Source organism: Marmota flaviventris, chromosome 13, assembly GCF_047511675.1.
Source record: "Marmota flaviventris isolate mMarFla1 chromosome 13, mMarFla1.hap1, whole genome shotgun sequence".
In the NCBI taxonomy this organism is placed as follows: Eukaryota; Metazoa; Chordata; class Mammalia; order Rodentia; family Sciuridae; genus Marmota; species Marmota flaviventris.
Window position 1 is genome coordinate 38,441,768 of NC_092510.1, and position 72,089 is coordinate 38,513,856.

General features: G+C 39.2%; 1 protein-coding gene and 1 long non-coding RNA gene across 5 annotated transcripts; one reads left to right on the top strand and one right to left on the bottom strand.

Moving 5' to 3' along the window:
* Positions 1–1,452: 1,452 nt before the first annotated feature.
* LOC139701561 (uncharacterized) lies at positions 1,453–20,770 on the bottom strand. 2 transcript variants are annotated; one of them, XR_011704092.1, is made up of 4 exons: positions 20,703–20,770; positions 14,047–14,243; positions 2,366–2,440; positions 1,453–1,868 (listed from the first exon to the last, which is right to left on the bottom strand). It is a non-coding gene; the product is annotated as an uncharacterized lncRNA (long non-coding RNA). The 2 variants fall into 2 exon arrangements; XR_011704093.1 differs by lacking the exon at positions 20,703–20,770 and adding an exon at positions 20,152–20,226.
* Positions 20,529–58,049, top strand: Vldlr (very low density lipoprotein receptor). 3 transcript variants are annotated; one of them, XM_071600602.1, is made up of 20 exons: positions 20,529–20,907; positions 21,067–21,209; positions 33,964–34,083; positions 38,573–38,695; positions 40,026–40,148; positions 41,843–42,214; positions 42,317–42,439; positions 42,524–42,646; positions 43,325–43,444; positions 43,548–43,673; positions 44,167–44,338; positions 44,963–45,181; positions 46,064–46,182; positions 47,677–47,816; positions 48,141–48,282; positions 49,515–49,661; positions 50,512–50,595; positions 50,974–51,054; positions 51,886–52,055; positions 53,259–58,049. In XM_071600602.1, exons 2-20 carry the CDS (start codon positions 21,128–21,130, stop codon positions 53,292–53,294), a joined length of 2,622 nt encoding a protein of 873 aa, XP_071456703.1. In that variant the 5' UTR covers positions 20,529–20,907; positions 21,067–21,127; the 3' UTR covers positions 53,295–58,049. The 3 variants fall into 3 exon arrangements, with proteins under 3 accessions (XP_071456703.1, XP_071456704.1, XP_027810571.2); XM_071600603.1 differs by lacking the exon at positions 50,512–50,595 and having other exon boundaries at positions 20,530–20,907; XM_027954770.2 differs by lacking the exon at positions 20,529–20,907 and having other exon boundaries at positions 20,967–21,209.
* Positions 58,050–72,089: the final 14,040 nt, after the last annotated feature.

Here is a 72,089-nt window from a genome sequence, read left to right on the forward strand (position 1 = left end):
TGGGGCACACAATCTTTATTTTTCCTATACAATTTAGATACAAAGTTTGTATTAAATTTGCTTTGGGACTGTGCACAATCCCATCTAGCATACATCCCCTTCAACACAACTTGAGCATCCCTTATCCAAAATGCTTGGCAGCAGAAATGTTGCAGATTTCAGAACAATTTGGATATTGAGTTCTTGGATTAGGGATGCTCAACCTGTGTAATGAAGTACTGATCCAAAGCAAGAGGACTGCCCTGTTAGAGTCCTGTTAGAATAGCTGTGGTAATATAGAAGGACCTTCAGATGAATCATTTGGACTTGTGAGATATTCAAAAGAGGTCAACTTTAGGAAGAGCAAGAGGAAGAGAATGGGACTCAAGCATCTAAAGACTTTATCTATATTTTATGAAAAAAATGAGGGGTTTAAAATATTAATTATAAATTTTGTATGCTTTTGCTATATATATATTTTAATGTATCAAAATGTAAAGATTAAACAAAACAAATTATTACAGGGATAAAGAGCAAGGGAAGGTGGAAAAGGTGAGGTGGGGGTAGATAGGAGAATGTGAGGGAGGAGTAGACCAATGAGGGAGAAGTGGAGAAAACTTCTTGGTTGAAAGGCTCTGGGAGATTATTAGTAACCACCATTAGTAAACCCCAGCTCTGGTCAGGTTGTAAGTAAACAAATGAAAGGAAGAATAAAGATAAAGTTCTAGAAGCCAGGAATAGAGCACCAGACATTCTTAGGATCCAGGAAAAGACCCAAATAAGTCTTCCTAGGAGTTATGCTATCAAAGCTCCAAAGGAAAGAAAAAGATTATAGTCAACAGGCAAATTCTGATTTTTTTCCAGAATTCCAGGGACCTGGCCGCCATCTGAACATCTCACCAGACACTTTAAATTGATTCATATAGTTCAGTATGGAAGTGTTTCTCTAGCCTTAAAACAAAAGCCATTGAGAAAACCTGGCGAGGTGGTGCATGCCTATAATCCCAGCATCTCTGGAGGCTAAGACAGGAGGATTGCAAGTTCAAAGCCAGTCTCAGCCACAGCAAGGTACTAGGCAACTTAGTGAGACCCTGTCTCTAAATAAATACAAAATAGGGCTGGGAATGTGGCTCAGTGGTTGAGTGCCCCTGAGTTCAATCCCTGGTACCTCCTCCTCACCCCCACCCCACCCCAAAAACCATTGAGAATAGAGAATTCACTTTTCAGTTAAATTCTGAATAATTGTGTCAGAAAATTGACCTTCTGTACAATGGGGAGCAGCTACAGTATATTTACTTTTCTGAAATAGGAGCATGGGCTGGAAATAAGCAGACCACCTGGCAATCACCTACCTGTTACTCTAGACACACACACAAAAAAACTCCATTCCCATTTCAATAGAAGAAAGGTTTTTATTTATTTATAAGACTTGAATATTTAGTAGTAAGACTAAGTAACTTATAAAATCTGCAGTGTCAGAAGAAAAAATTCCAAACACGTATTCTTTCCTTTCATTAAATGAATACTAGGTAATGGAAGCAGCTTCTCAACTGCAGGCAGAATCCATCCTCTCGTTAATCCCAGCTGCTTCATTACATCAATTCAAAGTTTCTAATTTCATTGTGTCTTTTCAGATACTTCCACCATTTATAGGGAAGAAGGGATTTTAGGTGGTTAAAGACACATATGGCTGAATTTCTTCAGAAGAAATAGTTCATTAGCAGTTTCTCTCCCCCTATTTTTTAAAGGTGTCAGAGAACAAAGCAAAAGCAATCATATATAGTGGCACTGATTTCTGCAGGTCATATGTGATAAGAAGAAGAAAGTTTATCCGTTTTCCTTGTAGCCCCATTGCAGTCCTTGGAGAAGGTGGAATTTGATGGCAGCATCTGGTGAATAGAAAACTTAGAATAGAATTTAGGAAAATGCATTTACCCATCCCTTCCTGGAACAGATGGTAATACAAAAGTGCAAAGAAAAAAGTAAAACATTTCAGGTTGGGGATGTAGCTCAGTAGAAGGGCTCTTGCCTCATGATGCCCTGGGTTCAATCCTCAGAAACAAAATCAGAGGTGGGGTGGGGTGGGTGTGGAGAAGGGAGACATTTAAAATAATAAGGGAGCTCGAGGTGGCACAAGCCTGTAATCTCATTGACTCAAGAGGCTGAGGCAGGAGGATTTCGAGTTCAAAGTCAGCCTCAGCAAAAGCAAGGCACTAAGCAACTCAGTGAGACCCTATCTATAAGTAAAATACAAAATAGGGCTGAGGATATGGCTTAATAACCCAGTGCTCCAGAGTTCAATCCCTGGTATCCTCCCCCCCAAAAAAAAAAAAAAATTTAATAATAAGGGAACAAAGAAACCTGTACAAGGTCACAAAAGGAGTACCTTAATCTAGAGGTCACTTAAGACATGCCTTCAGTGAATATCTGGTTGTATTTAAGCACCTGAAACACAAAATTTCTGGGAGGGAGAAACATAAAATGTTACAAAGTGAACAGATTATTAAAAAGTATTTGTATTGGGGGAGGCTAGTGTAAATGTAAATACCAGTGTTTCCCTCTTTAATAATGGATTACATTTGTCCCCTCCTTAGTAAAGAAAAAGAAAAAAGAAGTTCTTAACCTTGGAAAAAGGTGACTTCTGGAAAAGATGCTTTTAAAAGAGAAAAAAAAAACTTGATCAAATAGCATCAAAACCTATTATTATAACCCATCAAACATCCTATTTTTACTTCTTTTTATGAAGGGCAAGTCTTATACATGCTGATGGTTTTAAAAGGATCTCAGGAGGTACACTTGTTCCATCTTGTGATAACATAAAATTGAGTCCCCAATCTTGCATTCAGTGGAGAGACAAAAGTTTCCCAAACTCTCTAGGGGCTTACATAACACAGTTATTTCTCCTTCTGTTTCTGTTTCAGCTGGATCCTCCCCACACTGGGGTCTCACCTCCCAAGATCCCTCTCCTCCCTTTACTGATCCCCAATCTGTTTAAACAGCCTCTTTTCTTAAAGCCTCACTTCCTTGTGGCATGTCGTGTATAATACACTTTATGGAAGGTCTGAAACCATGGTGATAATGTATCACAGCACCCTGTACATTCCAGGAATATAAAGTGTAATAACTTATTTTATGCTGCTTAGTTAAGTGAAAAATGATATGAATTTGTATGCACATCTTGATTGTGTTAACATTGCCCATGAGGAGATTTAAAAAAAAAAAGAAGGAAATATGCAAAAGTGTGAATAGCAATGAAGGTAATAAAATTATCATTCATTTTTTCTTCCCCTCCCTCAAATGCTCTGCAACTTCTTTGATGTACTCATCCTACATGCAGAGGTGGGTGGCCTTCTCTTCCAGTTTCCAAACCTCTGGGTTCCCTTTTTGCATTGATAAGGGAATGTCACCTCCACCAATGAACTCTTTCAAGTCTGTGGTTTCACACTCTCTCTTCTGCTTTGAAGAGCTGTGTTCTAGGTGCTCATGAGAGATGACCTCTAACTCTGTACTGACAAATATTTCACAAAAGTTCCGTTGAAAATGAAAAGCATAAATAGCATAAAAGACCTAGATGCCCTTCAATAGACGAATGGATAAAAAAAATGTGGCATTTATACACAATGGAGTATTACTCTGCATTAAAAAATGACAAAATCATAGAATTTGCAGGGAAATGGATGGCATTAGAGCAGATTATGCTAAGTGAAGCTAGCCAATCCCTAAAAAACAAATGTCAAATGTCTTCTTTGATATAAGGAGAGTAACTAAGAACAGAATTGGGACGAAGAGCATGAGAAGAAGATTAACATTAAACAGGGATGAGAGGTGGGAGGGAAAGGGAGAGAGAAGGGAAATTGCATGGAAATGGAAGGATGACCCTCAGGGTTATACAAAATTACATACAAGAGGAAGTGAGGGGAAAGGGAAAAATAATACAAGGGGGAGAAATGAATGACAGTAGAGGGGGTAGAGAGAGAAGAGGGGAGGGGAGGGGAGGGGAGGGGGGATAGTAGAGGATAGGAAAAGCAGCAGAATACAACAGACACTAGTATGGCAACATGTAAATCAATGGATGTGTAACTGATATGATTCTGCAACCTGTATACGGGGTAAAAATGGGAGTTCATAACCCACTTGAATCAAAGTGTGAAATATGATATATCAAGAACTATGTAATGTTTTGAACAACCAACAATAAAAAATTTAAAAAAAAAGAAAACAAAAATAAATAGCATAAAAGGACCTGGGGGTTTTCTTATTTTGCTTTACGGAATCAGACTTGGAAAATGCCAACAATGAGGGATGTCATAGAAAGCAACCCTCTACAATCCAGGGCCAGGCACTGTGGGGTAACTGAAGAAATTGATTAACAGATCTCCAAACATTGTTTTCATGAGTAATTGAGAAAAATTACTTCTGTTTTCAGTGCCAAGGACAATTGAGCTCCTCCTAAGAAATTTCATCTTTTTAAATCACGTAATCAAATAAAGTTCCCTCTTTGTTAGAGTTACTAGGAAGCCCATAGCCCAATTATTATTCTGCAGGCACACATTTTCTATAACTGCCTTCCTTTCTGTATTTTTCCCTTTAGTCCTCATTTATTTTATATGCTTTAAAAAATTTGCCCCAAAGTCTTTATGAAACAAGACACTTATAAGAAAAGTACTAGCCCTACTGTTACAAAGGGGGGGAAAATATGAAAAACTGCCCACAGAATAATGGAGGCATATAACTAGAATTTCCCTTCATTCTTCATGAAAATGACAGCCAGTGAGATTCTCCTATGGCAAAACAACATTGATAAAGGAAAGGAAGAATGCTGCTCCAACCTTCAATATTTTCTCTAAAAATCCTGGGCTGTTTTCCATAAGAAAGCTGGATCTCTTTAAGAAGCAAAATGTTTTCATTGAATACTTTCAAAGAGTTTTTCTCTGTGGTTTGTCCCAGGAAATTCTGTATGTAGGAGAGTGCCTGGTTGGTTATTTTGCACCAGCATAAGCACACACTAATATTTATTTTTTAGGAAAAGAATATAGATAAGGATCAATCAGGTCAATTACTCTTCCAGGGACTGTCTATGAAGTATAGGTCCTATTTCTGCTTAGCTGAGAGTACAGCAATAGGAGATGGTCAATTGCAATTCCATGGCAGACCTTATGGACACTTCCTATTGTATCAAGGTCACTGTATAGTGTCATACTTCCTAAATTACTCAGAGGTCCCTGTGGGACTTTGGGATGAAGTATTAAGAGTGAATGCTCTTATATTAAGGGCCAGAGAAGATCCGCTTCTGTGTTTGTAACATTGCATGTAATGCTATCCAGAGGTGACTTGTTTCCGTCTAAATTATTTTCTAGACATATTCCCTTCCCTTTTTGCTGAAATGAAGTTGTACCTTGTGACAGGGTTGTTCTATGTAGCCTGTTTTAACTATTGTTCTTCCCCTAAAATATATGGCCCCCAAAAGATGACTGCATTACTCATAAGCAATAATGTTTAAATGGAATAAGTCCTTACCACGCGCCAGGAACTATGAAAAGCCTTTTATTAAAATATTTTTTATTACCACCCTGTGAGGTCAGTGTTGTGGACTGAACGTCTGTGTCCCTCCAAAATTCATACATTGACATTTAATCATCAAGGAGACAGTATTATTAGTTGGGTATCTTGGAGGATCTGCCCTCATAAATAGTATTAGACCCTTAAACCTGAGGGAGCTTGTTGGCCCCTTCTACCATTTAAGGACACACAGAAGTCACCATCTAAGAGGAATGAGCCCTGACCAAACAGCAAATCTACCCAGCACCTTGACCTTGGACTTCTCAACCTCCAGAACTATAATACATTTCTGTGTTTACAAATGACTTCATCTAAGGTGTTTTATTCCAGCAGAAGGAATGGACTAATATAATAGGTCTATCCCCATTTTAGTATTCGGGCTCAGACTGCTAATTAACTTGTCCAAGGTTACACAGCTACTAGACAGAAACAGGAATTAAACCCAGCTCTATCCAACTCCCCAATAAACACTCTTAAACATGACATGATTGAGACTCTGTTTTTCCAGAAGAGCAGAAAGTCTAAACTCTCTTTCCATGGTCGGCTCACATGCAATGGATCTAAGAAGCCTCAAGTAATTCCACAGGGCTGGGAAAATTAATCCTTGTTTCTCCCACTTTTCCCCTAGAACTAGAACTCAGACAGGCTCTTTTGATCCCAGAAGACCTTAATAGTTTCCTACAGAAGATGGGTACTTTGCAAAACAAAATTAGGCCAGAAATCTGGGTCTCATGAAGCTCAAAATGGTCTTTCATTGCTTATCCCTGAGTTTACTGCAGGGCATGGACACCCCCAGCTATATCCAGAGCGGTGTAAGGCTGGAACCTTACCCTAGCACCTCTCAGTGACAATTCGGCACCCCCAGAGCATGCCTTGGGAACATGAGAACACATTTTGATTGTCACAATGCCTGGAGTTGTGTTGAGGCTGTGATTGTGCAGACCTTAGGAGTCCAAACAGTCTGCCAAACAGATGACATGGCCTACTCATCAAGGAAAATGGCCTTTGGGACCTGAATATACAAGAAGGCTAGGCATCAAGAGTTTTCCCCTGTTTATAGCCATCTGAGAAAAAGTCCTAGTTTTATTTTATGTATAAGCATAAACTATTTTTTCCTAGGTCTAATATAACTGAATTTTCTAGGAATACAGCCACTATGTCTAGTAAAGGGAAGATTGGTGTGCATTTTGTTTGGAACATCACCAATTTTAGTTCACTATTTCAGAAAATCTTATTACTAACAGCTATAGCACTTAGGATATGACAGTCTCCAGTCTAGTATACATGCATCAGTCAGCACAGGGGCTTCCACATTTACAGAGATGCTACATAAGCAGTGTCTGGCCACGGCACTTCATCTTCTGACCTGGTTGGGCCATGTTGCTTTATATCAAACTCTTTCCATTCATTCTCCCTTTATATTATACAAAGCACATTATTTTCATAGAACATTTGTGTGGGTGTTGGCTATGATTTCCATTTGGGGACAGAGAAGGAACATTTACTTCTCATAGGTAGGAGTAACTGATAGTATTGAGAGCTGCTCTGTTTCTCCAACTAGATGCAAAACCCTGTCTAGGAAGCATGGGTCTTCAGGTAAAATGAAGTATGTCTCCCTATCCCATGCTATTTCATCTGAAGGTGCCCATGCCAAAAGTGACTCGGGCTCCCAACTGCCAGTTCTTTAGGTTTTACACACCAAAGCCATGTGCTCAAGTCAGAATTCTTTGCATGTTGGAATAAGGCAACATCCAGTTCCATTGCTCACACCCAGCATGACTCTTTTTATCCTCACTATGCTTTAATACAAAGATCTTTATATATTCCAATAGTACTGGATCACGTAGCCCACCCTAAAGGTCTATGTAACCTGAAATTATAATGAAAAAGGCCTAGATTTCAATCCCTTCCTTCCCAGGAAGGCCACTACAGTCCTTATGCACATTCACTTACTCCTATCCCCCAATCTCCCTACTATTTTGAATTCTGAATAGCCATGCACTGTCACAATGAAAACTTCACTGGACATGCTTCCAGAACCATCAATGATCACTTCCATGTATGTTCCCACAATGGGAAGAAAGAAGGGCATAAATTATTTCCTTTCATCAGTTGAAAAAAAAGTGAAACTCAGCAGTTATGGGGCTTTTTCAAGGACATATAGTGTGTGAGTTGCAGAGCCTGAATGAAAACCCCAGCTTCTGAGTCCAAATGCCACCCCAGAGCAGAAAGTCTAAACTCTCTTTCCATGGCCAGTCCACATGCAATGGATCTAAGAAGCCTCAAGTAATTCCTCAGGGCTGGGAAAATTAATCCTTCTTTCTCCCACTTATCCCCTATAGCCAGAACTCAGACAGGCTCTTTGGATCCCAGAAGACCATAATGGTTTCTTATAGAAGATGGGTACTTTGGAAAACAACATTAGGCCAGAAATCTGGGTCTCACGAAGCTCAAAATGGTCTTTATTGGTTATCCCTGAGTTTACTGGAGGGCAGTAAGGTGATGAAAATGGAAAATTTTGCAGTTATCTCAGATTCAAATGAGTCCCTCAATAATATAGCATTTTAAAATGGCTTCTTTCTTTCTTAAGCAAGGCAACTAGAGTCAGCCTCTGGAGAAACAGGGAGACTATTACTTAAAATTTAGACAGTATTTTATAACCAATATATATGTCAGAATTCTTTTCACATACAACTTACAAAGTCCCACCTGTTACTTTTACATTTGGTTACTAATGGGACGTGCCTAGGCAATTTAAAATTTTTATCAAGGATCTGAAAACTTCATTTTGGAATTACTAAACACCACTGGCTTATTAGCCTCATTCACTCCTGAACTCAAAGGTCCTACCAAATCTGAGGAAGAGCTAGAAGCTTTAATGGCACCATTTCTAGGATGCTTTCTTCACCAGAGGAGGAACACTAAGGTCTCTGTCAGTTTTGAAATGCAATGCTGCTCTGACAAGGGCCACTTCCTTTCCCTTAGCAAACTGAGTGCTTCACTCTGAGGGTCTCTGAACCTTGGGAGAACATGCCAGGCTCTGCGGGACAGCTCTCCCAGTTACCCCTAAGAGCTCATCTAGAAAGAGATAATCTGAGGGCCACACACAGAACTACCAGGGAGAGTAGTTGTGGGTTTCTGGAACCTGGAAAACCACTAATGGGAATAACTCTAGGCACAACCCACAGGGCCCACCATCAGAGTTTATATGTATAGACTCATGTCTGTTCTACATTACCTACAGCAATGTACACATACCACAGAATCATGCTGGGTTGTCAAAACTACACACAGTGGAACCTTGCTGTTAACTTCTTTCCCAGAAACAACTTCAGTACAAGGTAGGTGTCTCTTGTACCTAGTCCAAAACTGTGCTGCCACATTATGCAAGGATTCCAGTACAACATATGGCACCTACAAAAGGCCCATGCCACATGCTCCAAAGGACAGAACTTCACCAATGCTTTAAACATTTCAGGTTGAAGTCCAGGTTCCAGTAGGAATTTCAGTAGGTTATAGAAGGCATCGTCCATATAAACTAAGTATAGATTAGTCACTTTAAGGACTCTTAAGTGAGCACTGGGAGCCTTCCAGGGTAGGCTCCCTGGATGTGGCCCCAATATCATAGAAATGTCAATGCCCAGGAAAAAATATTTAAAATAATCAAAGGAAGACAAAGTTACATGGCAAATTAATAGTAATGCTTTTGTGATCTCCAACCCTACTGAACAAGACACATATATTATAACAAATTTCACAGCTCCTCTCCCACATGATACTAGAGGTCAAGGTCAAAGTTTAGGTAAATGAGGAAAAAAAATGACTGTATTAGGGAGTTCTGTGTGGAGATAGGAGACAAGGAGCTCATAGAGACAGATAAAGGCAGGAGGTTCTAAGAGCTTAGGAAGGGGAAATACTGAAACTTTCTCAGCAAGAATACAAGAAAAGGAGATAAGATGAATCTGGCAGTGCAATTATAAATACATACCACCAAACACCACAGTCTCGTATCCAATCCTAATAAATCAGAGATTCCCACCACCCTCCCAAGAAGATTTTTCAAAATTACCAAGGAAGTATTTGGGGAGAAAATAGGAAGAGCCCTTCCAAACTCAGTTAGCTACTTGAAAGGAACTGTCAACTCTCTGCTTTGGTTGTAAACTCAACATGTACACTGCCAAGTCTAAATACAGGACAAGTATTTATAGCTGAGCAAGATTTACATGGCCAGTAACATTCCTACCATAGATACTTTGGTGATTAAGAAAATAAAACACTCCGAGGGTCAACAGGAGACTGGGGGAGTTAGAGAAGGAGGAAATGGACAGTGGTTGATCAAAGGGTACAAAGTTTCAGATAGACAGGAGGAATAGGTTTTAAGAGCTATTACACAGGAAGGCAATTATAACCAATAATAATATATTTTGTAACTCAGAGTAAATTTCCAATGTCTCACCATAAAAAAAAAACAATAGATAAGTGAGGCAATGAATATGTCAATTAGCTTGATTTAATCATGCCTCATTATTAAGATATCACAATGTACTCCATAAATGTATACAATTCTGATTTTTCAATTGAAAATAATATTAACAATAAATTTAAAAGTAAAATTTAAAAATGTGAAGATGAAAATGAAGGAGGAGGAGAAAAGAAAGATTCTAGATTAGTTACCCTTTCTGACAAGATATCAGACCGGCTTGCAGAAATAAACAATCCAAAGGCAGCTTATATCAGAGGCAAAGGAAATTGAAAAAGAATTTGACCTGATAAATAGTTCCTGTTTCACCTTTGATTTCCAAACAATCTTTGGGGCAATATTTCCAATAATTTCTTCATTGAATCGTCTCCTGAAATGAACTTGGTTTGAGGAAATGATATTAGATCCACAAGGCCCAGCTCCACTTCTCTTCATGAGCAGAGCCTCCTGAGATTTCTCAAGACAGCCAAATGGCAGGCAGAGCAGGGTTTGATGGGGGTGGGGAATAAAAAAGGAGAACATAAGCAACTTTATTAGATGTGATTAAAATTTCCTTACAAAGACAGAAAAAGAAGTTATAACTACTGCAAATTATAACCACTGCTTTTATTTTCCCTTCAATTTACTAACAGAATTTTGAACTACTGCACTTTACTACAAGGTTAAAATAAGAAGAGCAGAGGGAAGATGTCTTTAGTCCCCTTCTGAAGAGTCCTGCAAGACCCTAGGTATGACCTGAAGTGCTAAATCAGGTTAACACAAATACTACTTGGTAACTCCTGTTTTTCTTTCTTTCTTTTTTTTGTTTTGTTTTGCTTTTTTTTTTTTTTTTTTTCCTGTGCTGGGGATGGAATCCAGGGCTTTGTGAATGCTAGGCAGGTGTTCTACCACTAAGCTATCCTCCACCCCTTTTTATTTTGAGACAGGGTCTTGGAAGTTGCTGATGTTGGCTTAGAATTTACCACCCTCCTGCCTCAGTCTCTGCATTGGCCACCATGTTGAGCTCATTTTATTTTTGCCTTGCTTCAAGGGAAGATGCCAGATAAACATCAGTTCTAAGAATGACCATTTGGAAGAAACAATGGAGTTCATCACTTAGATGTTCTAGCCATGATAAGTATTAATGTTCATTCTCCTGTGAGGGTTAGGATTCAAGGACACTTTGCATGAACTCAGTGAGGATACTTATTTGTGTTTGAGCTCTTCCAAACTTCTGAAAAGAGATTATTCTTCTTAGATCAGCCCAGGGTCTCTTCCCAGGGAGTAATGATGTAATGTTTGCATAGTACTTTGAACCTACTCAGAATAAAGGCAATGTGCAAATTCAAGACATTCTTCTCACACTATGTAAGACATAGCTGTCATTTTTTTTTTTCACATGGAGAAAACTACTCCTCTAGTCAGGAGAATTTTATGAAACCATTGTACAAGGAGGAAGAGATCTTCCATGACCTTCTTAGATTGGGCCTATATTTCCGAGCAATTTTACTGACATGATAGGCAGGTTCTGCATGTATTTAACCATTATTTCTGCCTTCAAGGTATTTACTTCTTATTATAGGACAGGAATATGTTTTAATTAAAAAGATATTGATGATATTGTGGTTAAGAAAGTGAAAGGTACTACCATTAAAAGCAGCAGAAGTCTCAGGTATGTCTTATTTCTAAGCTGTCCCATCCCAATCCAAATGTTCCCCTCTCTCTCCACAATGTACCTCTGATCTGTCCTTCCAAGTACCCTTTCGTTATTTTCATCCCAAAGCAAATCCAAGTCAATTTAGGAACAAGGTCTGATTTGGGACATTAAGCATCAATTGTCCTGCAACTTGGGTCAATAACCATGAACTCTTCGACTGTACAGAGAAGTCTCCCAAAGATTGAAGCTTCTTTATTTCCCTCATTTGCATGGATCAACTATTGAGAAAAACAATGAAACTTGGAAAACTTCTGTTTCCAGGTTCTAAGAATGTTCAATTTCTCCTAGGGTAAAGGGAAATAATTCTCAAGATCCTCAAAAAGAAATCCAATTTCTATCAAGTTCTGTTCTCACCGTGATTTAGCAAAATAACAACCTTGTTATCCTATCAGCTAAAATCACTATTCCTTTATGTTAAAAAATATACTTGCTTTCCCACACAACTCATTCAAGAACTCCTTTAAGAGTTCAGTGGAAGACCCAGCTTCTGCTAAAAGGCTTCTCCAATTACAATGAAATCCCCTTAACTCTTTGATCTGTCTATCTATTTATTCCAGACTTCTGACTCTAGGAATCATTAAGTGGTCTTTCCTTTCTTAGATGGCAAACTCTGTCATGCCTCATAATTGAGTGGGCACTCGATAAATGAATGCTATAGTACTCTGAGAAATAATACACTTCCTATTGGCAGCAAATCCAAGAGAAACTTCCTTAGAAGAGAGGACTGTCAATTACCACTTAACAAGCCTGAGCTGGCTCCCGTAGAAAAAGCAAACAAAACAATAACAACTTCCTCTCCAACAGCAGTCACATCACTATCTAGCTGCTGCCCTCCAGTCACCTGGCATGCTGCTGGTCCCACGGAAGGCACACAACAAGTCCTTGTTGGAAGATTGATTCATAAAGGCATGAGACTTGTGATATGTAACCCATGACCTGACAGGTAGATGCCAGCTGGGTTCCTCACAGTCTGGCTGTGCCCAACTTCTGACCTCCCATGGTCCTTGGCTCTTGTACAGCTGACAAATCTAGTAGGCTGTAAGATGCTAGGCCAAGAGCAGGATTCACAGAGCAAGGCCTGGGAGGCTATTCTGGAACACTAGCAAGGGCCTGCAGCAATTGCCACAAGATCCCTCTTCTCCATGCAGGTGAAGTCTTGTTCAAATTTTCCTGTACTGGTTTCCTTCTATATTACCCCCACCCTGCAGGCCAGAGCTTTGGGCCCCACACCAAGTGATTCATAATTAGAATGTACATTAGACTCACCTGGGAAACCTCAAGCTATTTGTGCCCAGGCCCTACTTCCAAACATCCAAATATCCTTACTAGATTAGAGCTCCAGTGCTCCTATTTATATAAGCTCCCCAGGGGATTTTAATGTGCAGTCAAGATAGAAAACCACTGCCTTACATTGTTCAAGTCCAAAGTCCATACCTCTAATCCCTTTGCCTCTCTTTCACATTGCAACTATTCTTCTTTATCATCATCATCTTCTTCACAGCAACAAATGTTGTTATTAACAATAGTAGCTACAATTATTGAGCGTTTATTATATGGCAGGCACTATTCTAAGTGTTTTAATTGTATGAATGCATTTAATCCTTAGAAGAAGTGAGTGTACTTGCTAACCCCATTTTTCAGATGAAAAAACTGATACATACGGGTAGGTTAAATAATTAGACTAAATCTTATAGCTAGGAAGTTCCAGAGCCAGCCTTTGAGCGTAGAAAACCTAGTTTCATCACCTACTTACCCACACTGCCCCTCTGCATTCATTTAATTAGCAAAAGTTTTCAGCAAACTACTGGGTGTCCCCTGGATCTTATTCAGAGAAAATAATTTTCTCAGTCATATTTCTAAATATGCATGACCAATTTCTTAATCAAAAACCTTCAAATGTTTAGTAACTGCTTTGGGATAAAAATCCAAACAATATACCATTACATTCTTCAACTGTACTCACCTACCTCTCTGATACTTCCTCCACCTTAAGTCATGCTACCCTCCAACAATTCTGAATTACCGGTTGTTCCTAGAGCCACCATATAACACTAAAAGCAGGCTCAAAAACTGGGACTCCCCTTCACTCTCCAGATATGCTCATTATCATCATTAGAACTCATCATAAATATATTTCTAAAGCAATTTAGGGATGCTAGGATAAGAACCTTCCTTTGGGAACCTTCCTTTGGCTCCCATTTGGAGCCTTGAATAGTACTTTAAGAAGCAGTACACTATGAATTTAAATCACACATATAATTAAATAAAAACAGTAGATACTTTAATTATGCACTTCTACAAAACTCCTAAAAGTTTTAAAATAGAATTATGCCTGGTGTGGGGGTGTGTGCCCGTCATTCCAGTTACTTGGGAGGCTATGACAGGAGGATTTCAAGTGTAAGGTCATCCTGGGCAACACAGTAAGAACTTGTATCAAAATTTAAAAAAAAAACAAAAACATTTTTAAAGGGCTGATGATGTAGCTCAAAGTTAGACTGTTTGCCTAATCCTGGGTTCAATCTTCAAAACCTAAAAAAAAATTAAAGAAAGGAATTACATGGTAAAATTGTACATATTTAAAGAACTTTCTACGTTATTATAACTTGCAGATTAAAATTCTTATGTCCTAACAAGCAATTTATGCTTAACTAGCTTATGAGGGGCCAGAAATTTGCCATTTGAGTAGGAACCTGTTTTAAGAATGCTTTCTTTCAATGCTCTGGTACTACATTTCAAAATCTCCTGCAAATTGCATTATGACAAATGAGAGCAATCATATTTAGGGTCAGAATTATAGGAATTAATTATGAGAGTGGTACAGCACCTCATTCCTGCATTGAAAAAAAAAAAAAAACACCAACATTTGCAAAATAAAGGACACTGCTGAGTTCTCAATGCAGCCCAGAATCTGTCCAATATTGATCTACTTCAATTTAAAAGGTAAACTACTTGTGATTTGCTTTATATCTCCCAGGCCTGTAAATCTGTCCCTTGCCTCATCTGACATCCCATTCTCATCTGTCATTGACTAGACAATGACAGTTCATCCTTTCTTTGACCAGTTGGGACATCATTCTATTAGGTCACCCAACTCTTAAATAATGTCCCCCTATTCTGCCCCAAATAAAAAGTTCACACATTACAGAGTCATCTGATTTGTCATAAATCTAACCCATGATGTCTCGACTGTGGCTCTGTTGACATTGAATTGGCTAACTCTTTGTTGTAAAGAGCCGTCTTGTGTATTGTAGGACACGCAGCAGTATCTGTGACTTCTAGTCACTAAAATGCCAGTTGTACTTCTTGCCCAGGAATGATAAACATCTGAAGACCTTGAACAATGTCAAATGAAAATGACAAATTTTTTTTGCGGGGGCAAGCGGCGATGGTATAATAGCTTCCAATTGAGAACCACTGCTTTAACCTCACACTCAATACATTCTGGAGTTTCTCTTCACCTACAAATAATTTGTGCCACATCTGGCCACATTCTACTTTCTGAAATTACTCAAAAGCAGTCTACAGCCATACCACCCTGAATGCACCTGATCTTATCCGAAATTATTAAAAAACAGTATGCAAATTGCCTTTGGCTTTGAGACTTTAAAAAAATCATTCTTAATAGATTATAAATTTGACTCAGGTTTAATTTTTATAATAAGTCTACATTAAGCATTTTATTTGGGGTTGAGGCAGGGATAGGAACTTGATTTGGCCAGAATATAAAAGAAACAAGTTGTTCAAGACATCCTTACAAATCCTAAATTCCTCTTCTGAATGCCCTCCAGAGGGCATTGGGCACATCAATTCTTTTTTTTTTTTTCTTTTTTTTTTAATCTTTTATTGATTTTATTTTTTTAAATACACAACAGCAGTGGAATGCATTATAATTCTTATTATACATATAGAGCACAATTTTTCATCTCTTATATAAAGTACATTCACGCCAATTTATTCTTTTATACATGTATTTTGTTTTTTTGCATTACAATTCTTAATACACATAATACCACAATTTTTCATATCTCTGTTTGTATATAAAGTACGTTGCACATCAATACCATTGGGTGGCCACATGTGGAGTTTTGCCCATTGCTTTATGGTAGCACCACAAGTCACCCTTGAGAGGGCATCTTCATCAGTTTAGTGCAAGTAAGAGCTTAATCTAAATTGACTAAACAACAAAGGTAATCTATTGGCTCAGGTGAGAAGTCCATAGAACATCAGCTTTCAAAACAAGCTGACCTGGGCCCAGGATTACAGTTTGGATGCTGTTTCTGATTCTCTCATATTCCTCTTCTCCAAAAGTCAGTTTCATCTTCAAATTGACTTCCTTCCTGGGGGTACAATGGTAAAATGGCCAGCAGATCTGGCCTTATGCCCACATAATCACATTACTTAGTAAATACCTTTCTAACCAATTAAAAGTCCCTAGAAAAAGTCCTAAGCTTCACCACAAATGAAGCAAATTGGGTGATGTATTTAGAGCTTAAGTATCCAATCATTGTGGACAGAGAAAGCCACAGGTTGACTGGTTGAGGCCCTGACCAATCACAGTGGTGAGGAAGGAAGTTATACATACAGATTTAGAATAGTGGTTCTCAAAGGGTCTTCCCTGGCACCAGCATTCCATGGGAATTTGTTAGAAAAAAATCTATTCTTGGCCCCCTCTCCAGACCTATTCAATCCTAAACTCTGGGAGTGGAATTCAGCAATCCATGTTTAAATAAACCTTGGCCATCAGATCATCCACCTGCGGAGCCCAGAGAGAAGAATGAATTGTATGCATTTCACTGGGCTGTCACACAATTAGAAAATGCTGAAATGGAGACTTGGGAAGTCACTATCAAAATACTTCCCAAGAAATATTAGAGACTGAATTGGAGCAAATTATATTCCACATTCATATAATTATATCAAAATGAACCCCAATATTCTACAATGGACTAATAAAAAAGAGGTTTATTTTGAAAAAAAAAAAAAACCAACAACAACAACACAAAACTTCCCAAGGGGATAGCTCTTTTTCACTTCTGACTTCCAATGCTGGGGTTGCAGAAATCAGTGCTATAAATTAGCAAATTGGCTTGAAGATGACTTCTGAGACCTGTATTTATGAGGCTAAGGGCTTTGAAGAAAAGGAAATGACAAGCATCAATCTTAGCATTTTTCTGTGGGCCCTAACCTACTCCTTTCAGAGAATTTGGAGAAATAATGTTTCAAGTATTTGAAAGAAGTAAAGCTATATAGGATTTAAAACTGAAGAAATTATTCTCTAAAATAGTTTCTTAATCATGACTAATCCTAAGAATCAACTATAATAAAGTTACATATACAGATCCCGTGGCCCCACCTTGGACCTACTGATTCAGGGTCAAGGAAGGGCCTGGGAATCTGTACCAAGAACAGTAATTTCTTTTTCTCCTTTCTTTAACCTACTCTCTCACTACTGATGCCTCTAACTAATTTCTCTTCCTCTAGTCTTAGTCTACTCTACCCCACAAAGAAGCCACCCCTCATATCACTGACAAAGTAATCTTTCTTAAAAAACTAACAAAACTGGATGTGAGACCTATGATCAAAATCTGTAACAAGGCCTTGCCATGCTTCATAAGATAAAATCTAAAGTCTCTGTGTATCATACTAGGCTCAACCAAATCCTGTCCTTCCTTTTCTTCTGCCTTACTTCCCATCATTAGTCCAATTGAGTCTACCCATCCTGAGTCTCTTACACTGCCTAGAATACATGCTGCTCTTGTGCTTTAATTCCCTCTGCTCATCAGGTCTCTCCTTCCTTCTTTCCAAGTGTTCAGTGAGGTAAATGCTAGGTTATGCTGATGTAACAAAATATCAGGAGATGAAGAAGCCAGAATTTATCTCTTATTCACTCTATGTGAAGGTTGACAAGTTTTTTTTCTATAAAGACAAGTGATAAATAGTTTAGGCTTGATAAGCAATATATAGTTTCTGTTGCTGCTGCTTTTTCTTTTATTTCTTCCATATTTTTTGTAAACCTTTAAAAATATTTTTAAAAATCATTCTTATTCATAGATCATATAAAAATCAATCACTTGCTAGACTTAGTCCATGAGTTCTAGTTTGCTGACCCCTAATGTATGTAGCCATTTCCAGAGACATATAGGCAGCCGGGAGCTACTTAGATGAGTAGTTCTGAGTCACTCAGAGACCTGGGCTAATGAAACAGCACCTTTGGAATGTTTTTTTGTCACCGTACAGACAAAAAGAGTCTCACACAAGGAATAAATGCCTGTCTGGAAGAGGCATCTATAACTTTTGCTCACAAATTAGCCGAAGTTAGTCTTTAAAACAACCCAACCATCAGGGGGCTAGGTATTGCAATCCAATCATGTGTCCAGAAGGAGGAGAATTTAAATTACTTGGTAAAAATCATGAGTATGCTCAGCTCTGCAACAGATCTCTGTAAAGCCTTTTCTGGTACCCTCATACTGAAGCCAGATTAGCTGCTCTTTCTTTGTAATCAATTTTATAGCCCCTTGAGCATCTCTGCCTTATCGTTCAGTAATGGAGCACTGCAGTTGCCTACTTGTTTGTCTCTCCCACCAGATTCTCAGGCCGCTCAGATAACCGCCTCCATATGCCCAAGACCTTGCAAATAACCTACCTTCCTGGGATGTTCAGTGTGTGTTACTTAAACAAACCAATGAATGTGGTGAATTGTGGGAGAGAATGGGATTACCTATGCATTTACCGGAACACTTCTAGAAGCCAGCAGTATCAACTTCTTTAAGCTTAGTTAGTTCATCCACATCAATCTCCACTCATGATTGACTTATTATTTTACTACTGGTTACTTTCTATACCAATTAAATACATTCTTTCTCTTGTCTCATCTACTCTTTGCAAAGAGCTGGTTTTTGAAACCACAGAACACTCTGATATTATGTGGGTTGATTTTTTTTTTCCAGTTTATAGGTCAGAGGCAGGCACAGAGAAACCCAGTGATTTTTTCCAAGATACACATCCAATCAGAGAGTTTATACTTCCCTTTGATTCAACAAAAAGGTAAAGGATTGAACACAGAGCTGTAGCTAAGTTTGCCAACAGTTTATTTATGCTAGAAAGCATAATACATGTTTGTCAAAGATAAGTCTTATTGTCCTATATCAATGTTTAGCTTGTAGTGTACATTTCTCACTGAATAAAATGTTAAAAACAAACTACATCATTCTTTATTAATGCTGTGCCTTTTCATGTTGATTCCATCCATGCCCTCTACTCCCTTTTGTCCTCAGTAAAGTGGAAATGGCCCTTTCCCAACCTCAAGAAAACTGAACACATCATGCACCTAGGGTTTGACCATTCACCTCAGTGCCTGTGAGGTGGACAGCACAAGCATGCATTTGCACTACCAAATGGCACAAATTTGTTTCACATGCAACATGTGTGTGGCTCCTGCAGTTTGTATTGATCATGTAACTACAGAATGAGCAAAGTAGCATTCACAATGAGCTGGAGTACAAGTCTTCATCTATACATCAAATAAAGCCACTTCATGTTTTTCAGTCACAATCTGGATAAACCCCAGATAAACCAAAATGTATCCTGACTCAGAATTTTCCTCATCTCTCTGTCTCCTGGGGGTGGTAAATTCCCAAATAAACATCCCTTCTGCTGACTAGCTTTGACAAATGCCCAGGAGAACCAGGGCAAGGAGAATACAGCTAGGTAGTGTCCTCTACTCCTCGGATCAGCAACAGAATAGAGCCAGGACATGATATTATTGAAATCTGCCAAGTTTGAGTCATTCAAGGTAAAAACAACTTTTAAAAAAGTATAAAAACTCTTCAATGAAGGTGCAATAACTCCCACTCTTGTTAACTGCTCAATGGGCCACAACAGACAACGAGCACCTCAATCAGGGGAAATAAACTGAAGTGCACAAAAAGCAAATTATAGGCTCAGGAACTGTTTGGCACAAAACAAAGATCAGTCCTTCTAGGAGTGTTGCTTTTGCTTCCGTTTTTCTTTCCTTAAGCCTTGTAATTGAATGTTACAAAGTGTATCAAGAAAAAAAAAATCTACTGGGGTCCCCTTCCCCCAAACCAGAAAGGTTAAGCTTTTAATTACAGGCCCTCAAACTATCATTTTGTGCAATTAGCAATTAACTATAATGGTTGATGAGAGAATGCAGAGCTGCGCTAGCAATTTCCCTCCTCCCCATCCCAGACTGGGTTATTTTAGTCTTGTTCTATTACAGAGAACAAGCCACAACCGCGCGCTCTCTCGCTCTCTCTTTCTCTCACTTAAAGACACATTTAATTTTTAGCAAAATGACATCTCAGCGTGCGATTGATAGGCATCCCGAACCCCACATCAGAGCAGCACAAACGTTTGGAACCCCCTCTCTTTGTCACTTTCTAGTTGGAGAAAGGAGGCCCGAGAAGACGCTACCTACCGGCCCCAAACCAGCCTCTGGTAGAGAGGGTGGTAGAGAGATGCTTGGTGCCTCTAGAAGGTGCAACTCGTCCCCCCCACCCCCACCCCCCTCGCTGCAAGCCCCGTTATTGGGGAGGCGGTGGCAATAGCAGCAATAGTTGCATCAGCGCTAACTGCTGCCGCTGCTGCATTTACTGTTGGCGGCTGCCGGAGGGTACAGTAATGACTGTAGGGAGCGCACAGCTGCTGCGGCGGCAGGTTCCCTGGATCAGGAAATTAGGACAGGCACCCGGGATTGGAGGCGAGGGCGGTGCGCGAGCCAACCAGCTGCCGCCCCGGCCCCCCGTGAGCCCCGGGCGGACGCGCCTGGCCCCTGGAGCAGTCCGGATGGCGGCGGCAGCCGCGGCCACTGCCACTCACGCAAGCACGCTCACACTTGCACACACACTCGCACACCCCCGGCGCAGGCACCCGGCTGCTTGGCGCGTGTGAGACCAGCGCGAGGAGGAGGGCTCCAGCCACCGCCCCCCCGCTGACCACTCCCCCTCCTGCCCCCTCCCGGCTCCTCACCCCGCGCTCCAGCCGCTGCCAGTGTGGGTGCTCCGCGGCTGGCTCCTCTCTGGTGTCTTCTCCTTTGCTCTCGGCTCCCCACCCCCTCTCCCTCCCCCCTTCTCCTGTACCCTCCCCTCCCCTCCCCTTTCCTCCCCTCTTCTGCAGCGCCTGCATTATTTTCCGCCCGCAGCCTCGGCTTGCACCGCTGCTGCAGCCCGGGGAGGTGGGTGGGTGGGCGGGCGGGCTGGTGGGGAGGAGATTGTGCAAGTTGTAGGGGAGGGGGTGCCCTCTTCTCCCCCACTCCCTTTCCCCCCCTCTAACTCCTTCCCCCTCCTCTTCCCTTTCCCCCTCCCCGCCCCCACCTCCTTCCTCCTTTCCGAAGGGCTGGTAACTTGTTGTGCGGAGCGAACGGCGGCGGCGGCGGCACCATCCAGGCGGGCACCATGGGCACGTCCGCGCGCTGGGCGCTCTGGCTGTTGCTCGCGCTGTGCTGGGCGCCCGCGGACAGCGGCGCCACTGGAGCCGGTGAGTGGGGACGCACCCCTCCGCAGACGGCCTGGAGCAAACCAGGGTGCCGGGAATATGTGTGGGGGCCCTAGGCGTCGGTCTTCTCTAGCCCACCCCCCTCCTAGGAGGCGCCGCTCCGCTCTCCTCTTTTCCCTCCCCACCCTGGTGGCGCTTCTGAGCTGTCAGCGCCTCGGCTACAGGGAACCGAGCTTGGGGGACAGTGGGGTTTTGGGTGTCCTAAACCCTCGCTTGAACTAGTCTTCATTCCCTTATGCCCCCTCCCCCAGAGCTACTGCTTTGCCTCGTTTTTCACACCCTTGACAGGGGCTGGGGACTATGAGCTTCTGAGCCACTGAACAATGGTTCTGCCTCCTCTGCCAGGCGGAGTGTTAGGAAGAAGGCAGAGAGCCGGGCCTGGCCGAGAGGTGCGCGACAGCCCAGGGCGCGCCCCTCGGACTTAAGTAGGGTGAGAGCCTACAACGGATGGAGGTGGGCATCTCCAAGGATGCGGGGCGCCAGGTGCTGGCCGGGGCAGGGAGTCCCCCAGCAGCCGTGAGCTGACGCACGTTCGGTGGGCGGCAGCCCGGGAGGCTCCGCGGAGCCGCCAGAAGTGCGCAGCCTGCGCACCCCAACTGCGACTCCCCAGGCCCCAAGCCATCTCTGTGGCGTGCGGGTTAGAGTGTGGCTTTCAAAAGGGCTCTCCTTGAGGTGCTTCTCCACACCTCTTTCCACTCCGGGGCGGCGTGTGGAAACCTCTTGGTATATGTACATGCTCCTGATGCAGCTGAACAGGGGAGAGGGGTTGGACACAGACTTAATCAGGTTAGTTTGCCGATCCTGTTTCTCACTGGGCTTCCTCCAGAGGAACCGAGTCCTAATCTAATGACTGTAATTAGCCTTCATTCTAAACAATAGATCAAAAGAGTAGCGTGAGAGCTGGTGTATGGTTGTGGCTTGTTGTGAAAGGCGGGGGTGACTACCCTTGAGTCCCGGGGGTCAGCTGCATTGGGCCTGGAAGCCCTGTCCAGTGTCCAGCCACTCTCCCACTTGGGCCATACAACTTCCCAGAGCAGGCGACAGCAAGCCTATCTTAAGAAGGTTTGGTCAGTGTCTTGGCGGGTCCCTGAAGTGATCTTAAGACGTGACACAAAGGGGCTTGCTTGCCAGCCAGTTCTAGGGAAAGGGGACAGAAAGCTGTCTCAGCCCTTAATACCCATTCCAGAGTCCTTACCTCCTATCGCCTGGTGGCTTAGGAGGCCCGCCCGCCTGCCTGCAGTCACGTGTCTCTTGAAGTGAGAGTGAACTTTCAAATGTGTGGTCAAGCAGCCTCTCCGGTAATACTTGTGGTTTGTAAAAATTCCGAATGCCCCCTGCCCTTTGGTTCGACTGTCCGGAGCGTGTGAAACTGGGGCGGGCTTTTCAGTTCTTTGCGATTGGTTGGCTGCCCGATCGCGTTTAGGTGGGTCACGTGGCTCCATGGACTCTTAATTTAGCTGCCTGAGAAATGTTATCTTTAAGAGAAAGTAAGAAAGCACAGGTTACTAGCGGGCTGTAACCTCAAAGGCTTTCCTCTGTCTGAACTCTGAAAAAGGCGAGAGTGTCCTGAAGGTGGAATGTGACCTGTAAGGAAGGAACCTAAGAGCCCAGAAAAGCCCTTTCAGACATTAACAATCATTGATGGATGAGTAATACTAACTTATTAAATGATCTCTCAGAATAATGCCAGGACTTGCATTATATTTTTTGCAAACATTTCAAAACACTAAATTACACCAGAAACTGCCTACAATTATCCAAGCAAGTGAGGGAAAATATTGATTTTTTTTTTTTTTTTTTTTTGCTGCGCATCCCTTTATATTCTGGGATTTTAAGAAATACTAACTTTGCTTTAGAGGTTAATGTTCCCCTGTAGAATGCGAGGAATACACCTAAACGGTGGAAATGAATTCGTCAAAGCCATATGTTGGTCTTGAATTAGATAGGTGAGGATCCCTTTATTACATGTGAAATAAGGGACATGCCGTGTACAGTGGAAAAGATACCCATGCAAACCTAAATTTGTCAAAAGGAAAGAAGTAGTTCCTTTCTGAACTGGAGCAAATTTGGCTGAGGCAGATATTGATCCCAAGCCAACCCAGACTGGCTCCTGTCTTAAGTTCAAAGTCCCAGGACATGTGAACTGACTTTCTGCCCTTGGTATTCTATTCTTACCATTTCTCTCCAACTCTCCTGCCCCCCAGCACACACTTACTTTGCTGGTCCAGAATACTGTAGGACAAAGCAGGTATGCACAAGACTCAGGGCAAAGAGCTTAAGTGAAGACAGCAAGAGAAGTTAGTATACTTGGTTACAAATTACCTGGGGGTTCTAGGACATTTTCCTCCCACCTAGATATGGATTAAGATCTGGGGTACCATACATTCTTCAAGGCTAGAGTCTAGAAGAATTAAGATTTGTGAGAGCTATTCAGATACGGTTAGCAACAAGCAGAAGAATAGGAAGAAACTTCTTTTATTGTGGGGAGTGGGTTGATATAAAATTGGCAGTATTAATAGACCTAAAGGTTAAAAAAAAAAAAAAAAACAGACACTGAGAAAAGAAACCTGACCTGTCTAGATAGAACTAAGAGAAGGTACAATAATGATGGTAATCTTTGCCTAAGTCCAAGAATGGGGCATGTTAACAGGGACTTTAAAAACAAGTCACTAGAAATTATATTGTTAAAAATATAAAACAATAAATCTCACCATTATGTGTAATTATGCACCATTTTTTTAAAAAAGGAAGAAAAACCAGGTAACCAGCTAAGCCCTTGTAGGCAATGAGAATTTCTTGAAACAGTTTTGTCCCCTCAATTATCCTGTTGCTCCCTTCACTTGGCACTTACCTGTAGTGCTTGTCCTATGTTATTTGACTTTTGCTTTTAGTGTTCACGTCTTCAGATACCTAAAGCATGCATATCAAGGCCAAGTTCAGTACAGCTGTCAAATGTTAAGACTTCAGTACAACAAAGTGCATATTTAAACACTCAGCATAGCTAGCAAAGGTGGCAGCCTCCATCATCAAAAGAAATACAGCCCTGATTGAAGTGTTTGTTCTTTTTATAAAAATTGAATAACCATGTGCTTGACTTGAATTTTTGTTATAGTCCTGAAAGAGGTGAAAAGTCCTTGTGAGCCCCTTCTTTTCCAGGAGGAGTATCAAACTGATATGACAAAACTAGAGTAGAGCAGGAACCGGCCATATGGCTTCAGGTTTTGATCCAAAAACCCTTAAACTTGGCACACAACATAGAAATATAGATAATTCATAGTAAATAGCTGGGCCATTTTCTATTTCTCACAGACTGTGTATCATGTTCTTCTCAATACAGGGACTAGTGATCTAGAGGAGGCTGTTACCTATATCAGGTTACAATTAGCTTCAATTTGCATTGGGACCTTCCTTTGGAAAGCCACATTTGCATGCTAGCCTATTAGATATTAAATGCATTACAGGGCCATGAGGTCTATAATGATCCTCAGAATATGCATACTTGCCTCATGAGAGCATCTCATGGTTAGACCAAATCAACTGCCCCTCGTGTGGTTAGTTGATAGATTCAAAATTGCTTGGTTTATTCCCTTCTAATTTGATCTCAAGAGAATACCCAGGCCACAAACTACTTTCTACATATACACTCCAAAAAATGCTTTCTTTGAGATTATGGGTGAGATGTACTTGTTGAACAGAAATAAGTGGTCAGGGACAAACCCCTGTCCCAAGCTAAAGATGGGCAAATCTAAGGAATGGCAATATTTCTGAGGACTTAGTGTCAAGTCTAAGAGAATTTGGCTTTGTAAGTGAAAACTATCTCAATTTCACTCTATGCATTTATCAATCTAAATTAGCATCTCTTTGCTATCCTCTGCTGTTGGCTCAAAATAAAAACATTGAACACTGTTTCTACCAATGCGTTAGACACACTAACAGCTCTGTGGATGCTAAATAAGATGGCAGGTGATACGTTAAACTTAGCCCAGTTTCCCTTTCATATGATGTCTCCTAGGAAAACTTGGGCCTGCTAGTTATTTTGAGGTTTTCAATTAACAATTAAGCAAGAGAGTGCCTGTTAGGTGCTGTCAGAGTAGGTACAGAGATTCTGCTAGAAATTTCTTCATGTTTGTTCAGACATCCTTTGCCTGCTTTGAACGTTAACCTCTAAAGCTGTATGGCTATGGAAATGAGTATGCCTAGCCCTGTATTGAAGAGAGAACTTTAGGGAAAGAAACTACAGAATGGGGCCATCGGCTAGGAATGGCTGATCTGCCACCCTCTGGGGGTATATGGGTTAGCCCTGAAGTCCAGGAGTCTTAATAGGTCTAGACATAATGTTGGGAATTGGGTGTGAGTATGTGAGGGGAAGTGAAACTTGCCAAGCAAGGGAAATCGTAAAGCCTTGGTGATCAACGATGTTTGCATGTTACTTCATGTGTTACAACTTAATATAGTTCCCAATATGGTGAGTGAATAGGATTCCTATTTTATAGACTGCCTCTAATCTTTAGTATTCTTAAGAAAGTTTTCCCAAGACCTGAGTTACTAAAGGATCTCTAAGTCTAATAAATAGGTTATAAACTGAAGCCAGTCTCCATTGTACATCTGCTTGAAACCAGTAGATGTACACCCACGGAGCACCCACCCATATGTTGTATGGCACCAGACAGACGTAGGCAACACAGTGACCACAGAGTTCATGGCATTTCTTCTAGTGGGGAAGTCAAACTGGGAATTCAGTGATCCAAAGACATACTAGGATAGGAGCTCTGAATTAAAGGGAGTAGATCTGGTATTTAAGATTTAAACATGAAAGCAATAAATGGCAGCTGAAGATTGCCAGAGTTCCCATATACTATTGGAATTATAGCTCATGAAGTTTCACTAAATTCTCCAAGAACTTAGACTTTAACATGATGCCAGGAATTATCCCATCTCTGCAGATGATCTTGCAAAGCTGATACAACTCAAGCAACAATGGATTGCTGCCAGCATGACCGGAGAGCATTACAATGGCAGAAATAAAATCTGAGTCCAGGAACATCAAACTCTTAAACTTACCAGTTAGGGGCTGCTGATTCCCAAGTACTGGAATCTATTCACATGAAAATGCAGCTGACACACTCATTCTGACATACAAGTGTGTGAAAGTGTATTGTTTTTTAATGATAATGTGCCACAAGCAGGAGATGAAGGTACTCTCATAGGCATAGGAAACAGGGGCCTTTCTAACCTGAACTTTCAAATATTCTAGCTTGTAAAGCAGGTAATCACACTTAGTTTCAGGTTCGGAAAAACTGGGGAGAATATTCTAACAGAATTCACACCTGCTTTATTACTGAATTAACAAATCAATGCATGCATCCAGGTCTAGTAACTAGGGTCTAGAGAATCTTTGGATGTCAGACACTAGGTTCTGAGTTATAAAGATGATCTACAGGCCCCACCTTAGGGAATCTGCGTCTAAAGGTAGAAACAGGTAGATAAGCACATCTCAGTGGATGGTGTTTGTGAAGGCATAGGGAACTATGGGAAATAGCCAGACCACATCTGGTTCTGTCCCAAAAGGCATACGAGGGCCTCATTGAAGAGGTACCATCTGAGCCCACTTCTGGTGGATGAGTGAATAGGAGTGACATGGGCAGGAGGAATCAAAGCAAATGTAGAGGTGAGCTGAAGCATGAGGAAATGACTGAGGCCTCTTAAAGTGTTAGCTCAGCTGCTATAACCTGAGCAGGTGATGACCAAAAGGGAAAAGTTTGGGGACACTAGTAAGGAACTTAAACTAAATCCTAAGGACAGTGGGAATCCAGGAAATGATCCCATCCTTGGCTCTTCTGGCCATTCTGGGTTGCTTGAATCACTGTCTCAATTTGGACAGAGAATGTGACAGCCTGGAAGCAAAAGAACAGGAGACCTAAATTTAGATCAAGTGAGTGATGAGGGCTTAGATATGGCCAGGGCTAGATGGCCAAATGTCAGAAGAAAAGAATCTGGGTTCATTTCTCAACTACTGATTTAGTGTAAACAATGGGACTGATTAAAGCTAGGACACATGAAGAAAGGGAGAGAGATTTTAGAAGAATCTCTTTACTATATATGCCTATTAAGGAATCCAAATAAGTTTTACCTGCAATAATGGACTCAAGAGGTTGTTATCATCACTTCTGTTATAAAAGAGTAGCATTTATCTCCTATGTCCTTTCAGTGATGAACATAAAGGCTTATGAGGGTTAATAGTATGGATAGTAATAGAACCTTGAAAAGGCCTCTTCTGTTATGTATAGAATTCATAACTTCTTAACCTTATTGCCATAGTCTTAAAGTATACTGCAAGACCAACACAATTGACATTAACTCTTCAGAAATGCAAGTGAGGGCCCCTCCTGGACCCACTGCATCACATTCTGAGGGGTGGACTCAGCATGATGCGATAGCAAGTCTTGCAGAGGATTCTGATGTATACTAGGGCTGGGGAACAACTGTTTTAGTTAATTACCCACAGAGCCTTATAACTTCCTGGGTGTATCATGTTGAGAACTTTTGCTCTGCCTTGACTAGTGTGCTTAGACAAGCAAACCAAGAACTGTAGCCCTGTTAGAAAAAGACTTGCTAAGGGAATTCTGGCAGCATTTTTTAAAAACTATAATGGGAAAGGAAAATAGAGGTCTAGCTCAATAATAAAACTGTACTAAGAGAGTATCATTCTGATAAGTGAATCCACTTAATTCTGGATTAATTTAAGCCAGCTCTACTATCTAAATTCCAAGTCAAAATATTCTAGAAGGTACAAAGTCCCGAATTGTGTGCTTATTCTAGAAGATACATAATCCTGAGTTTACTCATGTGCATGATATCAGAAGGCAGAGTGCCTGGCTTAACATCCTAGCCCTATCTTGGGCAATTTCTATATTTCCCTTCTCCAAACAGGTTTCCTGAACTTTAAATGGGAAGTAATAATGCTGACCATGAACAATTGAGGATTAAATGAGTTAGGAGACATGAAGTCTTAGAGCCATGTTTGACCAACAACAAAAGCATTCAATTATTTATCTTTGATTCTTATTATCTTCATCAGATGTAAATGGAAAAACTGTTTGACAATCTAACTGTAAAATTCACTTATTTCAGTGATTAAGAAAAATTATCCAAAGTAGTTAGCAGTTTGTAATTAACTCCTAAACTGGTTCTTAATGTTTCCAAGGCTGACTTTAGGATCAGAACCTCTTAGCACCTTGTTGCAATATTTTCCCTCTGATCAACCTCCTATCCTGTAGAAAAACTTCTTTGCTGACTCAGAAATCTGTTTATCCTAAAAGGAGTTTTAGTCTATGAATAGAAAATTTGGCTTTAAGTAGCAAGCATTAAAGGAGAAGTGAACTAGACTAAAAATAAATGCCCTTGGTGGCCCCAGAAGTGCCAAAACAAATGGACTGAAGAAATTCCAGCAGATGATAACACCTTTATGCGTGAGCAATGAGGAAGGACATGAAAGAAGTGAATTCTGGGCTGGATAGCCCCACAGTGTGGCCACATGAGCCCCTCTGTGCAGATTCAAGTGCATGCTAAGCCTGAAACTCAAAGACGTCTCTATATTCTAGGCATTCATGTTGGAGCACTTCTGCCAAGATGCCCACTGAGAGTCCTATAGGAAAGTTGTATCCTATCTTAGAAGCTTGGTTTTTACTGTAAGGTCTGTGCAGTTTTTAACTGAAGCTTAATTGTAGGAACAATTAGACGACAGCAGGCTGACTTCTATGTGTATTAAAAATCCTCAATCTTTTGGAGCCAAGCGAGTTGCCATCACGTCTGGGCAGGTTTAAACTGTTTAGGTAGCAAGTCTCATGGGACACTGTTGCCTTGAAGGAAGTTTGTGTAGTCTGATTCCATAGATATGAGTGACAGTGAAAGCAAGTGATTCTTGGGGAATTCACTCACTGCTAATTTAAATAGACACATCAGTGAGTAGGTACAAATGACTCAAAGGCCTCTCACCCAATGGGACACAATATTCATTCTACTAAGTATTAGAACTAGAAGGAAACCTAGACAGTGCAATTTCTTAAAGTAAGAGGACCGTTTTCAAATTATCTCACACAAAACTCTAGTATTGAAAAGAAAATCTTCCTGGGTGAAACAACTGGGGATTCCTCCTCCAAGACCTTCCTCCTCACTTCAATACCCCTGAAGCCCTAAGGCAATTCCTGTGAAACACTATGACTATAAGGAACCGCTGAGAATTTTATTTTACTCCAACTTTTCATATTTCTGAGCAGAAAGATCCTGGACTGTAGAATACCTAGTACTTTGACTTCCAAGGTAATTCTTTCAGGTATCATTAGGCTTTAGCTTAACCTGAGAATTAAAAAGAACCTTGAGTGTTGATGATTTCAAGTTCAGCCTGTTTCCTTTATGAAAATATAATACTGAACTTGAGATTTAACTGTCATGGATGGAAACAGACTACAAGTCTACAATCCTGTAATCCCCAGAGCTTTGGAAACCAAAAGCTTCTTAACTCATTTGGTGCTTTAAATTCTACCTCTTTGTGCAGTAGCAGTCCCAGTTGAACACTGAAGATGGAAAGGTAGACTCTTTGGGGAACTTGGAGGGAAGACCCACAGTATTCTCATCAAGTGGCTGTTATCTTAGTATTCAATATAGCATTTGAGCTCTTCCTGCTCTTCATGAAGCAGGGAATTAAATGGAACTGGAGGGAACTTTCTGCCTATGAGAGTCTCTCAAAACAAATTGCTTAGAAAGGTAGGAAACAGATAGGGATGTCCATGAAGCTTAAGGTCTTTATTTGCCCTCTTTTTTAAAAAAAAAAATTTTTTTAGTTGTAGTTGGGCACAGTACCTTTATTTTATTTATTTATTTTTATGTGGTTCTAGGATTGAACCAGGGCCTCACACATGCTAGGTGAAGGCTCTATCATTGAGCCCCAGCCTCAGCCCTAGCCCCTTTATTTGCCTCCTTTAAAGCATCCTTTATAAAGCCAGCTACCCTGCCTGCTCCAACTCTCATCTCTCCCCTCTTTTAGACAAGCAGGGATGTATTGGTAGTACATTGAACTCCTAATTCCAGTTGTCCCTCCTTCCAAATGGAATGCCATGTTTGTGTGATGGTGAAATGCAGCTTTATGACAGGCAGACAGCAGTTGGATGCAGTGGACATGTGGGATAAGAAAGGCAGAAATTAAACTCCTTATTGTCTTAGGACATTGGAATGAACACTAAGAAAATCCTATGTCTGTTAAGAGCTTGCTTAATATACATTCCTGAGGCAGAATTGCTGGGATTCTAATATAACTTATTATACTTGGTAGTTTTGTATTACAACTAAATTCACCTCTTCAAGGTCATAGAATATTGTATGCTGGCATTTAATCTGAGGTCAGCTTGAGCACCTGCAAGATCTGTAGCTTAAAAACTAATTTTTAAGAAGGTTATCTTCCAAGTACCTCACTTGGGACCTGGAAGTGGTACATCATTTGACAGTGGAAAATCATCTTTTGACATCTACTGTTAAGCTTTATCCAAGTCTGATTATATGTTTATCATTCTGACTATGTCAATGTCAGTGCTTTTGTCTCATTTTGACTTGACCTTTGGTAAACTAAAACACTTAAAAAATTCAAAGCCTTTCAATCTTCACTGTATTCTAACAGCAGTTCTCTACCTACAAATAGTTATTTTACTACTTTTTCAAATAAAGTACTCAAAGTAGACTCTTACTACTCCCACAGGTCCTAAGGACACTGAACTATTGCAAGTGGCCCCTGGAACATGAATCCACACATTAATAATATTCTAAGCATACATGGTTAATGGGGACAAGAGGAGGAGGCAGCCAGGTACCTCACACTGGCTTAGTGGTAGAAAACAAACAGGTGGTACTTCAAATAACTATCTCTATCTCCTCTTATTTCCCATTATAACTCCCTAGAATCTTATATTCAATTAAAATATTTATAGAATTAATAAATATTGTGAAATGCTGATAGGAAATGCCACTAAAACATATTGCTTTGCAGCCAGATCCTAGCTTGACTGGACTCTTGGGAGTAGAATAGTAGATAGAGTTTTAAAAGCAATGTATTTAGTACCTGAAGGTAACCACAACCATATGGTAATCTTCACTGGAACCAAATTTTAATCTCCCTGAGAATTAGCCAGAAAGCATAGAATTCTGCCTAGCAGCAGGGAGTGGTTGATACTAGGGAGACCAACTAGAGTATTGTGCACATAACACAAGAGTTCCAGTCTGTGCTTGTCTCTATAGTATCTGTTCTTATGCCAGCACATCCCAGCTGCAGATGCTGAGAGTGGCAGGAAATCGGAAGGCTTTCTGCTTGAGTCTCCCCCGCCCCCCAACCCCATTCTCCCAGTAATCTACATGCACTACATAAGTCCTCTGGCTTTCCCAAATATTTGTGCATGTTGGCATTAAGAATCAGGTCTGTGCCTTTTATTTCAAAGCAATAGTGTCCTCCAGAAGGACAAGCTGTCAATGATAGGAGACCCCTGTCTCCTGTGCCAGGCAAAAAACTGAGTGTCCTCCTTCAAGTCTTAGTTCATACTACAGTGAGTTAAATAGCCAAATATTAAGCCAAGGAGAACGGGCTCAGAGATACCGAATGCTCATCTGTGGCTTAACTTTCCTTTCCTTTCCTTTTCAATCATCACTAAATTAGAAACCATTTCCATTTGCCTCTTAACTATACTTCCTTGTTTCTTTTGTCTTAGAGCTGATTCATAAATGTGTTTTTCCAATTAGGCCTCAATTTCTAAGATGAGGAACCATATCTTAAACCTCTTTTTCTACCCTCTTCTTGCTGATCCCTTTCTAAACCTGCTTTACTTTGTGATAGGAACATCATTTATGAATAATATTATAGATGTGGACAAGAAATGTCATTAAAGGATTAGGATTTGGCTGCGGGATTGTAGCCACACAAATGGTTTAAACAAATGAGAGCATGAGTCCAGAGGGGGATGGGGTGCCCTTTGTGGACTATTGGCAAACTAGATTCCTTTTATCTTCATCTGGTTCCTTTGACCCCAAATCACTATTCCAGCCACTGTGTCCAATTTTTAGGAATCAAGCTGGAATAAAGGGAAGGAAAATGATTCCCTAATTTTTTAAGGATGCAGCCATACATCACTTAATAATGGAGGTACAATCTGAGAACTGTGATGTTAGGCCATTTCATCACTGTGCTGACATCAGAGTAGTTACTTACACAAACCTAGATGTTGTGGCCTACTATACACCTCAACAATACAGTGTAGCCTGCTGTTCTTGGGCTATAAATATGTACAGGAGGGAACTGTACTGAATACTGTAGGCAACTGTAACATGATAGTAAGTGTTTGTATATCTAAAAACAAAAGGTATAGTAAAATAAATATGGTATAAAAGATAAAAACTTGTGCACCTGTGTAGGGCATTTATTATGAATGGATCTTACAAGACTAGAAGTTGCTCTAGATGAGTCAGTGAGTGAGTGGTGAGGGAAGAGAAGGCCCAGGACATTACTGTGCTGACTTTGTAAACACCATGCACTTAGGCTACATTAATTTCAAAAAAAAAAAAAGAAAAGATTTTTCTTTCTTCAATAATAAATTATTCATAATTTGTTGCAACTGTTTGTTGTTATTTGGGTTTTGATGCTGGGGATGAAACCCAGGGGCTGCACACTATATAGCAGGTGCCCCATCACCATGCTGTATCTCTAAGCTTTACTGAAATTTTTTGGCTTTATAAACCTTTAAACTCTTTTTAGACTTTTTGACTATTTTGTAATAATACTTAGAACACAAACACACTGTACAAAAATATTCTCTTTATATTCTTATTCTATAAAATTTTTTCTATGTACAAAAACTTTTGTAAATTTTACTTTTTAAACTTTTTTGTTAAACACTAAGATACAAATACACACATCAGCCTAAGTCTACACAGGGTCAGGAGCATTAGTATCCCTGTCTTCTACCTCCACACTTTGTCCCACAGGAAAATCTTCAGGGGCAATAACATGCATGAAGCTGTCACCTCCTCTGAGCCTTCTTCTGGAATCCCTTCTGAAGGACCTGCCTGGGGCTTTTCTGGAGGCGGTGTCACTCTTTTCAGAAATATGTCCATGGTGGTGTGCTTGGTTTGTGTCCTTTTTGCACTATAGATTTGCCTATAAGCAGATAATGTGCCAGAGCATTGTGCTTTATTAATGAAAACCTCTAGGTATTGGGGTCCCTATTTTCAAACTTTTTAAGAAGCTTGTTTAAGTCTGCAAGAGGTTCTGCTAAGCCCTTCACTGTGAATTTTCTTAGGGGTTCTTTTTCTTCTAATTTTTTTTCCCTTATTTTTCAACTATGTATTCTCTGGCAATAGGAATTCTTTAACTTCAGTTTAGTTTTTTGAGACCACTGTCCTAATCTGCATTCCATTTTGACCAAAACATCATGCAGCACTTGATTCCATTTCTTCCATTTCTATTGGCATTCCATGAGCCAGAACTTAATATCCCTGCAAGAAAGGTTAGGAATCTAGCGATTGGTATTAGCCTGTGCCCAACTGAGAATTCAGTTATTGTCAGCCACTGTCTTAAAGGCCCATCCCGTGCTGGCCCCTGAGTCTGAAGCTGTCCCTCTAGGGTCCCCATTCCTAGATTTTAGGTAACTTGTATTTCTAACTTTCTACCCTGGCTTTGCTAAATGTTTCTTCCTTATTCTAGGCAGAAAAGCCAAATGTGAGCCTTCCCAATTCCAGTGCACCAATGGCCGCTGTATAACCCTGCTGTGGAAATGTGATGGAGATGAAGACTGTGTCGACGGCAGTGATGAAAAGAACTGTGGTAAGTGAAGAGCTCAGTCGCCTCATTTGTCACCTCACTTGGACTCGTGCATGTTACTGAAATGCGATGATGGTATCTTAGTTTCTACAAGTGTGTTGAGATTCTGCAAATAAAATCCACACAAAAGAATTGCTTTGAACCCAAGTCCGAAGAATCTATACTTCCTGGTCCACAGGAACATAATTGAGTGTTTGACACGGGGTTATCAACTTGAGTATGGAATGTTGAAGATAAAGTGGAGTCCCTTTCAGATGACAGGACCTGGTTTATCTTAGATCTGGCATATGGGGCATAGGAAGCTGAGGAAAGGGAAGGGAGGACCAGAAATAGAGGCAAACAGAGGTTGCTTAGAAGTAACTTTTTAAAAATTCTCAAACGGCTCTGATCCCAGAAAAGAAAGCAAGTCACGGACACTACAAAAATCCACCAAAGTTTTAGCGTGGTAATTAACCCTGGGCATAGAAACTACAAGCCAGCAAAGACGAAAGATCAGATAAGGATTCATTTCTAATCCTGTTCCCACAATAGTTGCTGATTCTAAAGCATTAAGCAGGGCGGAAGACATTCTCTCCCCAAGAGAATGGGGATATAACATCATACCATTGATCAGTATCCAAAGATCATTGCAAAAAATGCTTGTGTGTGCGGTCTACATGACTTCACGTCAAACAGAACATCTGAGAGCTACATATCAAGGTCACATTTAGGTACCTAAAGTACATGGCTGAAGTTTTCTTTTTGAACCCTTTCTTTTGTGTTGTAAAAATCTTGAAGCAGTTTTGTGTGCAAATATTGGTTACTACCATTGTCATTTACCTTTTAAGAGATACTGTATACAGTTGTTTATTATGCACACCAGAAACACAGAAGAAAAACATAAGCTAAGCAAGGGTCTTCAATTGCCATCTTGTAATGCTCTTACCTTCTTCTTCATGCAACATTACTAAAATGTTATAAACATTGTCTTATGCTTGCTCTTTCTGATGCAATATCATGGGTGTTTTCATGCCTGTGTGCAGATTAGCAGCTCTTTTGAAAGCATAGAAAGTTCATTCTGCAATCTTGGATAAAAAAATTATCTCCAGTCTCATGACCAAGAATAGTTCTCTTGTGCTACACTTTTCCATCATTTGCATTTAACACTAAGATTTTAATCTATTCCACAAAACATTAAGTTCCATGCTATTTCTAGGTTACCTAGGTAAAACAGTTCTCAACAAATATCTCATGAGAAAGACCTCATTCTTTTCAACTGTTCTTTTGATCTAAGGAGCAATTCTTCCCTTATTCTAATTGTATATTGGGCAAAACCCATTGCTTTTTCTTAAAAAGTAATTATTTTCTTCATGTTGTAGAAGTCTTCTTTTATCATCTGACTCAGTAGAATCCAGCCTGGGCCATCTTAGGATAATTATTGTTTTTTTCCTAAAATACCCTCTACTAGCCATACTAGGAGGATTTGGGTCAAGGAAGAAGGTAGATGAACAGTACAGTGAATCAAGATCATTTGAAGTAGGAGAACTTAAATATATTACAGAATCTGTTGCTGTTTCACAGATGTAAAGAAGAGAAAGAAAGTGGAAACTTCACTCAGGAAGCTCTGATTGCTTATTCTAAAATGTTTCCTGATGTAAGGAAAAAGCTACATAATTACTTAAAATTTCCAAAGCCACCTCCTGATTCTCCTGTCTAACCTTTTGATAGGGAACTTGATTACAATTTCAGCAGAGCTCTTTCTTTCAAGCATGACAACTAGCATATTTAGTCAACTTGAGTTTAGATTCCATGAGTTATGTGCTTCTATTGGCCCCAGTAACTCATTTTTTTTAAATGTTAGGCTGAGCTGGTAAATCAGTAACTGAGACACCCTAAGTACCGTAACTGCTGGTTCACCTCCCTGGTGGCACATTGACATTTCCATCCATATCTCAAGGTCCAGTTCAAATGTCTTCTTTTTTCTTTTCCTTTTTTAAAATTAGTATTACATTTAGGCATGAACTTGGGGGTATTCTGTCACTGAGGTTCATTTTTAAATTTTTTTTTTTAAATTTTGAGACTAGGGTCTTATTACTGTCTGAGACTGACCTCACACTTGGATCCTCCAACCTTAGCCTCCTAAGTTACTAGAGTCACATGCATGTGCCACTATGCCCAGCTTTGAATATCTTTTCTTTATTCCACATCCCTGGCCAGGGTTTGCTCAGATGGAGAGAGATGAACTCTTTAACAGTTTGTTCGTCCCTATGTATCTTTGTGTGACACTTTGTTCCACAGCCAGTCTTTCATATTGTCATGACATTTTCTACTTCTTGAAATCATGTCCTCTCTTTATGGCCATTCCCCTACTGCCTCTTTTGCAAATTCTGAAATATATCATAGGTTGAATTATACCAATTAACCCTGCTGACTCTGGGTTCTTCCCAAACTGCAGAGAATGTGGGCCTCAGAGAGCACTGAATGTGTTAACACTGGGGCTTCTCTGTGAAGGTGATTTTAGAAATAGGTGTGAATCTAAGCTAATATGGCCTTTCTTATTTCCATAGCTACTTAACTCAAGGAGATGAATAATCCTTTTTGGATTACTATAATTCATCAACCCATCTTGAGTGTTAGAAATTGACTATAGTCACTATAGCCCCACTTCACAATATCTTAGGCTTAACTAGAGTGGCCCCAGGGTAAGCCCTAAATACTGAGACCTTTACATTGCTTAAGCCCCTGTCTTGAAGTGGTCCCTTTCCAACTTTTGGCAAATTGTGGTCTTTTAGTTGATTCACAAGCATAGTATACTTATTAGAGAAGAATGTTTTAAAATGGAAATTCAGGCCAGGTGTAGTGGCATACACCTGTAATCCCAGCAGCTCAGGAGGCTGAGGCAGGAGAATCGCAAGTTCAAAGCCAACCTTAGTAACTTAATGAGGCCCTAAGCAACTTAGTGAGACTCTATCTCAAAATAGATAAATAAATAAATAAGGGCTGGGGATGTGGCTCAGTGGTTAAGCACCTCTAGGTTCCATTCCTGGTAGTCCTCCCCCAACCCACCCCCCCACCAAAAAAAAAAAGGAAACTCAAGTAGAAAGTATAGGAACTTAGGCAAGGAAAGAATATAGCCTAAGAAAGAAAAGCTGTGGGCATCCTGTCTAGCTACTTTATCAAGACAGTTTCATACTTTGTGGCTCATTTGTGTTTGGGTGACCAAGCTACCTGGTTTGCTTAGGATAGTCTTTCATGCTTATTTTCCTGACATAATTAACAGTGACCCCTTGAACAGTGAACTGCATTATAATCCTAAGCATAGAGGAAGGACCTGCCCTAGGAAGAATTAAGAGGAATGACCCCTTGCCTTGGGCTATTTTGACACCAGCAGTAAGCTATGGGAATTAGCTCTGGCAGCTTCAATGACTTTTAGCAGGTTGATGTGACACCACCCCTTGACTGGGAAGGTGAAAATATCTTCTCCCTTGAATTTTAAATAGCTCTTGTCATAGTTCCCTTTAAATTTTCTCCCTTTTCTATTGGATGAGTTCCTTGTCCCCTATATACCAAAAAGGGTGACAGTATTCAACACTGGGGCTTCACCTTCTATCCACACACTAAAACATGTTTTATGAAGAGATGCCCTAGACCAGTGTCTTAGCTATAAGAAAAATACCATAGGCTGTGTGGCATAGACAAAAGAAACATATTTCTCACAGTTGTGTAGCCTGTGAAGCTCAGGGTCAAGGTCCTGGCAGATCTAGTATCTGGTAAGGACTCTTGTCCTTATTTGTGGTGTGAAACTCCTCCGAAACTCATGCTGAAATTTTATTTCCAGTGTAATCGTGCTGAGATGTGGTGGGACATTTAAGAAGTGACTTAGGTCATTAAGAGAAAACAGAGCCTTTCTCCCTGGACTGGGTTAGTTACTGAGAGAGCAGATTGTTACAAACAAGGGTGCCCCTTGTATTTTGCCTTTTCCACATACATCCACTTGTCCTTCCATGTTTCTACTGAGGCCCTGACCAGAAGCTGGGCAGATACTGGTGCCATGTTCTTGGACTGCCACCTTCCAGCCAAAATATATTTCTTTCCTTTACAAACTACCTAGTGTCAGGTATCCCGTTATAGCAAAAGAAAGTGGGCTTGAACCAAGACACTTATGCAGTACACAAATGATTTGGAAGAAATTCATGAAGAGAATACAAATATTAGTTAATCTAAGCATTCCAAACAGGCAGGAAGTTCATTGTAAGGTGTCCCTGGCCTGAAAGACAATGAACAAAGTTTGTCTTTCCTTGAATTTGGTATCATCCAAGTTTCTCAAATGAACACCTTCATCTGAAAAAATATATTATGAGTCTTCCAAAGTTGTCTGAATGTTGGCAATTGAGCATCCATCAACTCAGATTAACTTTTAAAGGAAATATATCAAAATGTAATTGGGGCTCTAAGATAGGATCGGGGTCTTGGGTGAGTGGCTTCAACTTTAACTTGTGAATGAACTTTGCAGTGAAGAAGACATGTGCAGAGTCTGACTTTGTGTGCAACAATGGCCAGTGTGTTCCCAACCGGTGGCAGTGTGATGGGGATCCAGACTGTGAAGATGGTTCTGACGAAAGCCCAGAACAGTGCCGTGAGTGTGACTTGCTTCAGATTTAAACTCTTTCAAGATATTTTGTGTTTCATAATTTAAAAAAAAATGCTTAATCTACTACTTGGTATTCATTTTCCTTTGCCTGCCTTAAAGTTTAGGTCAATTGACTCCAAGGTCATTGAAGTTATTAACAGTTGATCAGTCTCCTGTAAAGAACAAGACTGACATTCTCTTGGGTAGCTTCACTCTTGAACACTTAAGATGGAAGCCAGCAGATTTGATTAAGAACTCCTTGACTAGGTGCATAGATTTTCAAATGCTTGATAATAATGACTCTGAGCAGATGGTACTTTGGTCCTGGAAGCTAAGTCAAGACGTGAGGGTTCCCTGTGGGCCAAGCTTTTAGATGCACAGCTTTTCATATTATGAAAGAAAAGCTGTTACTGAAGGGGCAAGGTGACTAGCAATCTGGTGATTTCATGACTTTTAACAAACTTGTCACTTGTAGTTGCTAAGCAGGGACCTTATAGATTGTTCTTAAAGAAACATCATAGACATGCAAATGTACATCTTTGTCTGTAGGCTGATATTCAGGGGAAAGTCTAAGACCATAGAGGATGATGGTTTGTGATCATATAATTGGCATCGTTTGAATGTCAAGGTAAAGAAAGTCTTAGAATTCATGTAAGGCAGAGATCTGCAGACACAGAAAAAGGAAGGATCAACATGAACAAAATTTAGGTCCAGAATATGATGATGGGGGAAAAAAAAAACAACTTATGCTGAGACTCACAATTTTTTAGGCATGAAGCGAGGAGAATGATTATGATATTAGTTAAAGCAGATGAGTTCAAGACAGGCTTTACAAAGATTCAGCCTCAAATGTTAGTGAAGGACAACCTGGTAAAGTCAAGAATTAGGGCTTATTCCTACTTTGCAAGATGTAGATCCAATGGATACTGTGATGGAGGCTTATCAGGGAGCCTAGGCCATGGACGGTTTCATAGGTATTAGCCCATCTGGCCTTTGATGAAGTGGGGTTAGGTGACAGTATCTGTATGCCCACTTCATATCCAGGAGATAAATATGGCCTAGGAACAGGCCAGCCAATCAACCTAACCATGCCAAGTAAAACAAAATCCAGAATTGAGCACACCATGGAGCCTTGAAGGAGTGACATGGTCAAGGTTCTCAGGTGCACTGCCAGGTGGCATTGGTTGGCACGGCTTCTAAGGAATAGAGCTGGCGAAGGATCTGCCCAGTGTGCCAGGCCACCAAGGTACAGGTGTTACACTTCCAGGCAGTGCAGGAGCAGCAGCTTTGCACTGATCGGTTTTGAGGCTCTTTTGAGACTGTATATCATCAACAGATATGAGAACATGCCGCATAAATGAAATCAGCTGTGGCGCCCGTTCTACTCAGTGTATCCCAGTGTCCTGGAGATGTGATGGTGAAAATGATTGTGACAGTGGAGAAGATGAAGAAAACTGTGGTAAGAAGATCAGTGTGCAGTGGCATATCCCAAAGACCCTTTTCCTCAAAGAAGGGTGGGCAAGGGAAGTGAAATTAAGCATGAAGACTTACATTGACTCACTTTTCAGTGACTTCACTATCTGCTCAATCCTTGTCCTTCATAACTGCCCTAAAATTCTGAAAGCCATTCTCATGGTAACTAGCTATTGTGTGGTATTTCTTTTAGGAAAATAGAAATAAGAAGGTAATAGGGCATTTATATGTAGCAGTAGCTCAGGGAAGCAGCAATCGTGTGAGCTTTTGGCTCTGTTATAGTAATTCATAGACCTTCCTCACTTTGCCTCAATAAAATTGTAAGGTGAGTAGGGTCAGCAAACACATTCATAGGTCTTAACTAGATTGGCTTATTGGAATTAAAAAAAAAATTCCTTGAGTATTATACAAGCATTTTTTATCCCCAGGCTAGATTCTGTTACAATTTTTCCCAAAGTTAAGGTGGCAGAGAGGCATAAATTAACATTGTTGCTAGGAAATTCCTGAAGAAAATTCCACCCAATCCTTATCTCCTGTCACAGTTCCTATCTCTGAAAGCTATCTCTTTTTCCTATTCTTTCATGTTTCAGTTCTTGGAAAATCTATAAAATACTACATGTTACAGGTGAGGCCCTGGGAAAATCTCTAGGTTGAACAAACATTGCTTTGAGTGTTCTTTCAACCTACCGCCCTTTTTATATGGCCTCTAAGACCTACAGCTCCTGAGTCTGATGAGTGTGGCCTACCGATGCAGTACTAGACCAGGGAGTATACAGGCCCTGGCAGTTGAAATGCCAGACCTGCATGGAGAAGTCACCTCCTGAGGTCAATGCCACTGCACCTAGTCCAATGAGTTTTAGTGTTCAATCCTAGAATTCAGAGCTTTATACACTGGTAAGCCCTGGAGCTGCCAAGTGTTTCCCTCACAAATTGAGACATTGCTTCCCAAGAGAGTCGTGGTCTCCATTCCAATCACCACCAAATTGTGACCTTTATCTGTTTGGCAGGAATTTTAAGTCAAAGTACAAACTGGCTAATATGATTAGCTTATCATTATTAGCATACCTTGTTGCCAGATTGTGTTTCTAGCCATAGCAATGACTTTTAAAAATTGAAAGTGTTTAAGCTTTGTTATTGTTGATCCTCATTTAAAGGACCAAAAAAAAAAAAGAAGAAGAAGAAACAATGTATAGTGGTGTATGGCTTACTTCTTTTTGGTGATAATGTCTTAATGCTTACTGTGTTGTGTTACCTGTTTGCATAATGCATGCTGTGTAACCTGGCCCTGACATGCATTATAATTTAATTTAGGTGTAATTTAATCTCTGCCTTCCAAAATGAAATCTCTTACAACAGTTTAAATTTTTGATCCCTGTCCCACTAAGAGTCAATTGTGGTTCTCATGTCAAAAATAATTTCTAGTCTTCAACTATTTTCTTGGTCCTTTATTTCTGTTCTTAACTTATTCATAGTATGCCTGAATACATTTTTTTAACATGGTGAGACTGTTTCTTCAAACTTTAAGAACTTATTCTTAATATAACTCAGCTATAGCTTTTAAGCTAAGCTTGGAAGCTAAAATTAATGATCAAAAATCAATATAGTTGCTTTTTTGGATAAGAGTCTTGTCAAAAGAGCAATGCTGAAGTGCTTTCAATGGGGCATCTCCTCTCTTATTAGGCAACATAACATGTAGCCCAGATGAGTTCACTTGCTCCAGTGGTCGCTGCATCTCCAGGAACTTTGTGTGCAATGGCCAGGATGACTGTAATGACGGCAGCGATGAGCTGGACTGTGCCCCACCTACCTGCGGTGCCCATGAGTTCCAGTGCAGCACCTCCTCCTGCATCCCCATTAGCTGGGTATGTGATGATGATGCAGACTGTTCGGACCAGTCAGATGAGTCCCTTGAGCAGTGTGGCCGCCAGCCTGTTATACACACCAAGTGCCCGGCCAGCGAGATCCAATGTGGCTCTGGCGAGTGCATCCACAAGAAATGGCGATGTGATGGGGACCCCGACTGCAAAGATGGTAGTGATGAGGTCAACTGTCGTAAGTAGCTTTCTTATCTGCAAGGCATGGTCAGTTTTCTTCCATATATCAACTGGGGATAGTTTGACCAGCTTCATTCCTTTGTGTTTCCTCCTTTTGTAGCTTCTCGAACCTGCAGACCTGACCAATTTGAATGTGAGGATGGCGGCTGTATCCATGGCAGCAGGCAGTGTAATGGCATCCGAGACTGTGTTGATGGTTCTGATGAAGTCAACTGTAAAAATGGTAAGGGTTTTGGGGGGTTGGTTAGGCAAGGGATTGCTTAGCTTAGATCCACTAATGGAACCTCTCTTCTGTTTCTTGTTGTAGTCAATCAGTGCTTGGGCCCTGGAAAATTCAAGTGCAGAAGTGGGGAATGTATAGACATCAGCAAAGTGTGTAACCAGGAGCAGGACTGCAGAGACTGGAGTGATGAGCCCCTGAAAGAATGTCGTAAGTGAAGGGGTTGCTCAAGGACAGAGTGGGCAGTTTGATTCAATCCATAGTGCTAATGCTGTTTGGATCCTGCATGATGACTGGTTAAACTTTTAATGAACTATAATTTAATTGAATTGTTAGGCTTGAGGGTTAAGTTTTATGATTTGAAAATCCAGGCAGTGACAGACAAATTTGTAGTTTAGCCCCCTTAAAAATAACTGGGCAGGCACAGTGGCACACACCTGTAATCCCAGTGCTTCAGAGGCCTAGGCAGGAGGATCATGAGTTCAAAGCCAGATTAAGTAACTTAGCAAAACCCTAAGCAACTTAATGAGACCCTGTCTCAAAGTAAAACTAAATAGAAAGGGGAAAGGGCTGGGGATGTGCCTCAGTGGTTAAGTGCCCTTGGTTTCAATCCCCAATACCCCCCCCCAAAAAAAAGGATAATTGATGGGCAATAGAGAAACTTGACTAAATACTATTTAACTGATAACTTGCCAGGGATATTGGGTTGCCATTTCCCTCTATCCACCCTAAGATGCATAACTATAAAACAAATAATTAAATCTTAGAAAAATCATGAGTCTGGTGAAGCCAACTAAACAGTTATCACAAAGCCTGAATTTTAAGTGAGTAGGGTAAATATCAATTGAGAATAAGTTGTCAAGTGACTTTGCTACATTTTTATTTCAGATGTCAATGAATGCTTGGTAAATAATGGTGGATGTTCCCATATCTGCAAAGACCTAGTTATAGGCTACGAATGTGACTGTGCAGCTGGGTTTGAACTGATAGATAGGAAAACCTGTGGAGGTGAGTTGAAGAAGAGATTCTAGTCCCCCGGGGAGATGGGAAAGGGCAGAATACATCTAGCAAGGCATAGGAACAGCAAGACTAATTCTAATTTCCCTCCTAGATATTGATGAATGCCAAAATCCGGGAATCTGCAGTCAAATTTGTATCAACCTAAAAGGCGGTTACAAGTGTGAATGTAGTCGTGGCTATCAAATGGATCTTGCCACTGGCGTGTGCAAGGCAGTAGGTAAATGGACTTGGACTGGTGTTGCTCTGGTACCTTTATAAGTAAGTGCTTATAAAAGGTACAACCAGTGGCTGCAACAGTCACACCAAATACAAAACTGAATAGTACTGGAGAGCAATGCTACTAAACTCCTAGTGCAGTAGGCTAGGTTACATAGCAGACCATCTCCTCACACGTCTGCCTTGGTCATTCCTTTTGCATATGGCATCATGAATTCTTACCATATTTGCTTACTTTCTGCTTCTGAAACTAAGTGCAATTCAAATAAGTAACCTTTCGTCAGCCACCTTGTGTGGAATGCTAAACCCTAGACCGCCTTCCGAAACAGTAGGAAGCACCAGCAGGTCCCCAGGGCAGGAACTTTGGACCAGGGGCTACCTAGGTGTTCAGTATTACAGTTGCTTTGCAATTGCTCCTCTGCTGGGAGGAGGTGAATTAGAAAGACCTTGTCATCTTACAGCAAAATTTAGTCCACCTGACTTGTATCTTTCAGGCAAAGAACCAAGTCTGATCTTCACTAATAGAAGAGACATCAGGAAGATTGGCTTGGAGAGAAAAGAATATATCCAACTTGTTGAACAGCTAAGAAATACTGTAGCTCTTGATGCTGACATTGCTGCTCAGAAACTGTTCTGGGCTGATCTCAGCCAAAAGGCCATCTTCAGGTAACTTTCAGTTCTGTTCCTGGGCTTTTGGCATAAGTCACTGTCACTTGGCCTGTGGGAAGGTTTGGAGGGGTTTCTCTCATCTCTAGCTCCAATCTAGCATCTAATTATCTGGGAGTATTAAATCTAACACTGATTCTTTAGCTATTAAATTATTGTCCATTCTTAATTAGAAACTAATCGTTGTAAGGTAAAAGGTGGCTAAAGCTGTGAAACTGTAGCAGATGACATCTTAATTTCTCATATTTTCTCTCCTTTCTCTATGGTTCATTGAGAACTCAGTTCACTGAGTTCACTGTTACTATAAATAGAAATGATATAGCAGCCTTTTCTTAATGGGATTCTTAGTGGGAACTTAGAAACTCAGATGATGGCTACTGAAACAAATAGCTTCACTTAGAACTTTTGCACATATATAGAATATGTATCAGTAACTAGATAAACCTACAATGTTACTAATTTAGCATGAGTGAGAAGCATGGTTGAATAATTTGAATGGTAAGCTATGGTGTTACTAGAGTTCTTTCTGAATAAAGTCCTTGACCATTTTATAAGCAGAAAGCCCATTCTCCAGGCTCTAATGGTGTCAAACTCTTAAATTTCTTGTGACCTATTCTGTTTCAGTGCCTCAATTGATGACAAGGTTGGTAGACATGTTAAAATGATCGACAATGTCTATAATCCTGCAGCCATTGCTGTTGATTGGGTGTACAAGACCATCTACTGGACTGATGCGGCTTCTAAGACTATTTCAGTAGCTACCCTAGACGGAACCAAGAGGAAGTTCCTGTTTAACTCCGACTTACGAGAACCTGCCTCCATAGCCGTCGACCCATTGTCTGGGTTCGTATTCTATGTTTGCCATTGTCAGTCTTTTGGATGCTATCTGCTTAGATCAGGAACTTTCCTCATACATCCCAAGATTAATCAGAAACAAAGAATTTTCCAGTTCAAGGTGTCCGAGGTGCCACGGTGGAGCAACCTTGGGATGGCCCCTCTATATGGCACGTCCTTTCTTTCTGGCTCCTGTACATGTGACTGTTGGGTGGCCTTAGGGGAACTGTACTTCTGGTTTTGACTACAGAACAAGCTCTGACTTAAACCTTATGCCCCCCCAGCTTCTGTACTCCTCCTCCTCATCATCATCATCATCATTGTCTGAAAACTTTGCTGGGTTAGTTCTAAGTTATTGAACTTAAATACTAGCATGAAATGCTGGGATTTTAAACCATAGTCCCTGAAGGCTTCCAAAGTGCAAGTTGTTTAAAAGTTCAATTGAAACAAATGCCTCTCTAGAAACATATTGCTGAGGGGTTTCCTTAAGTTGCCACTAAGTCACATAGACAGGTAGCTTAGGAAGTTAACTAAAGTAATCACAATTACTCCTTACTAAGTATCATTAGAACATAATCAGCCAGCCCCTACTATAAAACTTAAGGGTATTCTTTTACTCCTCTGAGATAATTCAGTGTTTTAAAAGGAAATACATAGCCTTGACTTTGGACTGAAACTCAAATGTCAGAGTGATACCGATTACCACAGTTACTAATGAGCTTGTAGATTCTTAGGGTGAAATTTGATTTACCCAGAATATAAATTAAATCCTTAAGTCTCACTATTTGTCTCTAAAGAATCAATCCCCAGAGTTTTCTATTTCTTTTGTTTCAAGATACCACTATATTCCTTCTCACTACTGAGACATAATTATGATCTCCCTCTTCCCAGCTTTGTTTACTGGTCAGATTGGGGAGAACCAGCTAAGATAGAAAAAGCAGGAATGAATGGATTTGACCGACGTCCGCTGGTGACAGCCGATATCCAGTGGCCCAATGGGATTACGCTTGGTGTGTATGTCCTTCCTCCTCACCCACCAAATTTAACTCTCTTCATAGCATTTTCACTTATCTCCATAGTAAATTCTGGATTACAGCAGATGACTTTTCTAGTTTCCGCTATAGAGGGAACTTAGATGAGAGTGCCCGAACAACACAAATGGAATGGTAGACTTAACAAAATAATAATGCTATTCATTTGGCCTAACATGAAACATGATTTCAGGGAATCTTGCTTTTGGAGATTGTTCTACTGAATATGATGGGCACAGGTGCCTTGGCATTTCTAGAATCACAGGCTTGTAACAGTTTTCTTCTGGTTCATTAAAGAAGAACTATAAAATTCTAACCTCTTTTCTTTTACACTTTTATTTGAATATAAAATGACAGAAAGTGTGACATTCAGAAGTTGCTGTCAGAGACAAATTTATGAGATTTTTGTGGAATAATGGTTACTTTGGTAGAACTGTGTTAGATTTTTGGATTTTTACAAGTTTATTGACTGATAGTTGCTGGTTTCCTTAATTCTAAATGTGTCATTTTCATTCATTGGTAAACTTTAAAAAACATGGTCATTGTAGAAAGTTATAGTTAAGTCAATTGAATAGACTTTAAATTGCTAGTTTTCATACTTTACCTTGAGACAACAATCCTTATTTTTAGGAGTAAATACATTTTTTAATCATGCTATTCTTTGGTCAACCATGAGCTGAATTCCAAGACAAGGTATCCATATGTTTACCACTTTTTGACTTTGAAGATGAAATTCTGTTAATAAACAGGATGTCAATTGGTTTTGCTAACTGAATATTTGGATATTCAAATTTGGATTAGTGGTAATACAGAAATATTTAAGTCTCAGAATAACAGATATAATACAGATGTGAAATGAAAAAGAATATATAAGAAGGCATATGTAGAAATAAGTATGTGCATTATTTTTCATGCATATTTTCATTATATCCAAATTAAAATACATTACATCTATGTATGTGTATATATATATATATATATATATATATATATATGTAAAATATAGGTGTATATGTATATATTATGTATGTTTATATATATATTTAATATGTATTTACAATATATATTCATTTAGCTTCAATATTCTTAGGCTGTCATAATAGTGAAACAACATGAGTATTAGGTAGCTTAAACAACAATAACAAAAAATATCTTCTCTCAATTCTGAAAGATGGAAGTTCAAGTTATAGAAATCAGCCTTTTTGCTATTTCCTCATATGGCCATCTAACCTCTTAATACTTTCTGTCATGTAACATTTCTTAAGTCAGTTACTTTGAGAGTCTTCATTTGTCCCCCCAAATGAATCTAAATACAGATTCTGTATGCTTCTTCATAAGCTTTTGGGGAACCATTAAGAAAAGAATCCCTGCTGGAGAAGGAACCATGAAAGTAGAATATTAGATTCCTCAGATATTTTAATTGTAAGCCAGGGCAATAATTATGTATCATATGGTGTCAATCTTTCTACCTAGATCTTATAAAAAGCCGCCTCTATTGGCTTGATTCCAAGTTGCACATGTTGTCCAGTGTGGATTTGAATGGCCAAGACCGGAGGATAGTACTGAAGTCTCTGGAGTTCCTGGCTCATCCTCTTGCACTAACAATATTTGAGGTAAGCTATGTGTCTCACATTTGAGTTTCCACCTTTGAGTCACTATAGCACTTGGATGAGAAAAAACAAGGATGGGGAAGGACAGGAGAGTATAGGACAGCTTGAAAAATTGCTTTCATTTAAAAGCTGGTACAAATTAGAAACTAATTCCTCAAAGCACTTCAAGAAACCTGAACTTGCTTCTCTTACAGTTTTACATCTAATGTCCCAGAGCAACATTCAATAACCTTAGTCCATTAGATAGCCAGTAAATAATGATGACCCTAAATAATTGACTTCTGTTAATCCTGGGTGTGCATGCTAATTGTTGGGGCTCTGTTTCAGGATCGCGTCTACTGGATAGATGGGGAAAATGAAGCAGTTTATGGTGCCAATAAATTCACTGGATCAGAGCTGGCTACTCTAGTCAACAACCTTAATGATGCTCAAGACATCATTGTCTATCATGAACTTGTGCAGCCCTCAGGTAACCTAGAGAAACAAGTCCTTAGTGGTCACTTATTGGTCACTTCTGACCCACAACCTACTGGGAGTCAGCAGCTCTTGAGCAACTCTATAACTTTCTATAAAATGAAATGAAAATTTTGCCCTCCTGCACTCTACCTTAGATACCTCACACTTGATATTTCTTCCTTCTTAGGGAAATGGCTTCAGAATGTCACCTCATCTTTCTTTCAACCCTCAGTGTCAGGCCTTGTGTTTCTAATTCTTCCATACCCCTTTGGTCCTTCTTGCTAAGCCTGTTGCACCAGTCTCCATAGTAGCTTCTGTGCCACAAACTTTCCCTACTTCTAGTTTTCTGGGGTTTCTTTAACAAAGTACCCCAGATTGGGTTTATTAAACAATAAATTTATTTTCTTACAGTTCTGGAGGTTTAAATCCAAAAATCAAGATGCTAGCATCTTGTTGGTTCCTTTTGAGGGCTGTGAGAGGGAGACCTGCCCCAGGTCTTTTTCCTTGGCTTACAGATGGTCATCTTCTCCCCTTCTCTTCACATCATCTTTCCTCTTCACAAGCCTATGTCTCAATTTCCTCTTCTAAGAAGGACACAGTTATATCGAATGAGGGACCACCTGATGACCTCAGCTTGGTTATCTCTGTAAAGGCCTTGCCTCTAAGGTCACCTACTCAGGTCCTGGAGGTGAGGATTTCAACATACAAATTTTAGACAGGGATGCAGTTCAACCTATAACACCTACCTTCCTCCTGTGACACATAAGATTGTGCAGATCCTCAAACACATCTGGCCATATTCCATATTTTCTCCTGTTTGAAATGCTCAGCTCATCTATCTAAATGAAAACTCAAACTTTCCTTCCACTGTATAAGAGCAAGTCAAGGTAAAACCAGGAGAACATACTTGGTCTTCTCCTGATATGGACAAATAGTGACATACCTAGCTGGGGACATACCTAGCATGTTCAATGCCAAGGTTCAATTCCCAGCGCTGCAAGACAGACAGACAGTGAGAACTTCATCTCCCTTCCTTGCCTCCTTCCAAGACCTGCCTGTTGAAGACATAAGTCATATTCTGCACTCAAGGAACCTCTTAGAATCTGGTGTCCTTAGAGCATGCTGCCTGTGCCCTGATACTATTCATTTACTGGTCTTGAAGCTTTGACAGAGTAAGCAAGTTTAAGCTCCATGGAGAAAGAAAGCACTTGAATTCCTATTCTAAAGGATTTTATTTTCGACTAGGTAAAAATTGGTGTGAAGAAGATATGGAGAATGGAGGCTGTGAATACCTATGCCTGCCAGCACCACAGATTAATGATCACTCTCCAAAGTATACCTGTTCCTGTCCCAATGGCTACAATCTAGAGGAAAATGGACGAGAGTGCCAAAGTAAGGCTTTTTGCATTTTGACCACAAGCAGTACATACAAAAGGAATAAGACACTATCTATAAAAACTGGCCTGGATTTTAAGAATTCTGTTTTACCTAACCCTTGAAATAGATCAGGCATGTGCTACTGTTGCATGCCACATGTTCACCTCAGAACTTCAGAACTGACCTGTAACCTATTTAAACATTAGATAAATTTATAGGTGACAAGGTGTCAATGTATCTCATACCAATTTGTGCCAGTTAACACTATACCAGTACTGAGCTAGTCAACTGGAAGGTAATTAAAGTCTTAATGTTTTCCTCCACAGAAGGCACACTGCAATTATTCTTAAGTAAGTCCATGGTTACAGGAAACCTGTAGCCTCAGTGGGTGACACTGGTTTAAACTCATACTGAACTTGCATGTTAATCCTCTGTTCTTGGTTTTTGATTAAGTAACAAATTAAACTTGCTTGTTGTGAGCAAGGAATATGACGAGGCTTTTATTAGCTTAATTCTGGGTCATGACAGACTTTATTGAGAAAATAGCTGCAGGACCATCTGGTAGGCCTAGTACATCAGAGCATCTTGAGAACACATCTTGCAACTTCCAGGAGCCTGGGTATTACTGACGGGGGTTAAGTGTGGCTGTGCATCTTTTTGAATTGTCGTATTCCATATGCAAACTGTTCTACCCAAAGCTTCATGTACTTCTGTTTTTGCATGAAGGCTACTATTTCTCTCAAGTTGGACACATACATCTATTTCACTTGATGTTACAATAACCTCTTGCATGGCTTGTCTACAGTAAACTGCTAGCCATTTGGGAACCTGGGCATTACCCAGGTTCTTGGTTTTTGTAATCCAGGTACTCCAACTACTGTGGCTTACAGTGAGACAAAAGATGCCAACACAACAGAAATTCCACCAACGAGTGGACTAGTTCCTGGAGGTATTGGGTTCAGTACTACAAACTGTTAATCTCCACTAACAGCCACACTCTTTATATCCATAGTGTACATAATTAATGCAGCCTTTAACTACTAGTTCTGCCCCTGATTGGTAACCTATATTTAAACTCTAAAGACTTAGAACCTGCATATCCTAGATCTGCCTGACTTAGTAATGCTTCTATTATAGAATTATGAGTGAAATGGCTCCTCCAGCCTGTGACTGAAATACTCCTAGGCCAGAGTTGTTCCTGGTATTCCATTATTTTAGTTACTAAACATTGATTTTGGTTGCAAAGGTATGAGGCTTCTACCTGATGGGTAAATTTCCAAGTCTGAAATCAGACTCTTGTAAACTGATTGATTTTATTCTCCTATAGGGATCAATGTGACCACAGCAGTATCAGAGGTCAGTGTTCCCCCAAAAGGAACATCTGCTGCCTGGGCCATCCTTCCTCTCTGTAAGTAGATTCCCTTCACTTGGAGATCTGATGAACATCTTAGACACCTGATGAACAACAGTGCTCATTTATTTAGAGCCTCCTTCCCATGGCCTCTTAGGTTGCCATAGAATTTGTGACACTGATTTATTCTTACTCTCTTTCCCCACCTGGTACACACAGAGTCCATATTTTCTATACATTGGTTTCCTTAGTACAGTAACAGGAAATGCTGATGTTCAATAATTTCATGAAAGGTGTTTATTGATTTCTACTTTAGAGTTTCTACTTTAGCCTGTTATCCTCATTCACAATAAGTCCCTTTAATAAGAGTTCTGTTCTATTCTCCTTTGAAATATGCATAATGCTTTATGCAGATGAGATGCACAAATGCTTAAATTCTTTCTTCAGGAGAAACCCAGAGAATCCTTAACTACTTTTAGTTTATATTCTGTAAGTCCTATGAAGCTGTTATAAGACATATGAATTCTAAGGCACTTTGCATAAATGGCCTCTTTGTCTTAGATTATTGGATTTCAACATTGCCTAACACACCAGAACCCCTGAATAGCTCTCCAGAAGCCTCTGCAATTTTAATTTAGTCTTCCTGGGAGTGGGGCCCAGGACTCTAGACTTGCAAGGATGGTTGTGACTAGCTTAGTGTTTAGAATACTACAACCCACTAAGGTGATCTTATTTCAAACCCCTGGCTCATATATATTCCAATTTCTAGTTGTCCCAGTTCCCTAAAACATGAAACTTATTAAAGTTGGTTATCATGGATCCCTGAATATTGCCTTTCCTATGTGTTCTGAAACTAAACCTCATTTAGTCACCCTCTAACTTTTTCAGTGCTATTGGTGATGGCGGCAGTAGGTGGCTACTTGATGTGGAGGAATTGGCAACACAAGAACATGAAAAGCATGAACTTTGATAACCCTGTGTACTTGAAGACCACTGAAGAGGACCTCTCAATAGACATTGGTAGACACAGTGCTTCTGTTGGACACACGTACCCAGCAGTAAGTCAGCTTTGTGTCTTTCTATACCATAGCTTAAAGTGAGACTTTTTTGAAAAGGAGACCAAAACTTGAGCTCAAGCTATCTAGGCTAAGAAGGGCCTTAGGATCATGGAACCACCAAAAATTTCATCCACTACCAGCTATCAGACAGACTAGCTTGTAAGTTAATAAGTTAATAAGCATCTCACCCATGCAGGATAGCAAGCAGGTCAACCCAAGGTCATCACTATAATATTTGAGATATTTTTAGTTACAGAAATGACATGTAAATATTAGTACAAACCAAGTAGCTCCTTGCCTACTGGACACCTAAAAGCAAATTAGTAACTCATGCATAGGGATTACCTATAAGGAAAATGACTTGAAGTCAGGGTATTGGGTAAGATTCACTTAGCCAAAATACTACTAGATAGTTTACTTATAAAGTACCCCATTCCACCAAGTATAGCTAGTTTTTCCTTCAGCAGTAGAGTCACTCACTTGTTCTTCAGGTGGAACCCATATCATTATGGGAACTTAGGGAACAGGATAAACAAAACATGTGCTGAGTACTCCCCTCCAAGCTTTCTGGTGAAACAGGTAATGGTCAATTCAGGGCATACATGTGTCTTCTCACACTATTTTCCAAGCATTATTATGACCATTATGTAGAAAAGCCAGAATAAATAATGCTATTTTCACTGTCTACCAAGTATGTATAAGTTGAGTATTCCTTATGCAAAATACTTCAAATCAGAACTGATTTGAATGTTGAGTTTTTTCAGAAATTGGAATATCTTCATATTCATAATGAGATTATGTTGGGGATAGACCCATGTCTGAACTCAAAATCCATTTATATCCCATGTATACCCTATACACATAGCCTGAAAGTAATTTTGTGCAATATTCTTAGCGTGTGTTCATTTTGACTGCAATCCTCTCATGCGAGGTCAGGTGTGGAATTTTCCATTTGCAGTGTTATGTCAGTGCTCACAAAATTCCAGATTTTAGAGCAATTTGAATTTCAAATTTTCAGATTAGGAGTTTAATTCAAGTTAAATGCATGAGTGCTACAACTTAATCATGTTTTGTACCTGGCTTTCCTACTAAGAACTTTGGTCTCTGACCAGCCCAAAAACAAAGAAAGCCCGTTTTAGAGACTAGAGTTACAACCAGTGAGTAATCACCAAGTTCATTCTAAACATTTTTATTTTTCCACAGATATCAGTTGTAAGCACAGATGATGATCTAGCTTGACTTCTGAGACCAGTCTCAACCTCTAAGGTATAAACCAATAATGCCCCACTTCGGAATGGTAACCAAGCCAGCAGCTGAAGTCTCTCTTCCTCCTGTCTGGAAGATTATCAAGATCTCTTTGCGTGGATCAAGCTTGTGTACTTGACCATTTTTATATGACTTTTGTAAATATTCTTGTCCACATTCTACTTCAGCTTTGGATGTGGTTACCAAGTATCTGTAACCCTTGAATTTCTAGATAGTATTGCCACCTCTGGCCAAATATGCACTTTCCCTAGAAAGCCATATTCCAGCGATGAAACTTGTGCTATAGTGTATACCACCTGTACATACATTGTATAGGCCACCTGTAAATATCCCAGAGAACAATCACTATTCTTAAGCACTTTGAAAATATTTCTATGTAAATTATTGTAAACTTTTTCAATGGTTGGGACAATGGCAATAGGATAAAACGGGTTACTAAGATGAAATTGCCAAAAAATTTGTAAACTAATTTTGTACGTATGAATGAAATCTTTGACCTCAATGGAGGTTTGCAAAGACTGAGTGTTCAAACTACTGTACATTTTTTTTCAAGTGCTAAAAAATTAAACCAAGCAGCTTAACCATGGTTTGTGCCTATTCCTCTCAGATGAACTGCTTGATGTAAACAGCCTGAGTAGTGTCAAGTGTTCTAACTGAATCTAGGAGCCACAGTTCTCTATCATGTGTAACTAAGCCTGTAATTGAGCTACTTTATCTTACAACCAAGTACTAACTAAAGAATACAGTACCATTTGATGTATTATCCCCAAATATTTCTTATTTTGTAAAAATAACTTTATTCTTGTTTACAAAAGAGTTCCTTTTTTCATTAATCTGTCTCCTTATCTACAAACATGAGCTAAGATTTCTATGAATTCTTTTACTTCATACTTAAGTCTCTGTTTTCCGTGTTCTGTCGTTATCTATGGGTCAAGGACAAGTGCCTTCTAAGGCATAGGGGGGACCTCTCTTATAAAAAGCCTGTTATCATCCCATGAAGATGGCTGAGGGGTATAATAAATAAGCAGTGCCACTCTTGAACAATCTAAGATGGTGTTTCTCAGTGTGAGTCTAGGAACAGCAGCATCAGCATCATTTGAAAACAGTAGAAATGCAGATCCTTAGACCCAAACCCAGATCTACTGAAGCAGAAACTCTAGGGGTGGGTTCCAGGAACCTGGAACAAACTCTTGTGCTGATGCTCATGTAAACTGAAGTTGAAAACCTCTGTTCTAATGTGTTTTTTTTGTGGGGGAATATAATTAAAGCGTCTTCAAAATTGTCAGCCTACCTGGCATAGGACAGATTTCATCTATGGGCACCTTCCAGAACTTTTAGTATGAAGACCAGAAAAAGAGTTTGGAAAGAAGAAAAAGGACCAAGGGGAGCTTAGTGAATCTTCCATCAGGTTGGTCATCGCATCCTTCCCCTGAAGTCTCAAGATGCCTGGAAGCAAAGAGATATGTAAGGCATGAAGCACTGAGAGGCTGCTCTACGTCCAACAAGAGTGGGGAGTCGACAGTGGAAGGTGCAGCAATCCCTCTGGGACTAAGTGACCAACACAGTAGCAAGAGGATGAATAGAAGATGTTTTGAGAGACTAAATGGATTGGTGAGGGTCTCATATTTCACTTATATATGGAATATAAGGCAGTTACCATTTTTGGTTTTGGCTTAGGAAAGGAGATCAATAATGCTAGAGGAAGGGGAAGTGGATTCGTCATTTCGTGGATGCTCCCTTGTGATTCTGTTCAAATGGACAGAAAGAGAAAGGACAGATTTGGGGCCTTTGTTTAGTGGGAGGTGTGGAAGTCAAGCATGTAAAAGGCAAAGGCTATCATAGTCATGGTAGGACTGTCTGCTATCAACTTCAGAAGGTACAGTGAGCACACAGAATGTGGTCTGGTGATAGAGAACGGTGTACTGCCTATTTGGTAAGTAGGTCAGCATTCATCCTATCTAAACTCTGAAGGCCATTTCTTTGGTGTTTGATCCCACTGTGATCCAAATCCACTGATTAATTTTTTAATTGGCATACTACCAGGTTTGCTTTTAGAAGCTTAAAGATACCTGTGTTTTCTTTCCTCTTTTATGAGGTGACACAATAGTAATCAACTACAAGACCCAAAGTCATAGTTTTTGCAAATAAAATATTATTCAATATCACCTTCTGTAGAATTCCAATCTCCAGTGTCATCTTTCAGGTTCTGGGTACCAATTTCCAACCCAGAAAGAGTCTAAGGTTGTCTCTCTCTCTCTCTCTCTCTCTCTCTCTCTCTCTCTCTCTCTCTTTAACCTTATTCTCAATAAAAATCCAAGATACATCTCATTGTACCTAACTTAAGAAATTATGAGAGGTGCAAACTCTTTTGAAAACAACAAACTAACCAAATCTATTGAGATAAAAGTAATTATATGGCCAGACTGCTAATCAATTGAGCACGTAATAATAGTTCATGAGGGACTAGTGCCAAAGATGATCTTAAGGAATTCTATTGAGACGTGTTGGCGTAAGTTTGTTGTGTCTCTAGAGTTTAATGCAGGAGAAGAAAATTAAATAAGAGGAATGATACTGAAGCTTATTAAACACTAGGGAGAATATGTGGTGTTAAACGAGCTTGTTTCATGAAGTGACTGAAAGTGACTTTAGGAATTGGTACCAAGGAATGATTTATCAACAGATTTGTGGCCCCTAGTAAAGAAATCCAGCCAAGTCTCTGAATCCAAATTTGTAAGTGGCCTTTGCAAGCAATCAACTATTTGGCAAGAAGTAGTCCTAGTTGATCACTGGTCCATTAAAACATTCTCATAACTATTTGAAAGCCTTGTTATTATTTCTAAGCCTTTGGTTCTTTATTTTTATTCTAATTGTTATATATGACAGCAGAATGAATTACAATTCATATTACATAATAGAGCACAATTTTTCATATCTCCAGTTGTATAAAAAGTATATTCACACCATTCATGTCTTCATACATATACTTAGGGTAATGATATCCATTCCATTCAACCATCTTTTCTACCCCCAAGCCTCCTCCCTTCCCCTCCCATTCCTTTGCCCTATCTAGAATTTGTCTAATCCTCCCATGATCCCCCTTCCAACCCCACTATGAATCAGCCTCCTTATATCAGAGAAAACATTTGGCATTTGCTTTTTTGGAATTGGCTAACTTCACTTAGCATTATATTCTCGAGCTTCATCCATTTACCTGCAAATGCCATGATTTTATTCTCTCTTAATGCTGAGTAATATTCCAATGTGTAAATATACCACATTTTCTTTATCCATTCATCTACTGAAGGACTTCTAGGTTGGTTCCACAGTTTAGCTATTGTGAATTGTGCTGCTATAAACATTGATATGTCTATGTCCCTGTAATATGCTGTTTTTAAGTCCTTTGGGTATACACCAAGGAGAAGGATAGCTAGGTCAAATGGTGGTTCCATTCCCAATTTTCCAAGGAATCTCCATAATGCTTTTCATATTAGCTGCACTGATTTGCAGTCCCACCAGCAATGTATGAGTGTGCCTTTTCCCCCACATCCTCGCCAACACTTATTGTTGTTTGTATTCTTAATAGCTGCCATTCTGACTTGAGTGAGATGAAATCTTAGAGTAGTTTTGATTTGCATTTCTCTAATTGCTAGAGATGTTAAACATTTTTTTCATATATTTGTTGACTGATTGTATTTCACCTTCTGAGAAGTGTCTGTTCAGTTCCTTGGTCTATTTATTGATTGGGTTATTTGGTTTTTTGGTGTTTAGCTTCTTGAGTTCTTTATATACCCTAGAGATTAGTGCTCTGATGTATGAGGGGTAAAGATTCGCTCCCGGGATATAGGCTCTCTATTCACCTCATTGATTGTTTCTTTTGCTGAGAAGAAGCTTTTCAGTTTGAATCCATTCCATTTATTGATTCTTGATATTAATTCTAGTGCTATAGGAGTCTTATTAAGGAAGTTGGGACCTAATATGACACAATGGAGATTTGGGCCTACTTTTTCTTTTAATAGGCACAGTGTCTCTGGTTTAATTCTTAGGTCCTTGATCCACTTTGAGTTGAGTTTTGTGCATGGTGAGAGATAAGGGTTTAATTTCATTTTGTTGTATATGGATTTCCAGTTTCCCCAGCACCATTTGTTGAAGAGGCTATCTTTTCTCTAACGTATGTTTTTGGCACCTTTGTCTAATATAAGTTAACTGTAATTATGTGGGTTAGTCTCTGTGTCCTCTATTCTGTACCATTGGTCTAACAGTCTATTTTGTTACTATTGCTTTGTAGTATAGTTTAAGGTCTGGAAGAGTGATGTCACCTGCTTCACTCTTCTTGCTAAGGATTGTTTTAGCTATTCTGGGTCTCTTATTTTTCCAGATGAATTTCATGATTGCTTTTTCTATTTTTATGAGGAATGTCATTATGATTTTGCTTGGAATTGCATTAAATCTGTATAGTGCTATTGGTAGTATGGTCATTTTGACAACATTCATTCTGCCTATCCAAGAGCAAGGTAAATCTTTCCATCTTCTAAGGTCTTCTTTGATTTCATTTTTTAGCATTCTGTAGTTTTCATTATAGAGGTCTTTCACCTCATTCGTTGATTCCCAAGTTGTTTTTTTTTTTTTTTATTATTTTTGAGGCTATTGTAAATGGGGTAGTTTCCCTTTCAGAGGATTTATCACTGATATATAGAAATGCCTTTGATTTATGGGTATTGATTTTATATCCTGCTACTTTGCTGAATTCATTTACTAGTTCTCAAAGTTTGGGGGTGGAATTTTTTGGAGGGATAACAGGAATATATCTCAACCTCATAAAGGCTATCTATGCCAAGCCCCAGGCCAACATTGTTCTAAATGGAGAAAAAGTGAAAGCATTCCTTCTAAAAACTAGAACAAGACAGGGATGCATTCTTTCACCAATTTTACTTAACATAGTTCTTGAAACACTGGCCAGAGCAATTAGACAGCCTTTGGTTCTTGACGAACACAAGGCAAAATAATTGAGGCTTCAGAAACTTTGGCACTTGTTTGTTTCATTCATCTTTTGAAGTCAGCCTCTTCAAAAACAGAAGACGGGCTTGAGATAGCATGACTATAGGGCACTTAAAGAAGTAACTTTCCAGTTAAGAACACTGTAGAGATTCAAGAACAACCTAAAGTCTAGCTTTTAACTGTCTTCAACTCAAACCAAAAAATTCTTGCAGGGTTTCTCTTGTATCATGTGATTTCCTAGAATTCTTACCAAGTGAAGTCTTTCCTAATTAGTTTGTTATTTTAAACTAAATAAAAGATAGTCTACTTTCTTTTAATATCAAAAAAATATAGATCCTTTTACTAATTTAGGCTCAAGAATAAAGAGTATACTTTGCTTACCTTGATTTCTAAATTTGAGTCCTTCGGTTTTATGATCTTTTTGGGGGGGTAAATTGTGAATTATGCATTCATTTTGCAGCTATATTATGGACCTGACCTGTGGGAATTCTGCGATTCACAGAGGAAATTTTCAAAGGTATCTTGTTTAAAGATACAGGGAAATGAATTGGAAGACAAAACAATGATTTTATTGTTTGCTTAGTTGTTTTCTGTTTCTTTGGTCATTTGGTTTTTCCACTTATTTCTGTCAACCCATAGTGGACTTTTCCAGCTCCAAATAGTTGTTTGTGAAGGAGAATCACTCATGTTTGTATATACCTCATTCACATTGACCTTCACATATGGAAAGCTGAATCTAAGTTAGCAGTGGGGGCCTACTATGAAGTTTGGAGACCCATAGATAAGGACCATCACTCTGGGGTGGCTCTTGGACCTGTCTAGTGTTTTTGAACTTGGTTCATCCAAGAAACAGGAATGAAGTTGGACCACAGCTCAGAATCCCCGGAAGATCTTCCATCCACAAACACTAATGCAAGAGTAAGACAAGTTGAGGTTGGGGAGTTTGGTTTCCTTCAGATGGGAAGTCTGGAGCAGTAGGCAGCATGGTCAACAGCACAGACTCCTGTGTTGGTCTTGTGTGTTGTAGTTAGGCAAGTTACTAAGCCTCTCTGCAAAATGGAGAGGAAAGGCACCATTTCACTGTGACATGGTAAAGAGTACGAGCAATGACTGAACTCAGCATTTAGCATCCATGCAGGTCAAACACCACTATTGAATATAGCTATCAATGCTGGACATCAGTGTGTAGAAAGCACAGTCCAGAAAATGTAAGTGACTTTACCAGTGAATTTTACAAGTAACTTTACTGAGTCTACTGTGTATTTGACTGTTATCCAAGTGCTCTCCACCACATCTCTCCTTTGAGATCTAAGTCTGAAATGTAGACAGTGATGTGACCGTGTATAGTTAAAACGTCTTAAAGATTTACATGGTTTAAACCCTAAAACCACAGCTGGTACATGACTGCTTCAATCTTGATTAACTTACTACCTAGGAATGGAGATAAACATTTGAGGGCCTGCATAGTCTTTAGATGGTCACTAGAGCACTCGAAATCACCCTTAAGTTCCTACCACATGCTTGCTTAATGTTGTGCTGAATAAATGATTTCATGTCTCTTATTGGATTTTCACAAAAACCACCAAAGGCATGTATTATCTTCATTTTACAGATGTGAAAACTGAGGCTACAAACAATGTGAGATTCTAGTCCCCTGAGCTTACTGCCAACCCCTCCCAGAAGAGGATGCTGTGCTGTGTGAAGGTTAAGCTGGAAGTCACATTATGTTTGCTGAGTCCCCTTTACTACTAATTTTTGGGTCTTCAGCAGTTTCTTGGGTGTCTCAGATATCCTTCTGATCTAGCGGTATGTAGAAATATAAAGCTAGCACTACTACTTCAGTACAATATAGAATAACTGTCCTATATCATGCCTTTAAGATGCTAGACATTCCAGAATTTTGGCCATTCAAGTGAAGTGAAAATAGATTTCTGGATTATATTGAAAAAGATTCCCTAAAGGACTGTATAGAAAGTCACATCATTCCTAAATGTAAGATATTGGAGGAAAACAAGCTCTAACACTATGAATCCTAATTTCTAAGGCTCTCATATAGGCCAAGACATGGTCAAGAGGATAGGAAGAATTGCAGTTTTTCAACTGAATGATGTTGCTATATAACTACAGAATTGGATCTTAAGCATTCTAGGTCCTAATTCATACCTGGGTATTTCTCAATTTACTCACATGCATAGGGAGAAAAAGACTTTTTTTTTTAAACAAAACTATTGACTTTGTCAGAACTATATTGCCCTTCTTAAATGTCACACTTGATACTAAATTATGTAATTACTATGTAATTACTCAGGAGTCCAGTGCACACAACCAAGTTATCATCCTCAGGATCTTCAGAATTCTAAAGGCACGCGTTGGAACACATCCGGTCCTGTAGATAAGCATTTTTCTTTTACTAATGATCTGTACATTTATCTTAAATAAAAGTTTATTTTTGAGATAATTGTTGTAAGCCTTTCCATTTTCTAGTGAAATTTTATAATTTCAAACTTTTGCTCATATCTTTCCCCTTCCCTCAACTGAATTGCTGGAGGCGACGTACTCACCCATTACTGGGGGACAACAAGGACCTCAGACTGAGAAAGAAAGTCCACTCTTTTACCACACTTAGAAGAATGGCTAGTGCCCCACCCTGGGCAGCCAGAGCACTACCTTCTCACACACATCCCCTCTACCCATATCCGAAAAAACCAAACTCAAAGCTACTATCACCAAGGAATGTTCTTTAGATCAGAATTTCCTCCCAGGGGCTGGCTGAGAACAGGCCATACCTGACTACAGGGAGGGTGCCCATTGTGTCAGACAAAACAGACTTTGACAAGCAAGGAGAGCATCTCAACGCTTTCCCCTCATCCATTCTTACAAGGTCTGTGTTGAAATTCATTTGCAATAGGCTAAATCTTTGTGAGCCTTGGAATTATTTCACCTGATACATTCCCAAGCAATGGTACCCTATTGTTTGAATTATATTGGATGCTAAATCTTAAAACTGACTTAGGGGAGCCAAAAGAGTAAAGAAAATCAGTTAATTGAAGGAAAGAGAAACTTAAAAAAAAAAAAAAATATATATATATATATATATATATATATAATAGTATATATTTCAGAAATGTGAAATCCATAAGGTAAATATCACAAAAGATATTCAAAATGTTTACCTAAAAACTACAAAAGATCATCAAAATTAAATTAAAGATGATCTAAATATATGGAGAGATATTGTGTGTGTGAACTGAAAAAAAATGTTATGTCCACAAGTTTTCCCTAAACTAATTCAATATAATCCTTACCAAGAAGCAGCAAAGCTCAATAGTGAATTAATAGTGAATGAGAGGAGCTCGCCAGCTGTGCAGTAAGATAGGGGCAGATGTGGAGGGTCTTCCACTACATAACCAGAGAAGTTGCTTGCCATCCAGGCTTCAGTGCTCTTCTGAAAATTACACCTACTTTCATAGGGATCTCATAAGATCACATATAAAGTGGTTTTTTCATTCAGATAATAACTGCTATTTCTGCCTAGTGCATGCATGCACACGCATATAAACACACAAATACGATTCATAAAGTTAAAATCTTTTACTTATGTTCATTTTAAATCTGATTTTGATCTGCACTATTGTATTAATATCCCATTTGCAAATGTCCCTTGTTAAATTTCTCCTTGAAATGCTAGCATTGGCTTTTTTTTTTAATCCAAAAAATCAAGAAGATTAATTGTCCTGCACCTATTAGCTTTGCAAAAAAGCCTGGCATGTGTGACCTTCTGCTGATTAAAGAGTACAGGTGGTTGGTTTAAGTTCACCAATTATACAGAGAGGTCTTTTTAATCAGTGGGGGAAAGACAGGCCATACTTTGGACCACTCAAGGAGGTAAGGCTAGTATGCTCTTTGGATTTATTATGCTCAGCAAATATGGTTGGCCCATAATCTAAAAAATTGAGAATGCTAAATTTCAGGTCTGAATATCTAATGCTGTAGTGTCCGAAGCAGAGAGTAAGTTTAAACCCCTTAGTCATTGTTTCCATTTTCCTAAATTTATCCATTTACATATGAGATTTACCAGGGATGAGTTGTTTAAATTTGAAAACAAATTTGACTTTTTAGCCTGATCCCAAATGAATAAGCCTGTGGTTTCCTAAGAGGGATTTCTAAATGTTGACAGATGATGTTAAATAACTAGTCAGCAATTGGTATTCCTCCTCAGGCTTCAGAAGACTGAGAACAGTCTCTAAAAGGCTCTAGGACAGTTTTTTAATGTGCATATCCTAGATTGAGCATCAATTAGAGGAGAATGCAACAATTTCTTCAACTTTCAATGAAACTGAAGAAGAATATAGGGACCAGTCCTTTCAGAAGTTATTCCAACAGCCCCCTCCACTTTCTCACACACATACACCCATGTGCACTGTCAATACTTCATTCACTTGTTCAGTACCTCCTATGCACTAGGCATTGTTCTGTAATTCTGGGGAACTGGTGAGAACATGGCAGGACAAAGCCCCATCCTTCATGGTGCTCACTCTAGCTGGAAGCCAGGTACTGAACAGACAGTGATAAGATTTATGAAAGAAAACAAGAGTACAGGATTAGAGAATGACAGAATGTGCTACTTTAGATAACATGGTCAATGAAGCCCTCCAAGAAGGTGAACTGAGCAAAGAATCCAGAGGGAGAATGGGGATGAACCCACCCGGAAGTACTGAGGCGAGGTCCTGAGTCAGGAGTGTGTTTGATTCATCTACGAAAAAGCAAATTGGCATTGTAGCTAGGGGTGGCAAAGTCAGAGTGGAAGGAAAGAAGGGAATACGAATCAAGCAATGTTCACTTCCACAGCTGTGGTCTAAACTCAGGAGTTTCTTTTATGTGATGGGACAACTTTAGAAAGCTTGGAGTAGCAGAGGGACTTCTAAAAGTTTCACATTGGCTTCTTTGTTTGGAGTAGACTGTAGCGAATCAAGAGCAAAAAGAGATAAGTTCAGAGATTATGGCAGTACTTCAGGTAGATGGCTGTGGCTTGGGCTGGGCTGATGGGACTGGAAGAAAGCTCTCGTTTATTATCAAGTCGGTTATGTCAGAAGAGTATGGTGTACAGGATGTCTCCCTGGAATTGAGAATGTGGCATTCTAGACAAGCTCCTGGTCCAGAAGAAGCTAATAGGTTCCTAACTCAGCTGTGCCCTTTGGCTGCAGATACCAGTTTGGCTGCACACCCCTGACTGGGCTGGAATAACAGGCACAGCTCCAGCATGGGTAGAAAAAAAATCAATGAAGTTGCATGGAAACTGGGAGGAAAGCCATCCTACCTCTCCTAACCCAGGGAGTTTGAAATCTAGAAGAAAAGAAGAGCCTTGAGCATAAACCCCACCCACAAAAGTGCAAGGGCTTCAACCTTTCTATGTCAGTCCTACCTCCAAGGACAAGCCCTTCAGGTAATGTTTTGGCAGGGCTATGTGGGTGGGAGCTCTGTGTTATCTTGAGTAATGGTCTCAGAAACCATGTTTTCTCTGGACCGAGCTTCTTCTTTTTAATGTGAGAGCTTTAGAGAGGGTAAACATGTTCTTTCTATCCAATCGCTTTCTATTTCCCTGAAACCCACTTGGTTCCTGAAAGCACTGAAGAAACATCAAAATATCTTTCCTAAGAAATTTTAGAATCCTGGCATTTCTGAGTTGAGAGAGACTGTCACTGAGTCTGATACTTATCTAATAGAGGAGGTAACAGTGAGGAAGTAGAACATGCTGGCCTAAAGTTACTTAGTAAAGAGCTCATTCAGCAAACAAATGCCTCAAATCACCCACAGCATAGCAATGACTCTTATCATAAGCTTATGAATTCCACAACAGCTCATGACCCTCTAATATTTTTTAAAGGATATTATTTTTGAAAACAAGAGGCTCCTAAGACCCAAAATTTGATGAATTATTTTTAATGGGTTAAGAAGTGAGGTGAGTCTCTGAACTGCATCCAAGCATGTCACAGAATTGAAGCCAAATATTATCAAACAGCTCATGGTGTACAGGATGTCTCCTGTACAATGCAGTGTCTTCTCAGACATTAGCCCCACTATCTGTTTCCATTCAGAGAAGCCTGCCTCCTATATCTCAGGATCTGGTAACCTCCAGAAAGGACGATGCTGAGAATAGTGACTACGTGCAGTTCTCCTCACTCCCCCTCCTCTGCAGCAGACACTGTGTCCCCAGCACTCTGTGAACCGTCTCCATTATGAGACAGATAAAGATTTCAATGGGCTTAATTAATAGTGCCAATTCAACAGAAGTAGCATGCCAGCTTGCATGCAATCCCAGTCCCTCAGAAATCCAGTGAAACTGGGGTAGAAGATGATTTTTCAAAACCAAAAGCCTATCATCTCTTGCGTTGGCAGGAGTACTGGGAATGTCCCTGGGAAAAGCAATTTCTCTATTGCTATATCGGAAGGAAAATCTTTGAATTTGCTAAAGGAGGTCCTGAGCTGACTTTGGGGACTGGACTACAATATGGTTGAGCTGATCTGCATTCTCTGAAGAGAAAAATCAGGTCATGGGTGGAGAAGTGGGAGGAACTAAGCAGTACAAGTTTGGTACCCTATTTGACAGACAACAGAAACATGTAATACACAATTTTGGATTGCTTATACTTTCTACACCGTAAACCCTCTACCTCCTTTGTCTGTGGTACATGCTAACACCATGTGAGTGACTTTAGATGAAAATCATAGAAAGGAATCCAATCCTAGACCTGGGTTGACAATCCACTTTCTACAGGATGTGGAATGGAAGTTCAAGCCCATATTATGTGGAGTTTAAGGAGCAGAGTGACTCCAGATGATGTCCCAAGCTATTAAATTTATTGGTGAGATCAGGTGGCTTTTAAATGAAATGCACCCAGCATTTCACTAGTTAGAGTATAGTACTTATTTTTCCATAATTTCATTGGTGTGTTATAATTATAGGTAATGGTAGGATTTGCTGTTACATATTAGTACATGCACAAAATATAACAATATAATTTGGTCAACATAATTCACCAATATTTCCCTTTTCCCTCCCCCTGATTTCTCCCTCTGATTACCATTAAATTATCATGAGATCTCCCACCCACCTTTCTTTTTTTCTCTTCTCTACCTTCCATATATGAGAGAAAACATACAACCCTTGATTTTCTGAGTTTTACTTATTTCCCTTAACATCGAGTTCTCTGGTTCTATCAATTTTCCTTCAATTGACAATTTTATTATTCTTTATGGCTGAATAAAATTTTATGCTATATATATACACCACATTTTCTTTATTCATTAATCTGTTAATGGACATTTAGCGTGGTTCCATAATTTGACTATTGTGAATTGTGCTGCTATAAACAAGGGTATGCAGATATCATCACAGTATAATGACTTTAATTCTTTAGGATAAATACTGAGGAGTGGTATAGGCGGATCATATGGTTCCTCGCCTAGTCTTTGGAGGACCTGGCTGTACTAATTTACAATCCCATCAACAGTGTAAAAGCATTCCTCTTCAGCATTTATTGTTTGTGCTCTTGATGGCTGCCATTCTGACTGGTGTGAGGTAAAATCTCTGTGTAGTTCTCATTTGTATCACTCTAATTGCTAAATATTTGAATTTTTTTTGTATTTTTTGGCCATTTATGCTTCTTCTAAGAAGTGTAAGAGTACAGAACTTGTGATAGCAATGGCCTGTGGGAGCTCAGAATATTTCAGTCTATGGGATAATCTTTCCAAAGCGCTAATATGACTGTGTCCCTTCCCATCTTAGATGACTTTTTATTGCCTACGGGATCAAGGCTAAGGCCCTTAGGTGCAGGCTGAAGTCCACTATGACTTGACTTCTGCTTCCTGATCCTACATCCTGCAGTTCTCTGGTAACACTCACCTGTTCATAACTTACCCTCCCCTGCCCCACCTACTGTTGTTTCCTATACAGTGCTGTGCCTTTCCTTCTTCTCTTCTCTCAGATTGCAGTGCCCATCTCATCATTCCTTGCTTGCCTCTTGTCTTCCCAGCCTTGACTCAGATGTCTCTTCCTCCCGGAAGCTGTCTCTATGGCCCTAATTGGAGTCATGTGTCTTTTTCCGACTTCACATATAGTTCTATAATAATATGTATATCATCATATTGAGATTATCTATTTATATATGTGGCTTCCTGACCATGAAATATAAACTTTAATGCAAGAATTTAGTCTTGGTCATCTTTGTACCTCTAGGACAGAGCACCAAGTTGGGTACTTTATTTATTTATTTATTTATTTTTTATTGGTTGTTCAAAACATTACATAGCTCTTGAAATATCATATTTCATACTTTAGAGTACTTTTTAAGTCCTCAAATACTGATCGTTAAACTAAATTGATCCCATGAATTTAAGACATACATTATTTTCTAAAAAAAAAAAAAGCACAAGAGAGTTTGGGCTTCCAGTAGAGAGCATTGTCTCTCAAAAAATGTTCCCATAGGAGGTTATTTGCCTACTCCAGTGATGTCCTACATCCCACACAAGTTGGAGGTCCTTCTGTGGATTTATATGCGGAGACAGTAAAGCTGTTTTTTGTAATCATATTGTTATAACAAATCTTACATCTTTGAGGGTAGACCTAATATTTTGAAGTAGCAAAAAATAATCATTGAATTTTCCTTCAGAGACTATAATAATTTCTCATGCTGCTTAATACTACATTTAGATCCTCCCTGACTGTCCTAATGAGTTACTCTTACAGAACATAGCTAGAGACAATGATATCACCCTTGAAATAAACATAATCAGCCAAAGGAATTACAGTAAATAGAGTAACAGTAATCTAGGTCATTGTATACTGGTGCAGCTATTTTATTTGTTTTTTTGTAGTAGTAGGGTTGGAACCCAGCACCTCATGAATGTAAGCACTCTACCACCTAACCACACCCCCAGCCCTGGAACTAATTTAAAAGTTATTATACAACTTGATAATTATACTATTTTTATTTGTTTATACCTTTTTATTGTTTAGAAGTGATTTGCTAACTAAGGAGCTTAATGAAGCATAGTTACTGAAGGGCTTGATCCCATATCCTTTACCAGAATAACGATTCCTTAAGAAATAGACTCATGCTTGAGAGTTTGGTGAAACCAAAGAATTCTCCTTAAAAAAAAAAAAAATACATGTACAGTCGGCACTCTGTAGTTTCACATCCATGGACTCGAGTCAATCACCCATGATCAAAACAAAATTGTGTCTGTACTTAACATGTATAGACTTCTTTTTCTTGTCATTATTCCCTAAACAGTATGGCATAACTAGTAACATAAAATTTACATTAAGTAATATTATATTACTTAATATATTATTATATTATTATAAGTAATTATTATATTATTATTATAATATTATAAGTATATTATTATAAGTAATATTACTTATAATATTAATATTAGTATATTAGTATATTATTATATAATATTATTATATAATATATTATATATTAATATATATAATATAATATAGTATATTATTATATTATTATAAGTATATTATTATAAGTAATATTACTTATAATATTAATATCATAAGTACAAGTTAACTATTCCTTATCTGAAATGCTTGGGAATAGAAGTATTTCAGATTTCAGATTTTTGCATATACATGATAAAGTATATTGGGAATGGGACCCTAAGTCTAAACATGAAATTTATTTATGCTTTATGAATACCTTATATACATATAAACATAATTTTACATAATACTTTTAATAATTTTGTACATGAAACAAAGTTCCAGGATATGAAATTTTCTGGTGTCATATCAGCATTCAAAAAGTTTCTGATTTTGGAGCATTTTGGATTTGGGGCTTTCAGATTAGAGATGCACAAACTTTAACCTAGAAATTATCTTAAGTATACAGGAGAATGTATATATGTTACATGCAAGTAAGACACCATTTTGTATAAGGAACTTGACCATCTGTGGAGTTAGGTATCCAAAGGGGTCACAGAACCAATCCCCAGTGAATTCCAAGGGGCGACTGCACTCACAAAGTTTACATTTAATTTCAGGGATTCCTGTATGTCCTGGTGCCTATCTATGAACTCTAAAGATTATATCTCAGCTAGGTGCAGTGACATATGTAATCCTAGCTACAGAGAGCTAAAGCAGGAGGATCTCAAGTTTGAGGCCCATCTGGACAACAAACACAGTAAGACCCCATTTCAAAAACAAAAAGTTCATATCTCAGGTTAGAATTCTCTTGTATACATATTTAAATAAATTCACCTTTTATATTACCGTTTCCTTCTCCCTAAAATCCTATACATACATTCTCTACTTCTCTGGGATGCCAGCAAAACAGAGTTAATGATAGAATAATTATTTTATTTAAAAGCAAGTATTCCTTTCTCTATGGAATTGTAGCATCTGGAAGCTTATTGACAAAGTATTAAACTCCAGACATGTAATATTGACTTGACTTACATTATGAACCATATGTGTGTATTTTGGTCTTGCAAACTAGCAATCATTTAATCACCATATCAGTGTTTTCACTTTGTAGAGGCAATGTGCTATAATGGTAAAAGCACGAGAATCTGAATTAAAAACTTTCAGTTCTGACCTCAGTTGCCACTTAGTTGCTTTATAATCCTGGTAAATTCCCTTCCATCTCTAAACCTCTGTTTCTTCATCTGTAAAATGAGCCAATGATAAAATTTGACTTAGTCACTTCATACAGTTGTTATGAAGACCAGATGGGAAAACAGATGTGTACTATCCAAATGTAAGCTTCTTTTTCCCCACAGGGCTGTTTGAATAAAAGACGTTTACCATGTGTACATTTTGTAGGTTCACTTCCCAGATAGAAATTTTATTGAAGTTTGACATCATGGACTTTTGGTTTACAATGAAAATCACTGCTCACGATGTTCTGTGGCTATAATAATGCTACCCATATTGACAATGCCAAGTCATTCACACTAATGCCAGTGAAAGCTATTCCCTAATCCGTTAAATCTTTCAATGATGTTGACGTGACTTCCTTCCAACAACACTTTATTATATTAGAAACATGTGTGTGCTTTAACAATAGGCATTGCTTGAGTTGCAATGCAGAAAGAAATGCCAAAAGACACTCTCATAAAATTATATTTTAGGAAGTATTTTTCATGAGATGTAAAGGGCTTATAAAATATAGTGGTTTCATTCTTCAATTCATATCATTATTTTTACATTTCAAGTTTCTAAGCTTTTTGCTTGGTCCTGGCTTATTCTATCCTGACAGCTGATGCAATAAAATGCAACTCAAGGAGAGTGACCATTGCAATCAGAGAGATCGAATTGCAATATTGTTCTTTAGAAATAATAAACAGTGCAGAAGGAAATACATCGGATACTATGCCCAGAATAGGAATAGAATTGTGCTTATTCAAAATGACAGATCTCCAGTGTTGTGGGGAGCCAGCAATGTTACACAGTTGTGTTATGAATAGCTCCTTCAGATTTGTTTCTTTTATGACTCTTTAAACATATAAGGAAAAGAAAATCTAAAATAGTCTTACAAAAATTTCAGTCACTTAAAAATGCTTCAATTTAACTCCAGTCCTGGCACTTCATAAAGCAAGTGTCAAGCTAGCCTGGATTTATTTAGCTAAATTAGAAACCCCAGGCACCAGGAGTCATTTTTCAGTAGTGATAGTTGCAGCCTTTTCATAAAGGAAAAAAAAAAAAAAAAAACTTCCTGCAGACTGCAATTCTTATCAAATGGGGTCACTTTCTCTTCTCCATGGGGAATTCCCTCAAGCCTTTGAAAAATTAAACAAAAGCTTTATCATTGGGAATTTGGAAATTAGAACATAAGGTTTTTCTTGGTACTTATATCTAGGCCCTCACTATCCACAGCTGCCAGATATCATCTTTTTACCATGGGATCCATTGGAGGTTTCCAAGAAAAATCCAAGTTCTTGAACTTGGCCTTCAAGGCCCTCAAAATGGCATTGCTGGTGAATCTTACCAAATATTTAAGAAAGAAGTCATACCATTTTTTTCTACCTAATCTTTTTGACAAAATTGAAGCAGATAGAAATTATGCAAGCACATTTCAAGAGATCAATATTATTCTGACACAAAAAACAGATAAAATGTTATAAGAAAACAGATCAATATCCCTTATGACCATAGAGGGAAAACATTCTTAACAGAAATATTAGGAAATCAAATTTTTTTAAAAAGATACATCATATCCATGTGGGGTTTATCCTAAGATACAAGAATGATGTAACACTTGAAAATCAATCAATGCAGTTTGTGGTATTAGTGGATTATAAAGGAATAACATGTGATCATTTCAATAGATATAATTTTTGATGAAATAAAGCATTTATTTCTGATAAAAACTCTCAGCAAACTTAAAAGAAAGGTAAAATTCCTCAATCTTAAATAGCATTTACAAAAAATGTTTACAGCCAACATCATACTAATAATGAAAGACCGAATACTTTCCCCTCAAAGATCAGGAAACATACAAAGGTGTTTTCTCTTGCCACATATGTATCTTCTTGTGAATTCTTGCCAGTACAATAAAGCAAGAAAAAGGAAATAAATGCATCCAAATTGGAAAGTAAGAGGTAAACATTATCATAGACAATGCTATGGTTTGTACACATATCCCCCAAAGGTCCACGTGTTAAAGGCTTTTGTCCCTAGAGTGATGTTATTGGGAAGTAGTGGTAATTTTAGGAGGTGGGGCTTAGTGGGAGTCCTTAGGTCATTAAGTCTGAGCCCTTGAAGAGGATTACAGGACCATAGCCCCTTACTCTTCTCCTGGTCAGGAGAACAGCACTTTGCATTGCCATGTATTCCATTTCTCACTATTCCATCCAGCGTGTCCAACAGAGGCCCCAAATAATGGGTCCATCTGATCTTGCACTTGAACCTCCAAAACTGTGAGCCAAAATAAACCTCAGGTGTTTTTAATAGTGACAGAAAGCTGAAACAAATGGCATGATAATCTGTGCAGAAAATCCCATCAAATCTATAAAAAGTTCCTCTAAAATATATTTAGCAGTTATACAACACAAATGCAACATGCAAAATCAATCTTTCTATAAAGTAGTAACAGTTAAATATCAAAACTTAAAATAACAATGCTTTTTACATGATCAAAAAATTTGAAATACTTAGACACAAAACTGACAGAAGAAATAAAGATCTGAACATAAAATAAACGCCACACACAAAACCTTAAAAGAACATGTATTCTGCTGTTATTGAGTTGAGTGTTCCACAAATGGCAATGAGTCTAAACTGGTTGATGGTGCTATTTATAATTTTTATGTCTTTGTAGATTTTTCTATTTACTTGTTTTATTAGTTATTTTGTTGTTGTTGTTGTTTATTTATTTATTTATTTTTTTGCTACGAAGGATTGAACTCAGGAGCACTTAACCACGGAGGCACATCACCAGCCTTTTTTGAATTTTATTTTTGAGTTTCTTAGGGACTCCCTAAGTTGCTGAGGTTAGCTTTTAACTCACAATCCTCCTGCCTCAGCCTCCAGAGCTGCTGGGATTACAGGTGTGCACCACCACACCCAACTTATCAGTTATTAAGAGGTATTGAAACCCCTGACTGTAAATATGGATTGTCTATTGCTTCTTCATTTCCATCAGTTTTTATCTTTGTATGAGTCTCTGCTCATAGATAGGATAATCCTTTTCCACACCTGACAATGATAGCTTGCACACATGCATATATAATCACATGAATACATACACCTTCAGA

Excerpts from the sequence above, each read along its gene's own strand:
- Vldlr (XM_071600602.1), top strand. The coding sequence starts at position 21,128 with ATGGGCACGTCCGCGCGCTGGGCGCTCTGGCTGTTGCTCGCGCTGTGC. Across the intron at positions 42,647-43,324 it reads TGAGCCCCTGAAAGAATGTC|ATGTCAATGAATGCTTGGTA; the intron begins GTAAGTGAAGGG and ends TTTTTATTTCAG. Across the intron at positions 43,445-43,547 it reads AGATAGGAAAACCTGTGGAG|ATATTGATGAATGCCAAAAT; the intron begins GTGAGTTGAAGA and ends TTTCCCTCCTAG.